At 45.7% G+C, this 72,089-nt stretch overlaps 4 protein-coding genes across 4 annotated transcripts in view; all 4 read right to left on the reverse strand.

Moving 5' to 3' along the window:
* Positions 1-5,843: 5,843 nt before the first annotated feature.
* On the reverse strand, positions 5,844-34,704 carry camta2 (calmodulin binding transcription activator 2). The gene is made up of 25 exons (XM_079258103.1): positions 34,651-34,704; positions 33,717-33,808; positions 33,403-33,506; positions 33,226-33,293; positions 33,023-33,158; positions 32,846-32,917; positions 31,700-31,847; positions 29,900-30,028; positions 29,642-29,825; positions 28,638-29,568; positions 27,965-28,555; positions 27,500-27,626; positions 25,557-25,691; positions 20,614-20,783; positions 13,779-13,963; positions 12,633-12,711; positions 12,304-12,559; positions 11,998-12,231; positions 11,719-11,918; positions 8,673-8,854; positions 8,394-8,598; positions 8,210-8,281; positions 7,743-7,936; positions 6,825-6,899; positions 5,844-6,754 (listed from the first exon to the last, which is right to left on the reverse strand). The coding sequence occupies exons 2-25, from the start codon at positions 33,748-33,750 to the stop codon at positions 6,700-6,702; spliced, it is 4,566 nt and encodes a 1,521-aa protein (XP_079114229.1). The 5' UTR covers positions 33,751-33,808; positions 34,651-34,704; the 3' UTR covers positions 5,844-6,699.
* A 7,748-nt stretch (positions 34,705-42,452) lies between these two features.
* On the reverse strand, positions 42,453-54,051 carry LOC306768916 (stress-associated endoplasmic reticulum protein 1). The gene is made up of 3 exons (XM_079257392.1): positions 53,153-54,051; positions 49,591-49,666; positions 42,453-43,554 (listed from the first exon to the last, which is right to left on the reverse strand). The coding sequence occupies exons 1-3, from the start codon at positions 53,234-53,236 to the stop codon at positions 43,514-43,516; spliced, it is 201 nt and encodes a 66-aa protein (XP_079113518.1). The 5' UTR covers positions 53,237-54,051; the 3' UTR covers positions 42,453-43,513.
* A 499-nt stretch (positions 54,052-54,550) lies between these two features.
* LOC306769331 (C-type natriuretic peptide 2-like) lies at positions 54,551-57,631 on the reverse strand (the record flags this gene model as incomplete). The annotated part of the gene is made up of 2 exons (XM_079257897.1): positions 54,551-54,829; positions 57,539-57,631. The coding sequence occupies 2 exons, from the start codon at positions 57,629-57,631 to the stop codon at positions 54,551-54,553; spliced, it is 372 nt and encodes a 123-aa protein (XP_079114023.1).
* Positions 57,632-67,348: 9,717 nt separating this feature from the next.
* eno3 (enolase 3, (beta, muscle)) overlaps positions 67,349-72,089 on the reverse strand; it is an 11,661-nt gene continuing 6,920 nt past the window's right edge. Inside the window, exons 7-14 of the mRNA XM_079258167.1 lie at positions 71,230-71,346; positions 71,048-71,153; positions 70,756-70,953; positions 70,564-70,640; positions 68,045-68,169; positions 67,815-67,923; positions 67,658-67,716; positions 67,349-67,578 (exon numbers count right to left, since the gene is read on the reverse strand). Coding sequence (XP_079114293.1) covers positions 67,509-67,578; positions 67,658-67,716; positions 67,815-67,923; positions 68,045-68,169; positions 70,564-70,640; positions 70,756-70,953; positions 71,048-71,153; positions 71,230-71,346 — 861 coding nt within the window. The 3' untranslated portion in view covers positions 67,349-67,508. The remainder of the gene's footprint in view (positions 67,579-67,657; positions 67,717-67,814; positions 67,924-68,044; positions 68,170-70,563; positions 70,641-70,755; positions 70,954-71,047; positions 71,154-71,229; positions 71,347-72,089) is intronic.

Here is a 72,089-nt window from a genome sequence, read left to right on the forward strand (position 1 = left end):
CAGATCGCTACTTCCAGAAACCGTCGTACTGCAGATCGCTACTTCCAGAAACCGTCATACTGCAGATCGCTACTTCCAGAAACCATCATACTGCAGATCGCTACTTCCAGAAACCGTCGTACTGCAGATCGCTACTTCCAGAAAACGTCGTACTGCAGATCGCTACTTCCAGAAACCGTCGTACTGGAGATCGCTACTTCCAGAAACCATCGTACTGCAGATCGCTACTTCCAGAAACCGTCGTACTGCAGATCGCTACTTCCAGAAACCATCGTACTGCAGATCGCTACTTCCAGAAACCGTCGTACTGCAGATCGCTACTTCCAGAAACCGTCGTACTGCAGATCGCTACTTCCAGAAACCGTCATACTGCAGATCGCTACTTCCAGAAACCGTCATACTGCAGATCGCTACTTCCAGAAACCGTCGTACTGCAGATCGCTACTTCCAGAAACCATCATACTGCAGATCGCTACTTCCAGAAACCGTCGTACTGCAGATCGCTACTTCCAGAAACCGTTGTACTGCAGATCGCTACTTCCAGAAACCGTCGTACTGCAGATCGCTACTTCCAGAAACCATCATACTGCAGATCGCTACTTCCAGAAACCGTCGTACTGCAGATGGCTACTTCCAGAAACCGTCGTACTGCAGATCGCTACTTCCAGAAACCATCATACTGCAGATCGCTACTTCCAGAAACCGTCGTACTGCAGATCGCTACTTCCAGAAACCGTCGTACTGCAGATCGCTACTTCCAGAAACCATCATACTGCAGATCGCTACTTCCAGAAACCGTCGTACTGCAGATCGCTACTTCCAGAAACCGTCGTACTGCAGATCGCTACTTCCAGAAAACGTCGTACTGCAGATCGCTACTTCCAGAAAACGTCGTACTGCAGATTGCTACTTCCAGAAACCATCGTACAGTAGATTCTCGCTTACTGGGTTTTTCTTCCAGCTCTGGGTCCAATCATAGAACCAGATCCTGGTTCTGGATGTTCCTCATTGCGCAGTCTGCAAGGAAATTCCGCTCGCGAACACCAACGCTGTCGCAACTCTGTGGATCAACTCCATCGTTGTCTTTGCTTCGGGAACATGAGCAAACGCAGCCCTGCGACCGGTCGCATGTCGACACTGGAAACGTTGCGGTATCCATCAGAGTTTAAGCTCTTCCGCCGTACACCGAGCAACAGAGGGGGCAGGCCTTACTCCTCGTCAGCGTGCACAACCTGGAGATGATGACCAATCAGTGAGCGGCGCCACAGCACCTGTCGCCTCTACCACATGGAAGCCGAATGGAGGAATTAAACATGCGATAAGTATTCAACATGGCACCCGCGGCGTGATGAAGAGGAGAAAGGCATCCACATGGAGCAGCAGAGCGAGCAGCTGGCGTCTGCATGGACCGGTTCAGCACATCTCCATGGAGACCTGTTCATTCCTCACGTCGCTCACAACAGTGACGGTCATGTACTTCATCATAGTAACGCCTGTAGTACTGGGATAAATACTGCAGTAACATTACTAACAGGGTCCATCTACATGTCCCGACATCGATCTGTAGAAACTGAGAAACATTAATGTGACCGCTGGCTGAAACAAACACATGATACTAGCTGCTGGATTCTTTTACTAGTAAAAGTACTTCCTGGTGAGTACAGTAAATCCGTGTTATTTTTACTAGTTTTACCTTTGAACAAATTTAATTTTAAGCCCTTCGTTGTTTGAATGCAATGTTAACATAGAAAAAGGTTTTTATCTGGTTTGAGTCCTGGACGGACCTGAAATGGCCACTTCAGTGCCTCTGGGGTATGATCCAGAAACTACTAACATGTGCAAATTACTCACCTCAAAGAAGAAATCTGTAAGCTCTCTGACGAACTCAGATCCAAGAATGAGCTACTTGACAGTCTACGGGACTTGGCCAACCAACAGCGCTCCACACACATCGCCTCGCTGAAGGCGACTCTCCAGGATACGGTGCTATGGAATCCAGACTCCTCACCGTGGCCTTCTTCCAGCTCGACTCCTAAGCACCAGCTTTGGGCGGAGGTGATCTGCCGCAAGATGAAGAGCAGTGGCGGACTTTCGCTCTCTAATCGCTTCGAGGCTCTCTTTGCACTCACACACAACGAAAGCCTGATTGCTCCACCACCCAGCGTTGACCCAGTGGCGGCCATTATGGAGGGTGCAGCACCGGGTGGTGTTGGACAGGCAGCTGCATCTGTCGGTATCTGCACCGACGGAGAGTCCCGGTACTCATTTTCCGCAAAGCGTCGGCAGCTCCTGAAGGACACAGTAAACAGTCACTCCGGGCTTCGACGCTGCACAGTCAGAGGAGGTGCTACTACGGATGCTGGAGCGGTTGCGTCTCCATCGGTGGCACCTGTGGCAGAGGTTTCTGCCTCCATCCCTGCGACAAGGGGCGCCATCTCCGTGGTGGCGGAGGTGTCATCTTTGATTCTGGCTGTTCCTTCCTCGACGAATGCCAACTCTGCTGCTGCCGTCGCTGCCACTGCTGCCACAGCAAACACCGCTGCCACAGCAAACGCTGCTGCCACAGCAAACGCCGCTGCCACCGCAAACGCCGCTGCCACCGCAAACGCCGCTGCCACCGCAAACGCCGCTGCCACCGCAAACGCCGCTGCCACCGCTCCACCTTCTGGTGCTGTGGGAAGGAAGGCTCGGGGGCGATCAGTGTCTGAAATCGGCCCTCGCGTGCTCATTGCGGGGGACTCCATCGTCCGACATGTCCACTTGAACAGGTGCCTGCTTTTAAAACGGCGGTGGTAAGGCCCCTTCTGAAGAAGAGTGGCTTAGATCCAAACATGGTTGATAATTACCGACCTGTATCCAACTTACCGTTTTTAAGTAAAATAAGAGAAAAAGTTGTTTTTACTCAATTACACGAGTTTTTTTAATTAATACATTTTAGAAAAATATCAATCTGGTTTTAGGACTAACCACAGTACGGAGACGGCCCTCTTAAAGATTGTTAGTGACCTTAGATCTAGCCTGGACTCACAGAAACTTTCTGTTCTTGTTCTACTGGATCTTAATGCCGCATTCGATACAGTAGATCATCAGATTTTATTGAACAGGCTCAGAAGTCTGGTGGGCCTCTCAGGGATTGCTCTTAAGTGGTTTCATTCCCACCTCTCGGATCGACAATTTTTTGTAAGTATGGATACATGCTCCTCACGAACCTATGAAATAAAATGTGGGGTTCCCCAAGGATAAATTTTAGGCCCGTTACTTTTTAACCTGTATATGTTGCCACTTGGGGACGTCATCAGGAGACACGACATTGATTTTCACAGCTATGCCGATGATACACGGCTTTACATCGCTGTGTTTCCTGATGACTTAGAGCCACTTAATGTTCTTTTAAATTGTATTTCAGATATAAAGTCATGGATGGCAGCAAACTTTTTACAGCTCAACTGGGACAAAACTGAAGTTTTAATTATCGGTCCTGAAGGCAAGAGAGAGATCCTTTTATCAAAATTACAACACTTTAATCCCTCCCAGTGTGTGAGAAATTTGGGTGTTCTTCTGGACTCTGAGCTGGATTTTATTCCATACATAAAAACTGTAACAAAAACAGGTTTTTATCATCTTAAAAATATTGCCAGAGTCCGCCCATTTCTCTCTCTTGCCAGCACCGAGGTGTTGATGCTTTTATTTCCAGTAGATTAGATTACTGTCACGCCTTGCTCTCTGGTCTTCCTAAAAAGTCTCTTTCCAGCCTACAATTACTACAGAATTCAGCGGCACGAGTTCTGACGAGGACCAGATGGCGGGAACACGTTACACCAGTTTTAAAATCGCTGCATCGGCTTCCTGTGCGCTTCAGGATTGATTTTAAGATTCTTTTACTTGTTTATAAATGTCTTAATGGACTTGGGCCTTCTTATTTATCTGACATTCTTTTTAATTATGTGCCCTTGCGGACCCTGAGGTCCTCTGGTTATCGGCCTTTTAGTGGTTCCTAAAGTCAGAATTAAAACATACGGAGACCTTTTTCCATTGTTATGGTCATCGACTGTGAAACAGCTGCCAGAGAGCCTTAGGGCCACAGAGACTGTTGATGTTTTTAAGTAGAGGCTCAAGACCTACCTTTTTAGCTTAGCATTTAACTGTATTTTTTAAAAAAAATTTATTTACTTATCTTATTTTACTTCATTTATTTTATTTATTTTTAAATCATTTCATTTGAGGTCCTATTTTTAGTACATTATTGTGAAGTCCTTTTATGTATTTTTATAATTGTTGCTCTTCTTTCTTCTTACTGTTTCTTAAGGTTATTCAACTTCTGGTTTTAACTCCAGGGTGTCCCTTGTGGGGATCCAGCACATTGGGGGCCCTGCCTGTTTTGTCTGAGGTCTGCTGTCATGGAGACCGCTGCTGTTTGGGTGGTGCGGGGTCCTGCACTGCAGCTTTATGGCAGCGAGGTGGGCCCTAGGCTGCCTGTAGTTGTGCGGTTGCTGTGGCGATGGCCCCTATGAGCATGCAGGGGACTTGCTCCTGGTGTGGATGGATCCCGAGGTATTGTTTGCTCACATCAGCACCAAGTCAGAATTTTGATCACTTAATTAATGTTTTTAGTTGTTTTATTAACCTGCGTTCAGTTAGAGACAGTATTTAGAGAATATGGGGTGGGGGTGGTTGCTCTCTGTCCTTGTGTGTATATGAGTGTGTGGAAAGAGTTGCATCTTTATCATTTTTAAATGTCTTGTCATCTACTGTTTGTTTTAATTCTTGTGACTTGATTTTACCTTGTAAAGCACTTTTTGTCCGCGTCATGAAAAGTGCTCAAGAAATAAAGTTTGATTTGATTTCGTAAATTCTTTTGATTTCGTAATTCCTGTTGAGTAGAGTAGGACAGCCTTAGTTTACTGTACTCACCAGGAAGTACTACTTGTAGTATAAGTACTTCCCGGTGAGTAAAGTACAACAGCATTAGTTTTACCGCCATGTTCATTCAGAGAACTTGCCAGGACCAAGATGGCGGCCCGCTGACGTAGGCAGTGGGACCAACATGGCGTCTGCGTGCAAGTCCCATATAGAACTGGACAACTGGACCATTTAGAGCTTTTAAGTCTTTCCGTCTGACTGTTGGTCTCGAGGAGAACCGAGTCGCGTGACGGTGACGTTTCTGAACTTCCGGGTTTGAAGACTGACCTGAAGACCGGAACCGGACCGAACCGGAAGTGAAGCGGCTTTGTTGGCGGAGTCGGTCTCGTGCAGCTTCAGGTCCCGGTCCGGGTCCATCATGGCGAACCGCTGCAGGTTCGGTGCTGGTCCACAAAAACCCAGGAGCTCTGCACGCGACCGTTCATTCCAACGTGGGGAAGCCCCGCCCCTAGTTACCGTTGCTACGGCGGGTTTTTCTGACTGCAGATTTATTCCTGATCGGATCAATAAATACTGAAACTGTTTATAATACTGCGATGAATAAGTTAAACACTGAAACAAATACTGAAATAATGAGTTATTCAGTAAAATAATTATTCTATAAAAACATTTTCTTTATTTATTGATCAACTAACCAATCACCACCTATTAATTCAGGTCATTCTGTTTCATAAGCTTTATTTGATGTTTATTAAGCACATTTTAGTGATTTATCTACTTTTATTCGGAATTCAAATGTTTTGACAACGAGAAATTTTATTTTAATGAAAGTTCCACTAAATCTCTTTGTTCCGCTCCTCCATCGAACTCGGACCAGGTTTCATCACCGCAGAATGAAGAGCTTGTTTTATTCCACGTGGCTGGAGAGGCTGACGAGTCACCTGTCGACCAGGTGAACTGGTTTCCATCAGAAACAGACCCAAAACGGTAAACAGCTGATTTATTAGAATAACGCTGCGGATCTCGTCCAGATGCAGAAATCACATACAAACTCGTGCAAAGCGTCACTGCAACAGATGAACCGAACGTTTCAGCCAAACCGAGGAAAGAAAAAACATCTCCATACCAACAGAAGCTCATGCTCGGGCAGAGCACCGCGGTTGCCATGGCAACACAGCATCACTGTAAGCTCGCGCTATAACACCTGCGGGCTCAGAGCAGAAATGTCGCCCGGAGGAGTTTATGGGGGGGGGGGGGGGGGTTATTAAGACTTGACTTCAGTCTGTGCAGCACACACACCCATACACACACCCATACACACACACACCTCATACATTCACAATAACAGTTCATGCTGTAATAAATAAAACATCCAGAACTTCTATAAACTTTAGAATATATATATGTTTCTGTAAGTGATTGTGTTGAAACGTCTTCCTTCCTGCCGCCCAGGACCACGCGCTCTGTCTCAGTCCGGGACGGGCCGGACGCCCTTCCTGCCGTCTGGGAGCATCATCACCAGAACCAAACATGGACCCTGGTCCTGTCAGGCGGCGCTCAGGGACAAGGAGGCTCTTGGGGCTGCAGACAGCTACATTCAGGAGACAGACAACTGGCTGACGGATGGATGGACTGAGTGATCGATCAGGACGCGGAGGAAAGAGGAGGAAGAGCTGGCGTAGAGTAAGGGATGTCTCCGTCACCGCCCTCCTCTCCGCCGGCGGCTCGGTTTCTCTCCGTCACCGCCCTCCTCTCCGCCGGCGGCTCGGTTTCTCTCCGTCACCGCCCTCCTCTCCGCCGGCGGCTCGGTTTCTCTCCGTCCGCCGCCCAGAAGAAGGTCTAGGTGGTCAGTCCTCTCCTCTCCAGCTCCCTCGTCTGCTTCAGCTCTTTAATCCTGCAGCAGGAACATCGGGGATCAAACCACCGTCCAGCTGAAGGAGAAGACTCCACGCTGTCACGCCTACCTGTGTCTGCAGCGCCTCAGGAACCTCATGATCTTCCTCGCCGCCTGGTCCTGCTTCTTCGTCAAGAACGAACCCCTGATGGACACAACCAACCAATCAATGAATCAATAGATAGATAACTGGTACCACAGGTTTTAATCCATTTCCTTTTCCTTAGTGTAGGTCCTACAGTCCGGTTCTAACACGTGTCCAGGTGCGGCGAGGACTTACTGTAGGTCCTACGGTCCAGTTCTAATGCCGCCACGTGTCCAGGTGCGGCGAGGACTTACTGTAGGTCCTACGGTCCAGTTCTAATGCCGCCACGTGTCCAGGTGCGGCGAGGACTTACTGTAGGTCCTACGGTCCAGTTCTAATGCCGCCACGTGTCCAGGTGCGGCGAGGACTTACTGTAGGTCCTACGGTCCAGTTCTAATGCCGCCACGTGTCCAGGTGCAGCGAGGACTTACTGTAGGTCCTACGGTCCAGTTCTAATGCCACCACGTGTCCAGGTGCGGCGAGGACTTACTGTAGGTCCTACGGTCCAGTTCTAATGCCGCCACGTGTCCAGGTGCGGCGAGGACTTACTGTAGGTCCTACGGTCCAGTTCTAATGCCGCCACGTGTCCAGGTGCGGCGAGGACTTACTGTAGGTCCTACGGTCCAGTTCTAATGCCGCCACGTGTCCAGGTGCGGCGAGGACTTACTGTAGGTCCTACGGTCCAGTTCTAATGCCGCCACGTGTCCAGGTGCGGCGAGGACTTACTGTAGGTCCTACGGTCCAGTTCTAATGCCGCCACGTGTCCAGGTGCGGCGAGGACTTACTGTAGGTCCTACGGTCCAGTTCTAATGCCGCCACGTGTCCAGGTGCGGCGAGGACTTACTGTAGGTCCTACGGTCCAGTTCTAATGCCGCCACGTGTCCAGGTGCGGCGAGGACTTACTTGATCTTGGGGTTGTGGCTGGCGGCGCCTCGCGGCGTCTGCTTCAGCTTCTCGTACTCCTTGTAGCTGCGGTAGTACTGCTGGATGAGGACCGCCGCCCGCCGACTTTGCTGGAAACGCTTCTGCTCGTAGTAAGAGCGGAACTTGGACTGGATCAAGATGGCCGCCTGGGTCATCTTCTTGTAGAGAGCGTACTGAGAGGGGGAGGAGTCAGAGAGTTAGCGTGCAGACAGGAAACGGGCCGGGTTCTGATGAAGACCGTCTAAACGGACATGTTTGATTCTATGTTCTGGCATGACTTGTTTCTGACACACTACAGACACACAGAGCTAGGCCACGACTACACCTAGGACCCGCCGTTTTACCTTCAGAGCTATCCATGTTAGCTACCAGGGAGAGAGAGACACTGCAGGTTAGTTCAGGTGAGTGAAGCTGACGACACACTGCAGACCAACACACAAACACACCTGTTTGTACTTCCTGTAGCATCTCTGGATGACGGCTGCAGCCATGTCCTGCTGCTCCTTCAACCTCCGACCCTGAAACGCACGTAACACCTCCGTTTGTCCACCAGGTGGCAGCGGTCTGAACAGCCTCGTGTTTACAGACAGTTTCCATGGTGATGGACAGAGGAGATCCTCTGGCGTTTACCTTGTACCTCCTGAAGGCGTTCTGGATGATCCTGGCGGCCTCGTACAGCTCCCTCTGCTCACCATCCGTCAGCGTCAGCAGGGCAAAGTCCCGCTCCATCTTCCCATTGGCCGACGCATTCAGGAACTCTGCCCACGCCGCAGAGGACGGAGGGCGGAGCCTCTGGAGAGCCAAAGCGCTGAGAGGCGACGGGGGACACATCCGCCTACAACACCCCACACATCTAACATTACACACCTGGAGTCCACTGGGAGCAGTCGTTTAAACCATGAAACATACCTGGGCGGAGAGTGCGTTTGCGTGTCGACCGTCTCTAGGTAAGTGGCCAGCCAGGTGTCCTGGATGGCAGGGTTGTCCCGCCTCTCTCTGAGCGGTGACTCTGCCCCCCTTGGGAAATCCTCCTGTTTGATTCGCTCTGGGGTCGCCTCGATGATTTGCTCCGCCAACGTTGCCATGTCAACCTTGCGCATCAACAGGTACAATCATCATAAGAAAGACTGGTGATTAAAGGTGTTCAATCCGTGTTTGTTCATTTTCTAGGATATAAAATTCACAAACTTCCGAGAAGGATTCAGGAACAGAAGAAGGCGTCCAGGTACTAACTTTCCAAACTAAACCTAACCTAACAAGCCTTCCAAACTAAACCTAACAAACCTTCCAAACTAAACCTAACAAGCCTTCCAAACTGAACCTAACAAACCTTCCAAACTAAACCTAACAAACCTTCCAAACTAAACCTAACAAGCCTTCCAAACTGAACCTAACAAACCTTCCAAACTAAACCTAACAAACCTTCCAAACTAAACCTAACAAGCCTTCCAAACTAAACCTAACAAACCTTCCAAACTAAACCTAACAAGCCTTCCAAACTAAACCTAACAAGCCTTCCAAACTGAACCTAACAAGCCTTCCAAACTAAACCTAACAAGCCTTCCAAACTGAACCTAACAAACCTTCCAAACTAAACCTAACAAGCCTTCCAAACTGAACCTAACAAACCTTCCAAACTAAACCTAACAAACCTTCCAAACTAAACCTAACAAATCTTCCAAACTGAACCTAACAAATCTTCCAAACTAAACCTAACAAGCCTTCCAAACTAAACCTAACAAGCCTTCCAAACTAAACCTAACAAACCTTCCAAACTAAACCTAACGAACCTTCCAAACTAAACCTAACAAGCCTTCCAAACTAAACCTAACAAGCCTTCCAAACTAAACCTAACAAACCTTCCAAACTAAACCTAACAAGCCTTCCAAACTGAACCTAACAAACCTTCCAAACTAAACCTAACAAGCCTTCCAAACTGAACCTAACAAACCTTCCAAACTAAACCTAACAAACCTTCCAAACTAAACCTAACAAGCCTTCCAAACTAAACCTAACAAACCTTCCAAACTAAACCTAACAAACCTTCCAAACTAAACCTAACAAGCCTTCCAAACTGAACCTAACAAGCCTTCCAAACTAAACCTAACAAGCCTTCCAAACTGAACCTAACAAACCTTCCAAACTAAACCTAACAAGCCTTCCAAACTGAACCTAACAAACCTTCCAAACTAAACCTAACAAACCTTCCAAACTAAACCTAACAAATCTTCCAAACTGAACCTAACAAATCTTCCAAACTAAACCTAACAAGCCTTCCAAACTAAACCTAACAAGCCTTCCAAACTAAACCTAACAAACCTTCCAAACTAAACCTAACGAACCTTCCAAACTAAACCTAACAAGCCTTCCAAACTAAACCTAACAAGCCTTCCAAACTAAACCTAACAAACCTTCCAAACTAAACCTAACAAGCCTTCCAAACTGAACCTAACAAACCTTCCAAACTAAACCTAACAAACCTTCCAAACTAAACCTAACAAGCCTTCCAAACTGAACCTAACAAACCTTCCAAACTAAACCTAACAAACCTTCCAAACTAAACCTAACAAGCCTTCCAAACTAAACCTAACAAACCTTCCAAACTAAACCTAACAAACCTTCCAAACTAAACCTAACAAGCCTTCCAAACTGAACCTAACAAGCCTTCCAAACTAAACCTAACAAGCCTTCCAAACTGAACCTAACAAACCTTCCAAACTAAACCTAACAAGCCTTCCAAACTGAACCTAACAAACCTTCCAAACTAAACCTAACAAACCTTCCAAACTGAACCTAACAAATCTTCCAAACTAAACCTAACAAGCCTTCCAAACTAAACCTAACAAGCCTTCCAAACTAAACCTAACAAACCTTCCAAACTAAACCTAACGAACCTTCCAAACTAAACCTAACAAGCCTTCCAAACTGAACCTAACAAATCTTCCAAACTAAACCTAACAAGCCTTCCAAACTGAACCTAACAAACCTTCCAAACTAAACCTATCAAACCTTCCAAACTAAACCTAACAAATCTTCCAAACTAAACCTAACAAGCCTTCCAAACTGAACCTAACAAACCTTCCAAACTAAACCTAACAAACCTTCCAAACTAAACCTAACAAGCTTTCCAAACTAAACCTAAAAAACCTTCCAAACTAAACCTAACAAACCTTCCAAACTAAACCTAACAAGCCTTCCAAACTGAACCTAACAAACCTTCCAAACTAAACCTAACAAGCCTTCCAAACTGAACCTAACAAACCTTCCAAACTAAACCTAACAAACCTTCCAAACTAAACCTAACAAATCTTCCAAACTAAACCTAACAAGCCTTCCAAACTGAACCTAACAAACCTTCCAAACTAAACCTAACAAGATTTCCAAACTAAACCTAACAAACCTTCCAAACTAAACCTAACAAACCTTCCAAACTAAACCTAACCAATCTTCAAAACTAAACCCCACAACCTTCCAAACTCAACCTAAGAATCCTCTTTGGAAACCTTTTAAACCAAACCTTCCGAACTAAACCCAACAAACCTTCCAAACTAAACGTGACAAATCTTCCAAACTAAACCTAACAAACTTTCCAAACTAAACCCAACATACCATCAAAACTAAACCTAACCTACCTTACTAAATAAACCTAAGAATCCTGTTTGGAAACCTTGTAAACCAAAGCTCATAAAGTAAATCTAGCAAACCTTGCCAGCTATACGTAGGAAACCAAAGTTGAACCGAGGACTAGACGAAGCAGTACTTCTCAGGAGGAAGTTACATGTCTTAACTTCACTGTAAAAACTGAAACTAGTATCGGATCAACACAGGAAGGCAGATTTAACACAAAAGATCAAAAGAACAGTTATTTATCCTGGGTCGAGCACCCAGTAAAACTCTTTGAGAAAAAAAGCTCCTGTTAAGATGCGGGTGTTGCCATGGCAACCTGTGGCTGTACCTGCAGCACCTCCTCCTCCAGGTACTCCTCCTCCCCGCCTTCATTCTCGGCGTTTTCGCTGTAGTGGAGCAGCTGCTCTTCCAGCGTTGGCGCCACGTGAAGCCGCCGTCCACCGGCAGAGTGTGTTATGGAGTGTGTGTGGGCGGCGTTCTCGTAGTCCATGAGGTAGAGGGAGTCTCTGGAGCTGCCGGGGTTCAAACCTGCAACACGGAGGAGCGGTCAGCAGTGGCCATTAAGACTCCTCCCACTCTTATCAGAGCCAATCAGCAGTGAGCTTACCTGGGTTGCCTGAGCGGAAGGTGGTGTTTGGCCCCTCCCCCCACATGGACACTGCTGGTCGGGTGTAGAGGGAGGAGGGGGAGGGCGGTGACACAGGCAGTGAGGAAGAGGAGGAGAGTGATGAAGGAGAGGAGGGGGAGGTGTCCATGGGGGCGGGGCCACTGGAGTAAGCAGAGCTCGGGGAGGGGGAGGAGGGGTCACTGGGGGAGGGGAGGCTGCTGGAGGAGCTGAGACCTGGAAGAGGAGGCAGACTGTCAGAGCCAATCAGAAAGCTGGAACCAGGTCACATGACGGGCAGAGCCTTACCTGTGTCCGGGCTCGTGGACAGAGGTGATGGGGGTAGCCGGGGCGTGTCTGCTGGAGGCGTGTGCACGTCCCTGGGTGTTGTATGTGCACGCTGCATGTGCAGCTCCTCCAGCGCCGTGGCCAGACGCGTGTGTCCACGTGAGCGTGCGACGGCGAGCGGGAGGCGGCCCAGAGAGTCCGGGATCCCCAGAGCCAGACTGTTCCAGCTGTACAGCAGCTCCGCCGCTCTCTGGTGGCCCAGAGCACACGCCCACATCTGCAACACACAGAACGCCGTCAGACCGTGGTCACCGTGGCAACAACCATGACGCCACATCCACGCAGTTTACCAGAGGAGTGCAGGAGAAGTGGTCCACATTGAGAGGATCAACCTCCTGCTCCAGGTCCAGACTGTCGCTGGTTACACTCCTAAAACAAATAAACAAACAAAACTGTTTCTTTCTTAAAACGTAAATCTGAACTAATTCTTACATCAGGACCGGAAAATGACACGAGTTTAGTTAACAACATGGAGAAACATGAAAATGTCTCTAAACAAAATGTTTTCAATAAAGTTGGACTCGTGTTTGGGGCGTGGCTGTAAAGATGGGCGGAGCCTCTGTCTCATCACCCAAAGGTTCCTTTAGAGCTACACTGAGGCTCATTGGGCGGTTTCTACCATCGCCATCTTGGCAGCATCTTGCAGAAAATACATAAATGGGCAAAGAGATGCAGCTGAGAGGGGGGCGGTGATTGTGGGGGTGCTACTGAACTCTGACCTGCCTGTAACTAAGAGCTAACAGAGCTAGCATGAGCTAACCAGCTAACAGAGGAAAGTGGGTTAAAGATGAGGCTAAAGCTGTTAGCGGCTATACTACATCGTCTGGCTGTCAGGTATCAGAGGCCTGTCAATCAAAATAACACCCCAAATTACACAGAATTTATAGATTAATAAATATCTATACAGATGTTATTAAAAAAAAAGGATTAAACGTCTTTATTTCCCCTGTAAACATGTTTATTTCCCCTGTAAACATGTTTATTTCTCCTGTAAACATGTTTATTACAACAATAAACATGTTTGTTTCTGCTTTAAATATGTTTATTACGACAGTAAACATGTTTATTCCTGTTGTAAACATGTTTATTTCTCCTGTAAACATGTTTATTTCTGCTGTAAACATGTTTATTACAACAATAAACATGTTTCTTTCTGCTTTAAATGTTTATTACGACAGTAAACATGTTTATTCCTGTTGTAAACATGTTTATTTCTGCTGTAAACATGTTTATTTCTGCTGTAAACATGTTTATTTCTGCTGTAAACATGTTTATTTCTGCTGTAAACATGTTTATTTCTGCTGTGAAATTGGTCTTTTTAACATGGGAGTCTCTGGGGATTTGCTCTGTTGTGGAGCCCCTAGTGGATGAAGGGGGAACTGCAGGTTCTGGGGTTGCTGTACTGCTGATTCAGAACAGATCCAGATTGTGTTTACCTCCAGTGTATCAGGGTGTGGATCAGGTGTGTGTATCCCTGAGCTGCAGCCAGGTGAAGCAGAGTCATCCCACGGTGACGAACTGAGTGATGAAGTCTCTCTCCTTCTCCTCCTCCTCCCCATCTTCCTCCTCTCATCATTCTTTCACACACTCCAACAATCCTCCTTTCAAACCACTGTGGGGACTGACACACACACACACACACACACACACACACACACACACACACACACAGAATAAAAACTTCTTGATGCTTGTTTGGATTAAACTGGAACATTTCAGTTCAAAGTGAACTTGAAGGAGGTCTGTGTATCGAGGACTAAAAGTAGAACGAGGGCAGAGGATTAGTGGTAAACTGTCTGCATACTGCATACTAAAACGTAGAGTAGAAGTATGACACCAGTACAGGGCTGTATACAGACGTGTGTACTTACTGCTTACTCTAACGTATCTGTATGTAAACTTTAATGACCCAATAAAACCAGTAAAAGCCGATTCTGAGGTCCGATTCTGAGGTGGACCGGAGGCGAACTGAAGGCCAGGAACGAGTGGAACCGAGCAGAGCTGAGGAGCGGCGAGCGTCCGTTCGCCACAGCTTCTACTGAGCGGCGTGGAAAGATCTGCACAGCGTGCTGATGACGTAAAATAGTCCCGCCACACACAGCCGAGCGGTTCTGCTGATTCCGATCTCGGACCAGATCTCGGACCAGAACCGATCCCAGAGCAGAATGTCTCGTTTGGTGAGCCCTGGACATCCAGGTAAAGGAACGATGTCTGCAGACCCCCGTCTGCACCGGACCACCCACCGAGCACCTGGACCATCATGGTGCCCCGCTTCGGGTCACCCCCCAGCTGGCAGGAAACAGCCCCCTCCCCTCCAGATTTCCCCTGGCATGTGCAGTCTTCCCCACCCCCGTCTTGGTGTGACGCACATGGGCGAGCAAGGCTGAGGGTGAGTGACAGCGTGGAGAGCGAGGCTCGCTGTGATCTGGAAACACCTCCTGTCATCACTCCTCACCTCCACCCAGCTGTCAGTCATCCGTCCTGCTCTCCGACAGCTGCACCGCCGCCGCCCAAACCCCGTGTCCACGCTGCTTCTCGATCAGCCAATCCCAGCGCCAGAGCCCGTCACCATGGTAACTGGTAAAAGGAGGAGCGGCTCTGCAGGGTCACCGCTGCTCTAATTGTTTTAGTTAAGGTCACGGCGAGTCTATTTTAACTCTGCCGCTCCATCTGCCAAATTCCCATGACATCAGCCTGGAAGGGGCGGGGCCAACAGTGCCTTCATGTAATCCACCTGGGACTGGATCTTTACTCACCTCCAGCAGCGGACACGCCTACCTCTCCAACGCAGTGGGGGGGAACAGGGGACTGAGTGTTAAAAAAGACGGGAATACCGGGAAGAGTGAACGCTGACTGTTCCTGGAACCTGGTCGGACCTAAAACCGGACTTACCCAACCCTTACCCTGTTCCTCTGTCTGACTTTAATCTCCAGCTCAAGCAGCTGATTGGCTGCTGCAGGTCTAATCTGAAGACAGACAACCTTCTGTCTGACGGCGTCTTTAGTTCTGGGATGAAACACTACCTGTCAGCCGAAGAATGCAACCTCTGTCCCTAGACGCTGACGGCTTTAAGCCGCCCTGCTGCACGGAAAACCTCACGTACATCAGGACCTGCAGCTCCCTCAGCACGCCACCGCCGGCAGAGACTGACTGCACGCCACCGCCGGCAGAGACTGGCTGCACGCCACCGCCGGCAGAGACTGGCTGCACGCCACCGCCGGCAGAGACTGGCTGCACGCCACCGCCGGCAGAGACTGGCTGCACGCCACCGCCGGCAGAGACTGGCTGCACGCCACCGCCGGCAGAGACTGGCTGCACGCCACCGCCGGCAGAGACTGGCTGCCACGCCACCGCCGGCAGAGACTGGCTGCCACGCCACCGCCGGCAGAGACTGGCTGCCACGCCACCGCCGGCAGAGACTGGCTGCACGCCACCGCCGGCAGAGACTGGCTGCCACGCCACCGCCGGCAGAGACTGGCTGCACGCCACCGCCGGCAGAGACTGGCTGCACGCCACCGCCGGCAGAGACTGGCTGCACGCCACCGCCGGCAGAGACTGGCTGCACGCCACCGCCGGCAGAGACTGGCTGCACGCCACCGCCGGCAGAGACTGGCTGCAGGCCACCGAAAAGAATTTCCCCACCGGAATAAACTGGTTTCTGCAGAACCAGAGAGATCACGAAACTTCCAGAGTCTGAGAGGACGTTTGGGGGTAGGGTAGGGGGGGAATCACGCATATAGTTACAACAGTTTGTACTCAGTAGAACCATGTAAACTAGATATAACTCAGTAGAACCATGTAAACTAGACAGAACTCAGTAGAACCATGCAAACTAGATGTAACTCAGTAGATCCATGTAAACTAGATATAAATCAGCGGAACCATGTAAACTAGATATAACTCAGTAGAACCATGTAAACTAGATATAACTCAGTAGAACCATGCAAACTAGATGTAACTCAGCAGATCCATGTAAACTAGATATAACTCAGTAGAACCATGTAAACTAGATGTAACTCAGTAGAACCATGTAAACTAGATATAACTCAGTAGAACCATGTAAACTAGATATAACTCAGTAGAACCATGTAAACTAGACAGAACTCAGTAGAACCATGCAAACTAGATGTAACTCAGTAGATCCATGTAAACTAGATATAACTCAGTAGAACCATGTAAACTAGATATAACTCAGTAGAACCATGCAAACTAGATGTAACTCAGTAGATCCATGTAAACTAGATATAACTCAGTAGAACCATGTAAACTAGATATAACTCAGTAGAACCATTTGGACTAGATAGAACTCAGTAGAACCATGTAAACTAGATAGAACTCAGTAGAACCATGTAAACTAGATATAACTCAGTAGAACCATGTAAACTAGACAGAACCCAGTAGAATGGTGTAAACTAGATATAAATCACAATCATGTAAACTAGATAGAACCCAGTAGAACCATGTAAACTAGATATAACTCAGTAGAACCATGTAAACCCAACAGAACTCAGTAGAACCATGTAAACGAGATAGAACTCAGTAGAACCATTTGAACTAGATAGAACTCAGTAGAACCATGTAAACTAGATAGAACTCAGTAGAACCATGTAAACTAGACAGAACTCAGTAGAACCATGTAAACTAGATAGAACTCAGTAGAACCATGTAAACTCAATAGAACTCGGTAGAACCATGTAAACTAGATAGAACTCAGTAGAACCATTTGAACTAGATAGAACTCAGTAGAACCATGTAAACTAGATAGAACTCAGTAGAACCATGTAAACTAGATAGAGCTCAGTAGAACCATTTGGACTAGATAGAACAAAGTAGAACCATGTAAACTAGATATAACTCCGTAGAACCATGTAAACTAGACAGAACTCAGTAGAACCATGCAAACTAGATGTAACTCAGTAGATCCATGTAAACTAGATATAAATCAGCGGAACCATGTAAACTAGATAGAACTCAGTAGAACCATGTAAGATCAATGGAACTCAGTAGAACCATGTAAACTAGATAGAACTCAGTAGAACCATGTAAACTAGATAGAACTAAGTAGAACCATGTAAACTAGATGTAACTCAGTAGAACCATGTAAACTAGATAGAACTCAGAATCATGTAAACTAGATGTAACTCAGTAGAACCATGTAAACTAGATAGAATTCAGTAGAACCATGTAAACTAGATATAACTCAGAATCATGTAAACTTGATCTAACTCAGTAGAAACATGTAAACTTAATATTACTCAGAATCATGTAAACTAAATATAACTCAGTCGAACCATGTAAACTAGAAAGAACTCAGTAGAACCATGTAAACTAGATGTAACTCAGAATCATGTAAACTATATATAAATCAGTGGGACCATGTAAACTAGATATAACTCAGTGGAACCATGTAAACTAGATGTAACTCAGTGTAACCATGTAAACTAGACAGAATCCAGTAGAATGGTGTAAACTAGATATAAATCAGAATCATGTAAACTAGATATAACTCAGTAGAATCATGTAAACTACATATAACTCAGTTGAACCATGTAAACTAGACAGAACCCAGTAGAATGGTGTAAACTAGATATAACTCAGAATGATGTAAACTAGATAGAACTCAGTAGAACCATGTAAACTCGACAGAACCCAGTAGAATAGTGTAAACTAGAAAGAACTCAGTAGAACCATTTGGACTAGATAGAACTCAGTAGAACCATGTAAGATCAATAGAACTCAGTAGAACCATGTAAACTAGATATAACTCAGAATCACGTAAACTAGATATAACTCCGTGGAACCATGTAAACTAGATAGAACTCAGGAGAACCATGTAAACTAGATAGAACCCAGTAGAATGGTGTAAACTAGATATAAATCACAATCATGTAAACTAGATAGAACCCAGTAGAACCATGTAAACTAGATATAACTCAGTAGAACCATGTAAACTCAATAGAACTCAGTAGAACCATGTAAACTAGATAGAACTCAGCAGAACCATGCAAACTAGATGTAACTCAGTAGAACCATGTAAACTAGATAGAACTCAGTAGAACCATGTAAACTAGATGTAACTCAGTAGAACCATGTAAACTAGATAGAACTCAGTAGAACCATGTAAACTCGACAGAACCCAGTAGAATAGTGTAAACTAGAATGAACTCAGTAGAACCATTTGGACTAGATAGAACTCAGTACAACCATGTAAACTAGATAGAACTCAGTGGAACCATGTAAACTAGATATAACTCAGTAGAACCATGTAAACTAGATAGAATTCAGTAGAACCATGTAAACTAGATAGAACTCAGAATCATGTAAACGTGATCTAACTCAGTAGAAACATGTAAACTTAATATTACTCAGAACCATGTAAACTAGATATAACTCAGTAGAATCATGTAAGCTAGATATAACTCAGAATCATGTAAACTATATATAAATCAGTGGGACCATGTAAACTAGATATAACTCAGTGGAACCATGTAAACTAGATGTAACTCAGTGTAACCATGTAAACTAGATAGAACTCAGGAGAACCATGTAAACTAGATATAACTCAGAATCACGTAAACTAGATATAACTCCGTGGAACCATGTAAACTAGATAGAACTCAGGAGAACCATGTAAACTAGATAGAACCCAGTAGAATGGTGTAAACTAGATATAAATCACAATCATGTAAACTAGATAGAACCCAGTAGAACCATGTAAACTAGATATAACTCAGTAGAACCATGTAAACCCAACAGAACTCAGTAGAGCCATGTAAACTAGATAAAACTCGGTAGAACCATTTGGACTAGATAGAACTCAGTAGAACCATGTAAACTCAACAGAACTCAGTAGAACCATGTAAACTAGATAGAACTCAGCAGAACCATGCAAACTAGATGTAACTCAGTAGAACCATGTAAACTAGATAGAACTCAGTAGAACCATGTAAACTAGATGTAACTCAGTAGAACCATGTAAACTAGATAGAACTCAGTAGAACCATGTAAACTCGACAGAACCCAGTAGAATAGTGTAAACTAGAATGAACTCAGTAGAACCATTTGGACTACATAGAACTCAGTACAACCATGTAAACTAGATAGAACTCAGTGGAACCATGTAAACTAGATATAACTCAGTAGAACCATGTAAACTAGACAGAACCCAGTAGAATGGTGTAAACTAGATATAAATCACAATCATGTAAACTAGATAGAACTCAGTAGAACCATGTAAACTAGATATAACTCATAATCATGTATACTAGATATAACTCCGTAGAACCATGTAAACTAGATATAACTCAGTAGAACCATGTAAACTAGATATAACTCAGTAGAACCATGTAAACCCAACAGAACTCAGTAGAACCATTTGGACTAGATAAAACTCGGTAGAACCATTTGGACTAGATAGAACTCGGTAGAACCATTTGGACTAGATAGAACTCAGTAGAACCATGTAAACTAGATAGAACTCAGTAGAACCATGTAAACTCAGTAGAACTCAGTAGAACCATGTAAACTAGATAGAACTCAGTAGAACCATTTGGACTAGATAGAACTAAGAACCATGTAAACTAGATAGAACTCAGTAGAACCATGTGAACTAGATAGAACTCAGCAGAACCATGAAAACTAGATGTAACTCAGTAGAACCATGTAAACTAGATAGAACTCAGTAGAACCATGTAAACTAGATGTAACTCAGAATCATGTAAACTAGAGTAGAACAATGTAAACTAGATATAACTCAGTAGAACCATGTAAACTAGATATAACTCAGTAGATCCATGTAAACTAAATAAAACTCAGTAGAACCATTTGAACTAGATAGAACCCAATAGAACTATGTAAACTAGATAGAACTCAGTAGAACACCGTAAACTGGATAAAACTCAGTAGAACCATGTAAATTACATAAAAATCAGAACCATATCAACTAGATAGAATTCGGTAGAACTACGTAAACTGGACAGATCCCAGTAGAAAAATGTAATCTAGATAGAATTCAGTAGAACCAGGTAAACTAAATTGAACTCAGTAGAACCATGTAAACTAGATCAAATCCGGTAGAACAATGTAAACTAAACAGAACTCAGCAGAACCATGTAAACTAGATAGAACTCGGTGTTGTCTCTTGTGAGTGCAGGCCCTCCCCTGCACTCATTAGAACCATCTCTGTCTCCATGGCAACCAGGAGTACAGCTACTCCTTCATTCTCCCCGATAGATTCCAACATAGCTGCCCCAGGCTGAGAACTGAACGTACCTGGTCATGGTCCTCAGGCAGGTGTGGAGGAGGGGGTGTGGCCAGCTGGCTGTTGTGCTGCTGCTGATGTTGCAGCTGCTGGTTGTTGTTGTTGTCGCGGGCGGCCATCTCCGCCATCCTACGCTCCATCTGCTCCAACCGCTCCAGGATGGACATCCTGAACTGGTTATCTGCAGGTGGAGAACAGGTATGTGACACAGAGCTCCTCCACAGGTGAGCGAGGCTCCTGTATCCCAGTTACACCATTCCAAGGTGGGACAGAAACCAAGCCGCACTACAATGCTCCTACATCTCCCATGATGCCTCTCCTGGACGCGGTGCAGCTGCTCCGACCACAGGAAGAAGTCAGATCATGACAGACCCGAGCCTCACCAAACCTCAAGACAAACATGAGACCTTCAACCAATCAGCTGCTCGTCAATCATCCAAAGACTGATGTGACTGGCTGGAAAGTGTGAAGACTATGTCGACAGCTCTAACCAGGAGGCCTCTCTTAAATAACTGCTTAAAGAGAGCCTCTTAAACACATACACACACACACTGTGTGTCAAATGGAAACTATCTGACCGACTTCAATCACCTGGCACGCTGGCTGTGTGTTGAGGAAATAAAAGCAGAGTTCCAGATTTAGCCTGATACACTGTGACCTGAAGCGCACACACACACACACACACACACACACCAGGGACTCCCTGATAACAGCTGAGGATTCCTCCCATTACAGCTGACCTCAGCCAGCCTGCAGACAAATCATCAGTGACAAAAACACCAGAAAACCACAGCAAACCAGCGAGACGTCTCCAGGCTGTTAGGGACCATCGCCCACTGGGGGGGTTGGGGTCTGCTGAAAGAAACCAGCAGCTTTACCACACAGCTGGACAAAAAACACACTTCATACACACCAATTCATCTGAACATCACCAGCTACGTTACCATGACAACAAACACAATGACAAGGAGAAGGGGGTCCTACCGACACCATGCTGCTTCTGAGTCCCGTCCATCTTCTGCCTTACAGCTCACTGAGCGCGCTCAGTGTCATTCAGTGAACTGTGATGTCACAAGATGAGTCAACACTCATGTGCGCACACACACACACATTCACACACACATCAACGGACACAGTGGCAGGAAGCAGACTGAGCGGCCGAGAGAGGATCAGATCAAGTTAAAGTCACACAGAGAGAGAGAGAGAGAGAGAGAGAGACTGCTGATGGCATGCTGGGAAATCCTCAGAGGACGATAACCCATACTGACCCCGAGACCGACCCAACACTGACCCCGAGACCGACCCAACACTGACCCCTAAAGTGATTTAAGACTGACCTAACACTGACCCCTATACCGACCCAAAACTGACCCCTAGACCAAGCCAACACTGACCCCTAGACCGACCCAACACTGACCCCTATACCGACTGAAAACCGACCCGCCCTAACAATTAACCAACACTGACCCCTAGACGGACCCAACACTGACCCCGAGACCGACCCAACACTGACCCCGAGACCGACCCAACACTGACCCCTAAAGTGATTTAAGACTGACCCAACACTGACCCCTATACCGACCCAAAACTGACCCCTAGACCGAGCCAACACTGACCCCTAGACCGACCCAACACTGACCCCTAGAGTGATTTAAGACTGACCCAACACTGACCCCTATACCGACTGAAAACCGACCCGCCCTAACAATTAACCAACACTGACCCCTAGACGGACCCAACACTGACCCCTAGAGTGATTTAAGACTGACCCAACACTGACCCCTAGAGTAATCTAAGACCAACCCAAGACTGACTCCAAGAGTAATCCAAGACCAACCCAAGACTGACCCCTATACCGACCCAAAACTGACCCCTAGACCGAGCCAACACTGACCCCTAGACCGACCCAACACTGACCCCTATAGTGATTTAAGACTGACCCAACACTGACCCCTATACCGACTGAAAACCGACCCACCCTAACAATTAACCAACACTGACCCCTAGACGGACCCAACACTGACCCCTAGAGTGATTTAAGACTGACCCAACACTGACCCCTAGAGAGATTTAAGACCGACCCAACACTGATCCCCAGAGTAATCTAAGACCAACCCAAGACTGACTCCAAGAGTAATCCAAGACCAACCCAAGACTGACCCCTATACCGAGCCAACACTGACCCCTAAAGTGATTTAAGACTGACCTAACACTGACCCCTATACCGACCCAAAACTGACCCTTAGACCGACCCAACACTGACCCCTAGACCGACCCAACACTGACCCCTATAGTGATTTAAGACTGACCCAACACTGACCCCTATACCGACTGAAAACCGACCCACCCTAACAATTAACCAACACTGACCCCTAGACGGACCCAACACTGACCCCTAGAGTGATTTAAGACTGACCCAACACTGACCCCTAGAGTGATTTAAGACTGACCCAACACTGACCCCCAGAGTAATCTAAGACCAACCCAAGACTGACTCCAAGAGTAATCCAAGACCAACCCAAAACTGACTCCAAGAGTAATCCAAGACCAACCCAAGACTGACCCCTAGACCGATCCAACACTGACCCAACACTGACCCCCATAACAAACCAAGACCAACCCAAGATTGACCCCTAGACCGACCCAACACTGACCCCCATAGCAAACCAAGACCAACCCAAGACTGACCCCTAGACCGATTCAACACTGACCCCCATAGTAAACCAAGACCAACCCAAGACTGACCCCTAGACCGACCCAACACTGACCCCCATAGTAAACCAAGACCAACCCAAGACTGACCCCTAGAGTACTCAACACTGACCCCTAGACCAGAGATCCTCACTGTTAATTCAACAAGAGCTGCACTCAATATATTAAGACAGGGGGAAAGCTGCCCCCCCCCCAAAAAAACGTTCCCATGCTACATATCCTGCCACGTGGCCAAATCAGTAACATTCAGCTTTTTAGCAAGGAATGGTTTTCCTAAATATTGCACGGAGTAATGTCATTCTTATGCAACAGTATATGGTAAAAAATACAATAATGCCTCCAGAATGTGGGTGTTTCTTTTTCAATATACACTATTCACAAAAAGTTAGGGATATTCAGCTTTTGGGTGAAATTTCACAACAAGCCTAAAATGCATTCAAACCTGTACAGGTGAACTTAATGTGATCTTCTCTAAGCTTTTAAATGCACATGTCCAACTGTTAAATGTTTCAATAAATTTTGCACAAGTTGCTGTTCTCTAACAAGGAGCTTAACGGCAAAAATCACGGCAGGTGTGTGATCCTTGAATTGACCGATAAATGTCCTGGTTCAATTAGAGCTGGTGTTTAAACAGTTGTCCTCATCATGCTGTTCACATTTTGACATCATGAGACCAAGACGACACCTAACAATGGAACAACAGTCCCTTGCCATTGCGATGCTTCAAACAGGACGTTCTCAGACAGAAGTGGCCACTGAGCTTGGAGTGTCACAGAGTGTCATCAGCAGGTTGCAACAGAGATATGGAGAGACTGGAAGAGTCACAGAAAGGCCTAGAAGTGGACGTCCTTTGGCCACATCCCGTGCTGATGACCGCTACATTGTGAACACTGCCCTGAGAAACCGGATGATGATTAAGAGAGGTGAGAGGCACCCAAGTGTCACGTCAGACCATTCCAAACCGTTTCCATCAGCGTGGTCTGCGTGCTAGACGACCTGCACGGGTACCTGACCACACCACCAGGCACAGGCATCATCGTCTTGCATGGGCCAGGGAGCATTTACGCTGGACGAGGAACCAGTGGGCCTCAGTGCTGTTCTCTGATGAAAGTCGATTCACACCGAGCAGAAATGATGGCCGGCAACGATGTTGGAGACGTCAGGGAGAGCGCTATGCATCAGCCACTGTTGTCACCAGGCGAGCTTTTGGTGGTGGCAGGGGTGTCCACTTGGTACAGAACTGCCCTACACTTTGTGAATGGTACAGTGACAAGCCCATACTACCTGAATAACATCATTAATCCAGTGGTTATGCCCCTACATGAACAGCACAGGCCTAATTTCATCATCATGGACAACAATGCTCCTGCTCATCGAGGCCGCATCATCAGGGAACGGCTGTTGGAGACTGGTGTACCTCAAATGGAATGGCCTGCACTCTCTCCAGACCTGAATCCCATTGAAAACCTGTGGGATCAGCTGAGCCGTCGTGTAGAGGCTCGAAACCCTGCACCCCAGAACCTCAATGACCTGAGGGCTGCCCTTCAAGAAGAGTGGGATGCCATGCCTCAGCAGGCAATAAGTTGCCTTGTGAACAGCATGAGACGTCGTTGTCAAGCTGTAATTGATGCTCAAGGGCACATGACCAGATATTGAGACGTTCAAATTTTTTGTTGTGGTGTAACTACCATTGTTGTTACCTTTTGTGTTGAATGCATTTTTTGAGATGAGGAAATCAGTAGTGCATCCTTCTACTTAAATGTCTTACTTTTATATTATATCACTGTAGCGTGAACATATTGCATTTTCCATAAATTTCATCTGAAAGCCAAATATCCCTAACTTTTTGTGAGTAGTGTATATACAGAGCTACCAATGGAGCAGCTCTTTGGTGGAGTTTGGTGCAGCTGAAATTAGCCAAAACTGGCAACTCTGACAGGGTCAGATAAGGCCGTTAGGACAGCAAAGTTTCTGCAAGCAGCCTGCAGCTCTTCTTTGTGGAGAGAACTGCACCGTTGAGGATCATTATGACTTGTTTAGATAGCACTTTCAGAAAGTCAGTGGCTGCTTCACGAGCCGCAAGGCAAAGGTCAGTGAGACGCATGGGGCTTGCGAGCCTCGCAATGAGGAATACAGCTCTAGACTGATCTAAGCCCAACCCAACATTGACCCCAGAGTGATTCAAGACTGACCCAAGACCGACCCCTAGAGTGATTCAAGACTGACCCAAATACAGACTGACCGTCCAGAGAGAGCCAATCCAGCTGAGAGCTTGGCAGAGAGCTGGCGTTCCTTGCTCGATACTCAAACAGGACTGATGAGGAAACTGAGCCTCCGGACTCCAGGACCTGGAGACAGACCAGACCGGCCTCGTGGGCTGAAAGACAGGAGACAGAGAATGCAGTTTAATGAAAGTTAGAAACAAAGCACTGGGTCTGATGTCAAACCTCTTCTTCATTCCTCTTCTTTACTCCTGACAGAGATCATTTGTCTCCACTAGCTCTGTGGGATGTTTAAGGTTCTGCAGGTTCTACACAACAAGAGTGAAAAAGGCGGCCTCCAAATCACTGAATCCACTAGACTGGAGAGCAGAGAAGATGTTGGTTGTGGAGTCAGTACTGGTTGGTAAAAGGTCATGTTGGTGCAGGACAGGTCGTAGGGGACTGAACGGTATGGGACTGGTCCTTACAAAATAGCTTGGCACTGGACAGGTCAGTACAGGACTGGTTGATATAGGTTAGCTCAACACAGGACAGCTCCATACCAGACAAGTTGGTAAAGGTACAGGTCGGTACGGGACAGGTTGGTAAGGTGGGGCTCGGTACGGGACAGGTTGGTAAGGTACGGCTCGGTATAGGACAGGTTGGTAAGGTACGGCTCGGTATAGGACAGGTTGGTAAGGTACGGCTCGGTATAGGACAGGTTGGTAAGGTACGGCTCGGTATAGGACAGGTTGGTAAGGTACGGCTCGGTATAGGACAGGTTGGTAAGGTACGGCTCGGTATAGGACAGGTTGGTAAGGTACGGCTCGGTATAGGACAGGTTGGTAAGGTACGGCTCGGTATAGGACAGGTTGGTAAGGTACGGCTCGATATAGGACAGGTTGGTAAGGTACGCCTCGGTATAGGACAGGTTGGTAAGGTACGCCTCGGTATAGGACAGGTTGGTAAGGTACGCCTCGGTATAGGACAGGTTGGTAAGGTACGGCTCGGTATAGGACAGGTTGGTAAGGTACGGCTCGGTATAGGACAGGTTGGTAAGGTACGGCTCGCTATAGGACAGGTTGGTAAGGTACGGCTCGGTATAGGACAGGTTGGTAAGGTACGGCTCGGTATAGGACAGGTTGGTAAGGTACGGCTCGCTATAGGACAGGTTGGTAAGGTACGGCTCGGTATAGGACAGGTTGGTAAGCTACGGCTCGGTATAGGACACGTTGGTAAGGTACGGCTCGGTATAGGACAGGTTGGTAAGGTACGGCTCGCTATAGGACAGGTTGGTAAGGTACGGCTCGGTATAGGACAGGTTGGTAAGGTACGGCTCGGTATAGGACAGGTTGGTAAGGTACAGCTCGGTACAGGACAGGTTGGTAGGGTATGTGTCGTATTCTTCTACATGTAATGTGTGTAACATGATTGACATGAAGTGTAGTTTCTAATGGATACACTGACTAAGTGTCTGGTGAGGCGAGAGACAAATGTCCTGTGACAGCAAGGTTTTTTTGTTCTGACCCTATCAGTCTACTGTCCTGCCTCTTGTCTCCTGTCTGAGGACAGACATGACGATAAGAAGGGGAGGAGTCTGCCCTCTGGTGGATGTTTGGACCTGTACACGTATGAGGAGACGTATGGATGACTCTACGCACGCAGAAAAGGGACCAGAAATGCAGTTATTTCTGATGATGACTGTACATCTGATCTGCTTACGTCTGACATAAGAATTTTCTCCAGATTTTATTTGGTAAATTTAGAGAAGCAGGTAAATAAAGGTTGGGCTTAGACCAAATCCAGTATCAGTTTCTGAGGACGAATAAACTTTTTTTTGGTCTGGAGCTCACTGCAGAAACCAGGTCCATGACAGCTTCATCGTCTTTTCACTTGTTTCTAAAAGAGACTCTGGTCCAGACCTGTGCCTCCTCTAACCCGTGTCCCTGCATGCTGGACTGGTTACCCTAACCTGTATCTGTACCTGGACAGTAGCAGCGCAGCACTCCGGGCTGGATCAGAGACGCTGGGACGGTGGTCTGATCAAAAACACATGAGTATTGGCCGGTGGGCTCGCACCACGGCCCAGTGATCAGCACCTTCACTCCACCCTGCAGAGGAGAAGGAAGGACCATGAGGTCACCAGACATGACACACCTGCAGGACAACATCTTGGACTCTGGTTCTGACACCAAAGTGGACTGCTTAGCCTAGTTTAGGTCTCTGGTTACAGCTGCTGTGGAATGAGCAGACAGCGCTCTGCTGCCCCCTGCTGGACGAGCAGCTATACCTGATTCACATCCCCCCCAGCTGCAGTCTGATCCATACTCCCTCTCCAGATTCTGATTGGCTGTGCGTGAAAATGACCCGTGAAACAGAAACACTGTGACGGATGTGTGTCATTCAGGGCTGATCAGGTGGCTGAAAACATGATCATGTGATTGATTACCTCTGGGTAGGACCACTCCGGAGAGAAGTCGGTGATGGAGGCGGGGCGAGTGGAGGAGGCGGGCAGAGGGTGTGGGAACGGGAGGAAGGAGGAGGAGGGGGAGGGCTGCGGCGGGACCACATAGCGGATCCCCGTAGGGAACACAGCCAGGTTCGGAGCTGCCGATGAAACGGAGGGGGCGGGGCCAGCGGTGGGATTGGTCTCCTCAGTGATGAGGTCAGAGATCAGGTCTGGAAACTGGCTGTCGAAGGAGACGTCCAGCTCCTCCCCGCCACGCTCGCAAGGCTCCGCCTCCTCTGCCGAGCGAGTGTCCATGCTGGCATCCTCCGAGTCGTAGTCCGGTCTCGTCTCCTCCTTCACCTGGACGGGGGGCGTTGCCAGGGGAGCGGTGTCCATGACACCCACGGCCATCTTGGCGCTGGTGATCAGAGACTGGTGGGTGATGTTAGCAGAGGGCGGGGCTTCAGGTGGAGACAGGGCCAATGGCTGCTGTCCGTCTGCCTGTCCCTGCATCTGATTGGCTGCCGGGTCGGAGCAAACTAAGAGAACGGAGGCGGAGTCTGGACACTGGGTGGAGGGGGCGGGGCTTGTCTGACAGAGGAGAAATAAACATGAGAACACCGGTGGAAGGATACAGGCACAGAAAGTAGTGCCAGGAATTCATCACGCTCACCTGGAGCAGAGCAAGCTTGGTGGGCGGAGCCCTGCCTTCATCATCATCCTCTTTCATCAACTCTTCAGCTCCCACCGACTCCTCCCTCCCTCCCTCTGACTCCCCCAGAGCCCCCAGCTCCAGACAGAGGGGGAGAATGGGAGGAGCCACAGAGGAGGTGGGGGATAAGGACAGTGAGAGGGAGGGGGGGAGGGAAGAAGAGGAGGAGGGGGAGGTGGACAGAGACAAGGCAGAGTCTCTCCTGTCCACCTCTGAGGAGGACAGGGAGGAGAGGGAGGACGGCGGGGAGACGGAGGAGGGGCGGGTTGAGGTGGGAGAGAGAGAGAGAGTGAGGGAGGGACGAGAGAGGGGGGAGCAGCTGCTGACGATGGTGGGAGAGTAGGTGGAGGTGGGAGGAGGACCCCCGTACGTCTGTCCTTGTTTGGGGGAGTTGAGGAAGGAGTCGGGGTCGAAGGCAGGGGTGAGGGATGGGGAAGGTGCAGGGGAGGAGGAGGGGGGGGAGGATGCAGCAGGAGGAGGCGGGGAAGACTGGAGGGAGGTGTTGGTGGAGGAGGAGGGGGTGAGGAGCAGACCTCTGATGACGGGGGAGGGCAGGAGGGTGAGGGAGAGGGTGGTCATCCCAGGAGTCTGGACAGGGGGAGTGGGGGAGGGGGAGGGAGGGGAGGGGGACACGGACTTCCCAGCGGGGGGAGGGAGGCCGGGGGAGAGGAGAAGCGGTCCGAAGCCCCGCCTCTGTGGCGCCTCCTCAGCTCTGGCCCCGCCTCCTCTCCCTCCCTGACTTCCTGCGATGGCAGCAGTTGCCATGACAATGACCGCATTTTGTGGCAACGCCACCGTGGCCAGGTTGCCGTGGTGATCGCCATAGAAACCGCTGCCAGGGTTGCTCACGGCGACGGTGGCTCCTTGGGGCTGAGGGGGGGACGACGCCGAGCTGTGGACAAGACAGAGGACACATGACATCACAGTGACATCACAGCCGGATCACGCTGCGGTCAGACACTCACGTGGAGGACGGGCTGGGGGAAGGGGCGGGGCTGCTCTGAGCCTGCAGCCGGGGCAGCGTGGCGTCTCCGCCCGGCTCGGACAGCGGCGAGGGGGCGGGCCTGCAGGAGGAGGGGGGCAGCTTGGGGGAGATGATGCGGTGCTTGGTGCTGTTGCAGCGGTGAGGAATGTTGGCTCCCGACGACACTGCAGACACACACAGTTTGGCTCACACGCCGCCGTGAGGTCGCCGTGATGTCACCGTGATGCCACAGTCTTACCCTGGCTGGTGTTACACAGGCAGGTGTGTGTGCGGGGCTGGGGTTTGGTTCTCTGTCGGTCCAGGATGTGCTGGACCAGATCCTCGATGCTGAAGTCACCGGACCCCACCGAGCACTTCATGCTGTGGACTGACACACACACACACACACACACACACACACACACGCACACACACACAAACACACACACACACACACACACACACACACACACACACACACACACACACGATGAGTGTTTCATTCTAGACTGCACCGTCTGTAGTAGCTGTAGAAGCCCTGACATCCTGTCTTGGTTTTTTGTAAAGTACAAAGTCTTCTTGCATAGATATTACCTCAAATTAGGTATTTTTTTCTGAGGATTTCATGCCGGTTCGGAGGGTGTGCTGCAAATTTTTGGCTCTTTCAAGGCTTGTTATGATGAGTCTCCATGGCAACGAAAGACTTGTTTACAATCTGGATCAACTGATTAACCTCTCCCAAATCAGGATGATCAGCGAAACAACACATCAAATCCCGATGGAGTTGAAAAGAAAGAGAAGAGGATGCAGAGCGGGAGTCAGAGAGCGAAGAAAGCGATGGAGATTTAAACCATTTCTCCCGACTGTCGTCATGGGTAACCTGAGGTCGCTAGCTAACAAAACGGACGAGCTCGAGATGCTAACAAGGTCCCAGAAAGAATACAGAGAGTGCAGTATTATGTGTTTTACCGAGACATGGCTGCATGAACACATCCCAGACTGTCACGGTGTGTTCAGACCAAACACGTTTTGAGCATCAAGAGCGGCAGGTTTCCATGTAAAGTCTATGTGGAGGCGCGGCAAGGGGGCGTCGAGCTTTCTCGTGTCGCGTTTTGAGCGTCGGCGTTCTGCGCAGAACGCCAGAGATGGAAAATATGAACTTTGGCTGATTGACGCGGGGCGTCAACCAATCAGAGCGATCAGCTGGCAGCTCCTGGAGGATTTCCATGGTGAACCCAGACACGGGGTTGAGATGCTCATGAAGCAGCCACTGGATTTGTGAAAATGCATCTAAACAAGTCATAATGATCCTCAACGCTGCAGTTCTCTCCACAAACAAGAGCTGCAGGCTGTTTGCAGAAACTCTGCTGTCCTAACAGCCCTAACTGACCCTGTCAGAGTTGCCAGTTCTGGCTGATTTCAGCTGCACCGAACTTAGGCATTATTGCATTTTCACCATATACTGTTGCATAAGAATGGCATTATTCCGTGTAGTATTTAGGATAACCATTCCTTGTTAAACAGCTGAATATTATTTGGGAATGTAGCAGGATACGTAGCCTGGCAACGCTTTGTTTGGGGGGTGGCTTCTCTCTGCTGAGTGCGGCTCTTGTTGCATTAACAGTTACAGGACATGGAACTGTTAGCTGTGAGCTTCCGTCCATATTATTTACCCAGAGAGTTTACCTGTGTTATTCTGGTAGCGGTTTATATAATACCTGGTACCGCACCAGACACAGCCTGTGACGTCATCAGCTCCGTCGTTGCTCGGCTACAAACACAGCATCCAAACTCATTCATGGCGATCTCCGGAGACTTCAACAACGTCTCCCTCTCTGCAACTCTACCAACATTCCAGCAGTTTGTCAGCTGCTCCACCAGAGAAAATAAGATCTTGGACTTATTTTATGCAAATATGAACAATGGATCCAGTTGTTCTGCCCTGCCTCCTTTAGGAAGATCTGACCATAATCTGGTTCTTCTCACCTCCACCTACAAGCCCATCGTTCAGCAGCAACCAGTCAGATAGCCTACACACACACACACACAGATAGCCTACACATGGGCTTCAGCTGGCTCAGCAGGTCGTCCCGGCTCCACCTCACGCTGTCATGGCGGTCGGACACGGCGCAGAGCAGAGGACTGCATTTCCCAGAATCCTCCAGCGACGGCACGTTCAGGTAGTGGACCAGAACGATGTCCGGGTTCTGCAGAGACACAGGAGCATTGATCAGACCTGGTACCGATGAGACCTGGACCCAATCACACCTGGACCCAATCACACCTGGTCCCTATCACACCTGGTACCAAATCACACCTGGTACCAAATCACACCTGATACCAAATCACACCTGGACCCAATCACACCTGGACCCTATCACACCTGGACCCTATCACACCTGGTACCAAATAAGACATGGACCCAATCACACCTGGTACCAAATCACACCTGGTACCAAATCACACCTGGACCCAATCACACCTGGACCCAATCACACCTGGTACCAAATAACAGCTGGACCCAATCACACCTGGACCCAATCACACCTGGACCCTATCACACCTGGTACCAAATAACAGCTGGACCCTATCACAGCTGGACCCTATCACACCTGGTACCAAATAACAGCTGGTACCAAATCAGACCTGGACCCAATCAGACCTGGTAGCAATCAGACCTGGACCCAATAACACCTAGTACCGACCAGACCTGGACCCGATCACACCCAATGAAACTCGGACCCAATCAGACCTGGACCCTATCAGACTTTGTAGCAATCAGACCTGGATCCAGTCCCGGGACTGATCCCAGGACCTGGACCTGGTCTTGAGACTGACTGATCCCAGGACCTGGACCTGTGGATGGTTACCTGAGCGGTTTCTTAGTCCTGAAACTTCAGCTTTTATCGCTTCGACACAACTTTTTAAAGTCAGACCTGCATTTTTAGCAACATTTACAACTCGATGGTGGAAAAACACGAGCGGTCTGACAGCCGGACGAGCCGGAACCCGCCGGAATCTTCCACAAGACTCCCAGTCCAGACCCCCAATCCAGACCCCAAGACCAGACCCCCTAACCAGATGTTGGACCCTTCAGTCCTGTCTCCTGGTTGGTGGAGGTAATAATTAATGAACCAATCAGGTGCAGCATTTCTGCAGGACAACGTGTGTGTGTGTGTGTGTGTGTGTGAGCGTATCAGCTGACCTGCAGCAGCCAATAGCATCGTCTGTGGAATGTTGGCACGATGGAGGAATGGACGTAGCAGCCATAGAGACACTGAAAGGAGAAAAGGATCATGCCTGAAACACGTATGTAAACACAGCTCTGAAGGTAATCAAACCGATCAATGTTCCTGCCGATCAGCAGCAGAGTGGGACACACCTCCATGCCCTGGACCTTCAGCTTCATGTGGTCCTCTCTGGTGGTCTTCCCATCCTTCCTTTTCTTCCAGCAGTAGCCATCCTTCCTGTACTTCACCTTCTTCCTGTTGTAGAGGACGATGCTGCCGTTCTTCGGCCTGCAGAGAGACGACAGCGTCAGAACTCACCCTGAGCGCCGTCTGCCAGGCGGCTGCAGACGTCTACCTGGTTTTCAGGGTGCAGGACAGCCACTCCTCGTGTCTGTCGAAGGACACCAGGTAGGAGGCGATCTCCTGGAAAGACAAGGACAGGCGTCAAACTACTAGGACCAGGTTCAGGGCTGGCAGGGCGAACAGCTGATTGGACACAGGGATGAGGTCCGCTGGGTCAGGTGTGTGTTACCTCGTTAGTGTTCCACCTGAGACGCTCGTTAGGCAGACTGGACGAGCGGGGCAGACAGTCTAGCAGCTTGTTGGGGACAAACACCTTTCTCTGGCCTTTGTTGTCTAAAAGCACACAGTTACTGGTCAGAACCGGTCCACAGGGTTGGTACCGTTCCACAGGGTTGGTACCGGTCCAAAGGGTCAGTACCGTTCCACAGGGTCGGTACTGGTCCAAAGGGTCAGTACATGAAGCAACCACCAGAAACCATGCCGTTACCATGGTAACAGCTGTGAGCGCACCATGGTGATGTCTGAACGGTGGATGAGACTAACCTGTCTCCGTGGAAACCATCTCCTTGTTGCTCATGGTGACGGGTCCATGCAGGATGAGTCTCACAGAGCGCACGGCCACCTGCACAGCCCCGCTGCACACACAGTTTGATCAATGTAGGAACACATGTCCTTCACCAACTACTAGTTGCCTAGCAACAGCTGAATTTGAAGCCACTTTAAATGGAGAGTCTGTAAATGACGCTGTACATCCTTCTGACAACTGATAAACACAGTTTCACACATTTAAACATAAAAACACAAACTGGATGTTAGAATCGGAATAAAAACACAAACTGGATGTTAGTTTAAACATTTAGCAGAATGGTGGGTCCTTGCTCCATGAATCTGAATAAAAACAAAATTTTTTGGAATAAATAACCTAAAACACGTCAGAAAGGTATATAAACCATGTTCTTTTCGATTTTTACACTCAGACACTGCTTTAATGTTGTCGTTCTGCTGCTACACACATACATAGAGAATATCCTCCAGGAAGCCGGTCTCAGACCGCGGACTCGCCTGGCTGCTTCGGCCGCCTCTAGGAGCCTCACTCCCGGCTGTGGGGCTGAAGCTGCTCCCGGTCTGCTTAGCTAACCGCTTCTGAGCTTCGTCACATTATAAAAAAGTCAGCAGCCGGTCTCCCAGCCGCAGCTTCTCGCTGTCAGACCACAGGACAACATGCAGGAGGAAGAGGCTAAAGTTTGGCCTAGAAGGAGTTGGTCCAGCCGGGACCTGAGCTCCGGAGAGCGGGGATTAAACCGCCCGGAGAGCCGGGCAGCGGGGCTGTCGCTCCGGGTTAAAGCCTGCTAACCCACACCAGCCAGCCGCTGCTGGTCCCACACAGACCCGCGCTAAACCAGGCGGTGAAAACAGCAGCGGAGCGGCCCGAGAGGGAGTCTCCTCCAGCTAAAGCAGGCTGTTAAAGCTCCATTACCTTCCGCCTTCTGCAAAGCCGCCATGTTATCCTGCTCTGACGTCACCGCGTAGCAACGCGGAGTGGCGCGTGCGAGGGGCGGAGCTCAGGTGGAGGGTCGTCACAGGTAAGCGTTCATGTTTAACCATTACATGGGAAAAATGCATGTTATAAATACAGCCAATTCAATTCAGTTCAATTCAAACATACAACTGATGCATTAAAAAGAAAACCAGGCTAGAATAACTATGTAATTAAAAATAAACAATAATCACAACTTTTCATAGAAATCATAAAAAAAAACAAAATTCCGGGCTTTATTCAGCTTTCTCATTGCAAAGAAGATTGATATAATCTGATCGAATTGATTAAACAGGCTCAGGTCTGTAGAAACCAAACATAAGACAGAGAAAAACACACATGCACATGAAATCACTAAAAGATCATCAAGGCAATGAAAAAGCCCAGAAACATTCCAGTCAGGACGAGCACCACCTCTGCAGGATGAGGCTGTTTGTGGATCCGTCCAGACGTTGCAGAAACGTCCACATCACTGCTGTGGGGACAGACACCCAACTGGCAGGAACATGAATTCACTGCAGTCTGTAACTTGTAGCCTTGCACGCTGCCTGACGCCATGGGTCCAGATATGGGTCAGATGCAACCTTATTGTCTTATTTAAAACCATCCAACATGTTGAGACGACCATAAGAAGGTGGGAAACGTCCTGGTTTCAGCACCAGGTCCTGGTTTCAGCACCAGCAGAGTGAAACGCACCACTTCCTTCTCTGTGTCTGGATGAAACCACTTTTAATAAAGCTGGGGATTTCATTCAGAGGAAAGATTTGAGATGCATCGTCCAAACTCTGAGTAAACAACTGTCCAGACTGACTGCAGTCACATTTTCATGCCACACACGCAACACTTCTTACCTGGACCAGCATCACACCTAAAACCTCAGAGGTCTGCAGGTCCAGTCTGGGTTTTAGGACTATTTGTGTTTGTTCAACTCAACTTATGGGGGATGTTAGTCCTGCAATTTGTAAAGTCCTACAGGCTGTAAAGTCAATTCAATTCAATTCAACTTTATTTATATAGCGTCAAATCACGGCAATGCCATCTCAAGACGCTTTACAGACAGAGGGGAAAACATAATGAAGGCCAATTCATAACAGCCTATATAAGGAAACCAACAGATTGAGTTGAGTCCAACTCAATCTCCCATCCTGAGCAAGCACACTGGCAACAGTGGGAAGGAAAAAACTCCCTTTTAACAGGAAGGAAACCTCCGGCAGAACCCGGCTCAGGACAGGCAGCCATCTGCCTCTGCTGTGTGGGGGGAAGAGGACAGAAAGACAACAGACAACAGGAACTGCTACTCCCGGCCAGGGAGACCTGCTGAGACAGGAGACATACATGCTAATGATGCAACACTGTTAGGGGGGAGGGGGGGATAAAAGAGAGAGATAAAGAGAAAGAAGCTCATTGTATCAGGAAATGTCCCTCAGCAGTCTAAACCTATAGCAGCATAACTAAGGGATGCTAACCATCCCTAGCTGTAGGACTTATCAAAAAGATAAGTCTTCAGCCTAGTCTTAAAGGTGGGGAGGGTGTCTGCTTCCCTAACACTAACTGGGAGCTTATTCCATAAGAGAGGGGCCTGATAACCAAAGGCTCTGCCTCCTGCTCGGCTCTTTGAGACTCTAGGAACCACAAGTAAGCCTGCAGTCTGCGAACGAAGTACTCTACTTGGTATATAAGGAACTATGAGGTCTTTGATATATAGTGGTGCCTGGTTGTGGAGGGCTTTATATGTAAGGAGAAGGATTTTAAATTCTATTCTAGATTCAACAGGCAGCCAATGAAGAGAGGCTAAAACTGGAGAAATATTATCTCTCCTGCTGGTTCTGGTCAGGACTAGCTGCAGAATTCTGGATCAGCTGAAGGCTTTTCAGGGCATATTTAGGACAGCCCAGTAATAGAGAGTTACAGTAATCTAGTCTCGAAGTAACAAAAGCGTGAACCAGTTTTTCTGCATCACTCTGAGACAGAATGTCCCTAATTTTGGCTATATTACGTAAATGAAAGAAGGCTGTTTTAGTAACCTGCTTAATATGTGGGCCAAAGGACAGGTCAGGGTCAAATATTACTCCAAGGTTTCTCACTGTAGCACTGGAAGCTAAAGTAATGCCATCCAGGTTCATTACAAAACCGGAAAATTTAGCTCTGAGTTTTTCAGATCCAACGAGAATTACTTCAGTCTTATCTGAGTTTAAGAGGAGAAAATTTCTAGACATCCAAGTCTTTATGTCTATGAGACAATTTTGTAGCCTATTGGGCTGATTTGTTTCATCTGGTTTAAAGGATAAGTATATCTGAGTATCATCTGCATAACAATGAAAGTTTATTCCATGCTGTCTAATAATTTTGCCTAAAGGGAGCATATATAGCGTGAAGAGTATTGGTCCAAGTACAGAACCTTGAGGAACTCCATGACTTACTGTAGTTTGTGAGGAGGACTTGTCATTTACATGAACAAACTGAAGTCTATCAGATAAATATGATTTAAACCAGCTTAACGCTGTACCTGTAATTCCAATCACCTGTTCTAGTCTCTGTAACAGAATGTTATGATCGACTGTATCAAATGCAGCACTAAGATCAAGCAAGATAAGTACGGACACAAGTCCTTTGTCTGAGGCCATAAGAAGGTCATTAGTAACTTTCACCAATTCCATCTCAGTGCTATGATGAGCTCTAAATCCTGACTGAAACTCTTCAAATAAGTTATTTCTGCTCAGGTGGGCATGTAGCTGAGCTGAAACTATTTTCTCCAGAATTTTGGACATAAACGGGAGGTTAGATATAGGTCTATAATTTGCTATCACCTCTGGATCCAGAGATTGCTTTTTAAGTAAAGGCTTGATTACAGCAGTTTTAAATGATTGTGGTACATATCCTGTCACTAAAGACATATTGATAAGATTTAGTAGTGCTGTATTAATTAAAGGGAAAATGTCCTTAAAGAGGCTCGTTGGGAGAGGGTCTAAGATACAGGTGGATGGTTTAGATGAAGCTATTATTTTAGTTAATTCAGAGGGTTGGACAGGACAGAAACTATTTAGACACAAGTCAGATCCTGGTTCTAAGGATGCTTCGGAGACCACAACAGGCTCAACATTATAGGTAGAAGGAAGAGTATTGTGGATTTGATCTCTAATAGTGTCAATTTTATTCCTGAAAAAATACATGAAATCATCACAGCTAAGTGAGAAAGGAATACATGGCTCCACAGCGCTCCGGCTCCTAGTAAGCCTAGCTACAGTGCTGAAAAGAAACCGAGGGTTGTTTTTGTTTTCCTCTATCAATGATGAATAATAAGCTGTTCTTGCCGTACGTAAGGCTTTTTTTTATATACAATTATAACTCTCTTTCCAGGTTAAGCGAGACTCCTCTAGTCCTGATGAACGCCATCTGTTTTCCAAACGCCTTGACGCCTGTTTTAGAGCTCGAAGCTGGGAATTAAACCAGGGAGCCTTCATAATCTTACCTAATTTCTTCTTCTTTAGGGGAGCAACATTATCCAAGGTTGTACGCATTGAAGCTGTTATAGTATCAGCATGTTGATCAATCTGAGCAGGAGTAAGGCTTAAAGGGGGACTCTCAGTCATGCTAACACATGCTAGAGGGGAAAAAATGGATTCAATTGATTGTTTAAATTTTGTAATAATATCGTCGGATAAATATCTACGATAGTAGAATTTATTTTTGGTCAGTGAGTAATCAAATAAAGTGAATTCAAAGGTTAATAAGAAGTGATCGGACAAGACAGGGTTTTGAGGAAATACTTTGAGCTTATCAGTCTCAATACCAGATGTTAGAACCAGATCAAGAGTATGACCATGAGAGTGAGTGGCTCCATGGACATTTAGTGAAAACCCAATTGAGTTTAGAATAGAGCTAAAGGAAATGTTTAAACTATCATTTTCATCGTCAACATGAATATTAAAATCACCTAGTACAATTACTTTATCAGTAGTCAGCACTAACTCAGACAAGAGATCAGAGAATTCGGTCAGAAACTCGGAGTAAGGTCCAGGTGGGCGATACACTAATGCTAAAAGGAGCGGTTTCTCTCAATTCCATTTTGGATGAGATAAATTTAATGTCAGGAATTCAAAGGATTTATAGTTAGTTTTGTGCTTAGGATTAATTAAAAATTCTGACTTAAAGATAGCTGCAACACCTCCTCCTCTGCCTGTAGTTCTAGGAATGTGAAAGTTTAAAGTTAGCTGGCGTAGCTTCATTAATACTAACATAATCCTCTTGCTGTAACCAGGTTTCCGTAAGACAGAATAAATCAATGTGGTGATCACCTATCAAGTCATTGACTAATAAAGACTTATTTGGGAGGGATCTAACATTCAGTAGGCCACACTTTATTGTCTTATTTTCAGATTTTATTAGATCCATTGTTTTTATTTTTATGAAGTTTTCACGATTAACCCCAGAAGTGTTTTTGTGTTGTTTAATTCTTACTGCTGGGAAGTTGTATAAGGTCGGAATGGGGTTTTGGGTGGGCGGCGGCAGGTGGGAAGCTGCAGAAAAGTGTGTAGGACTACAATTCTGCCTCCTGGTCCCAACCCTGAGTTGTCAATTTAGCTGACTAATAAAAGAGTCCATATTGCTAGATAAGAGAGCGGCTCCATCCAACGTGGGATGGATGCCATCTCTCCTAATAAGACCAGGCTTTCCCCAAAAAGCGCTCCAGTTATCTATAAAACCCACGTTGTTATCGGGACACCACCTAGACAACCAGCGGTTGAAGGATGACATGCGGCTAAACATGTCATCGCTGATTAAATTTGGCAAGGGACCAGGGAAAACTACGGAGTCCGACATGCTCTTGGCAAAGTTACACACCGAAGCAACATTAATTTTAGTGACCTCCGATTGGCGTAACCGGGTGTCGTTACCGCCGACGTGAATTACAATCTTACGGTATTTACGTTTAGCCTTAGCCAGCAGTTTCAAATACGATTCGACGTGGCCCGCTCTGGCCCCAGGAATGCATTTGACTATGGTCCCCGGTGTCTCTAGAGCCACGTTTCTGACTATGGAACTACCTATAATCAGGGTTTCTGCCTCAGCGGGTGTGTCGCCGAAGGGGGAAAATCTGTTAGAAACGTGAACAGGTCGGTGGTGGCCAGTGGGTTTTGGTTTGGGGCTACGCTTCCGCCTGACCGTCGTCCAGCCCGCCTCGGCTCCCGGCTGCGCGGGAACTGCTGAGGGACGGCTAGGTGGGCTAGCTGCCCTGGCTGGTAGCTCCGCACTGGCTAATGGGGGCTTGGTGACTAACTGCTTCCCTAACTGAGTGCGGAGCTGGGCTTCTAACTCACAGAGCCTCGCCTCCAAAGCTGCCAAGCTGCTACACTTAATACACCTACCGTTATCACTAAAGGAGGCGGAGGAGTAGCTAAACATCAGACACACCGAGCAAGAAAAGGCAGGGGACCGGGGTGTGGGAAGAGAGCTAGCAGCCATGCTAAAACCGAGTGCTTGAGCTGTTTAAGTCAGTAAACAGAAAGCCAAAGATCCCAAAAATAAATGCAATATATAGAACAGTGGTTTGGGAAGATATTGTGCGCTAAAGTGAGTGGTTGGTTAACAACAGATAGAAGTTAGAAAGAAGTTAAAGGAGCCAACGGCTCGTAGCAATCCGCAGTGACACACGCTAGGCAAACAGGAAATGACACAATACGTTACCGCAACGTCAGCGCATCAGCCTCAAAGTCCTGCATTCTGTAAAGTCCTACAGCCTCAAAGTCCTGCATTCTGTAAAGTCCTACAGCCTCAAAGTCCTGCATTCTGTAAAGTCCTACAGCCTCAAAGTCCTGCATTCTGTAAAGTCCTGCAGTCTGTAAAGTCCTGCGGCCTGTAAAGTCCTACAGTCTGTAAAGTCCAGCAGCCTGTAAAGTCCTGCAGTCTGTAAAGTCCTGCGGCCTGTAAAGTCCTACAGTCTGTAAAGTCCAGCAGCCTGTAAAGTCCAGCAGTCTGTAAAGTCCAGCGGCCTGTAAAGTCCTGCAGCCTGTAAAGTCCTACAGTCTGTAAAGTCCTACAGTCTGTAAAGTCCTACAGTCTGTAAAGTCCAGCAGCCTGTAAAGTCCTGCAGCCTGTAAAGTCCTACAGTCTGTAAAGTCCTGCAGCCTGTAAAGTCCTACAGTCTGTAAAGTCCTACAGTCTGTAAAGTCCAGCAGCCTGTAAAGTCCTACAGCCTGTAAAGTCCAGCAGCCTGTAAAGTCCTACAGCCTGTAAAGTCCAGCAGCCTGTAAAGTCCTGCAGCCTGTAAAGTCCAGCAGCCTGTAAAGTCCAGCAGCCTGTAAAGTCCTGCGGCCTGTAAAGTCCTACAGTCTGTAAAGTCCAGCAGCCTGTAAAGTCCTGCAGTCTGTAAAGTCCAGCAGCCTGTAAAGTCCAGCAGCCTGTAAAGTCCAGCAGTCTGTAAAGTCCAGCAGCCTGTAAAGTCCAGCAGTCTGTAAAGTCCTGCAGTCTGTAAAGTCCAGCGGCCTGTAAAGTCCTGCAGCCTGTAAAGTCTTACATTCTGTAAAGTCCAGCAGCCTGTAAAGTCCTACAGCCTGTAAAGTCCTGCGGTCTGTAAAGTCCTAGTCTGTAAAGTCCTGCGGTCTGTAAAGTCCTACAGCCTGTAAAGTCCTACAGTCTGTAAAGTCCTACAGCCTGTAAAGTCCTGCAGTCTGTAAAGTCCTACAGTCTGTAAAGTCCTACAGCCTGTAAAGTCCTACAGTCTGTAAAGTCCTACAGCCTGTAAAGTCCTGCAGCCTGTAAAGTCCTACAGCCTGTAAAGTCCTGCAGTCTGTAAAGTCCAGCAGCCTGTAAAGTCCTACAGTCTGTAAAGTCCAGCAGCCTGTAAAGTCCTGCGGTCTGTAAAGTCCTACAGTCTGTAAAGTCCAGCAGCCTGTAAAGTCCTACAGTCTGTAAAGTCCAGCGGCCTGTAAAGTCCAGCAGCATGTAACGTCGAGTGTGATGACTGAGTCAGATGTGCTGGAGCAGGGACAACCTGGGTTCAAGCCTTCATCCTGACGATGAGGACGGCTACTCTGTGAACAGAAAGACACTCGGAGTCCAGTAGAGAAAATATCGCAGGTTTATTTGTATAAAAGTGGAGCGGGTCGTCCAGCAGCAAACCATCTCTCTTCATTTTAAACAAATATAGGACCGGACCTGGGACCAAATCCAAGACCGGGTCTGGGACCAAATCCAGGACTGGGTCTGGGACCAAATCCAGGACCGTGTCTGGGACCAAATCCAGGTCCGGACCTGGGTCTGGGACCAAAACCAGGTCTGTGTCTGAAACCAAAACAAGGTCTAGGTCTGAAACCAAAACCAGGTCTGTGTCTGAAACCAAAACAAGGTCTAGGTCTGAAACCAAAACCAGGTCTGTGTCTGAAACCAAAACCAGGTCTGTGTCTGAAACCAAAACCAGGTCTGTGTCTGAAACCAAAACCAGGTCTGTGTCTGAAACCAAAACCAGGTCTAGGTCTGAAACCAAAACCAGGTCTGTGTCTGAAACCAAAACAAGGTCTAGGTCTGAAACCAAAACCAGGTCTGTGTCTGAAACCAAAACAAGGTCTAGGTCTGAAACCAAAACCAGGTCTGTGTCTGAAACCAAAACCAGGTCTGTGTCTGAAACCAAAACCAGGTCTGTGTCTGAAACCAAAACCAGGTCTGTGTCTGAAACCAAAACCAGGTCTGTGTCTGAAACCAAAACCAGGTCTAGGTCTGAAACCAAAACCAGGTCTAGGTCTGAAACCAAAACCAGGTCTGTGTCTGAAACCAAAACCAGGTCTGTGTCTGAAACCAAAACCAGGTCTGTGTCTGAAACCAAAACCAGGTCTGTGTCTGAAACCAAAACCAGGTCTAGGTCTGAAACCAAAACAAGGTCTAGGTCTGAAACCAAAACAAGGTCTAGGTCTGAAACCAAAACCAGGTCTGTGTCTGAAACCAAAACCAGGTCTGTGTCTGAAACCAAAACAAGGTCTAGGTCTGGGACAAAAACCAGGTCCGGGTCTAGACCAGGACCGGGTCTGGGACCGAAACCAGGTTTGGGTCGAGGAGGAAAACCAGGACCGGGTCTGGGCCCTGTCTGCCGTTCGGAGCTTGGGAACAGAAACCATCTGAGTTTACGGTGGGTTCAGATGAAACTGGTTCCGACCGGATTCTACCGCAGCAGCTTTAATCCCAGGTGTCCAGGAAATGAACATTTATTATGCCAGAAAGCTGCTGTTGGTGCAACGCCAGAGGCGCTCACAGGCATTCAGCTGAGCACTGTCATCCCTTCAGCAGATCCTCCTCATCAATAACTTTTATTAATCATCACAAAGTGTCTGAAGCTCAGAATTTTCTGGACTTCTGCTCCACTAGCCCAAGCCTGAAGAGCAGCTGGACGACCCGAGGAGGGGGGGTTAAGACTTCATCTGAACACAGCATATTCATCAATAATTAATAAACAATATCTGATCAGTGATCAGCTTCATAAAATAAGTAAAAAAACAAAAACAGAGTTACAGAAGGAAGTAAAACCAGTTCAGACTCCACAGGAATAGTGTGTGTACGTGTTCATGTCTTTCTGTGTTTGTGGGGACCAGATGGATTCGCACACACATTGTTTGGGGGGGGGGGGGGGGGGGGGTTGACGGGTTCAGGTTGGCATCTGGAGGTGGTTCAAGTGAGCAAACATTGTACGTTATGGTTCCCAAAAGCAAGAAAGACCTGCATATGTGTGTGTGTGTGTATAGAGTGGTGGGTGGGGTCATGAGGCAACGCCCCACCCCCCAACATGACACGGCTCAGCTCCGGGGGTCAGAGGTCATCACATGCCCTGTCTGATGCTCTGGATGATCTGGAAAATTGCTGCAAAAAAACAGAGAAGGTCATGTGGCAGCCGAAGGAGATGTCAACAACATGTAAATGACATGTCAACAACATGTAAACAATATGTAAATGACATGTCAACAACATGTAAACAATATGTAAATGACATGTCAACAACATGTAAACAATATGTAAATGACATGTCAACAACATGTAAACAATATGTAAATGACATGTCAACAACATGTAAACAATATGTAAATGACATGTCAACAACATTTAAATGGCATGTAAACGACATGTCAACAACATGTAAACGACATTTAAAAATGTAAATGACATGTCAGCAACATGTAAATGGCATGTAAACGACATGTCAACAACATGTAAACTATGTAAATGACATGTCAACAACATGTAAATGGCATGTAAACGACATGTCAACAACATGTAAACGACACATCAACAACATAAAAATGACATGCCAACAACATGTAAACGACATTTAAAAATGTAAATGACATGTCAACAACATGTAAACTATATGTAAAAAACATGTAAACAACGCATAAACATGTAAACAACATGTAAACAACATGCAAACAACATGTAAACGCATAAACGACATGTAAACAACATGTTAACGGCATGTAAACAACACGTAAACAATGTGTAAACAACGCGTAAACAACATGTAAACGACATGTTACCAACCTGTAAACGACAGGTTACCAACATGTAAACGACATGTAAACAACATGTTAACGACATGTAAACAACACGTAAACGACATGTTACTAGGGCTGCAACGATTACTCGGGTAACTCGAGAAACTCAAGTACAAAAATTGATCGAGGCAAATTATTTACCTCGAGGCTCCGTTTAATATCACGTGGTGAAATATTTTCATTTATGGATCATTGCGGCGTTCTCAGACCACTGCGCTGTTCGGAGGGACTACATCACTGTTTCAGTAAACATATAAAATATTTAGACATTTATAAAATATATAAAAACAGAATCTGTCGCCTACGGTGTGTCTGTACAGTATGACTGTTTTGCGTAGCCTCTGTTCCTGCAGCAAACTTTTATTCCGTATTAAACAGACACAGTTTTAACAGGCGTGCCGTCCACCAAGATATCGGCTAGTTCTTAGATACTTTGGACAAGTCAGACTTTTTACAAGTCAGTCCTCCTTTCTCCGGGAATTCTTTTAATCTTTTAAAAGGCAGGAATTTGCGACCGGTTGAGAATTTATTCTCCACACATTGAATGCGTGCACAAACATGTTGGCACACTTTAAAATATGATACTTTTAAAACATTTTAAAAGTATCACATTTTAAAACATTTTCCTCATGCATTATGTAGTACCAACACATGCAACAGCTTCAGAAATATACATTTATAGATTTACTTTGGTTGAGTTTCTAGTATTTCTTTTACAAATTATATATACATATATATATATATATATATATATATATATATATATATATATATATATATATATATATATATATATATACCAGCATCTTACCAACATGATACCAACATGAAAATGACGTTACCAACATGTAAACGACACGTTACCAACATGGAAACGATATGTTACCAACTTGTTACCAACATGTAAACGACATGTTGCCAACATGTAAACGACATGTAAACATGTTACAAACATGTAAACGACATGTTACCAACATGTAAACGACATGTAAACATGTTACCAACATGTAAACAACGTTACCAACATGTAAACGACATGTTACCAACATGGAAACGATATGTTACCAACTTGTTACCAACATGTAAACGACATGTTACCAACATGTAAACGACATGTTACCAACATGTAAACGACATGTAAACATGTTACCAACATGTAAACGACATGTTACCAACATGTAAACGACATGTAAACATGTTACCAACATGTAAACAACGTTACCAACATGTAAACGACATGTTACCAACATGGAAACGATATGTTACCAACTTGTTACCAACATGTAAACGACATGTTACCAACATGTAAACGACATGTAAACATGTTACCAACATGTAAACGACATGTTACCAACATGTAAACGACATGTAAACATGTTACCAACATGTAAACGACATGTTACCAACATGTAAACGACATGTAAACAACGTTACCAACATGTAAACGACATGTTACCAACATGGAAACAATATGTTACCAACTTGTTACAAACATGTAAACGACATGTAAACAACATGTTACCAACATGTAAACGACATGTAAACAACATGTTACCAACATGTAAACGTTACCAACATGTAAACGACATGTTACCAATATGATACCAACATGTAAACGACATGTTATCAACATGTAAATGACATGTTACCAAAATGATACCAACATGTAAACATGTTAACATGATACCAACATGTAAATAACATGTAAACAACATGTTACCAACATGTAAACAACGTTACCAACATGTAAATGACATGTTACCAATATGATACTTAACATGTAAACAGACTGCTTTACTCCGTCACTGAATCTCTGAAAACCTGGCTTCCTCGTCTCCAAGTTCCACTGTTTCTATTGGTTTATCCTGAGAAATTACCCGTTTCAGTCAGAACCAGGTCCATTTCAGTGTGAACGAGGTCCGTTTCAGTCAGAACTAACCCGTTTCAGTGTGAATCAGGTCCGTCTCAGTCAGAACCAACACGTTTCAATGGGAACCAGGTCACACCTGTTCTGTCTCCATTTCGTTTAAAAGGAAAAAGTCTTTACTTCTTTCTTAGCACGTCTAAAACTTCGTTAACACAAGTCCTGGAACACTGAACCGGTTTCTGGATTGGGTCCTGAAGGGACCAGTCGGGTTTCTGCAACATGGAAATGATGTTGGTGCGTCGCCCGTCAAAATAAAAGCCTGCAGAATTCTGTTTTCCAGATGTAACAAATGTGTGGTTTTTATGCAGGATGAACAAGCAGCCTGGTTCGTCCATGTGAAATGTCTCCATGTTCCATGTGTTCCATTTTCCGGCTTTCTCCCTGCTTCCATCAGCTGAAAACCAGTAGGAAACCAGCCGGAAACCAACTGGAAACCAGCCGAAAACCAGCCGGAAACCAACTGGAAACCAGCCGGAAACCAACTGGAAACCAGCTGGAAACCAACTTGAAACCAGTCGGAAACCAGCTGGAAACCAACTGGAAACCAACTGGAAACCAGCCGCAAACCAACTTGAAACCAGCCGGAAACCAACTGGAAACCAGCCGGAAACCAACTGGAAACCAACTGGAAACCAGCCGGAAACCAACTGGAAACCAGCTGGAAATCAACAGGAAACCAACTGGAAACCAGCTGGAAATCAACTAGAAACCAGCTGGAAACCAGCCGGAAACCAGCTGGAAACCAGCCAGAAACCAACTGGAAACCAGCCAGAAACCAACTGGAAACCAGCTGGAAATCAACTGGAAACCAACTGGAAACCAGCTGGAAACCAGCTGGAAACCAGCTGGAAACCAGCCGGAAACCAACTAGAAACCAGCTGGAAACCAGCCGGAAACCAGCTGGAAACCAGCCGGAAACCAACTGGAAACCAGCTGGAAATCAACTGGAAACCAACTGGAAACCAGCTGGAAACCAGCCGGAAACCAACTGGAAACCAGCTGGAAACCAGCTGAAAACCAGCCGGAAACCAACTGGAAACCAGCCGGAAACCAGCTGGAAACCAGCCGGAAACCAACTGGAAACCAGCTGGAAATCAACTGGAAACCAACTGGAAACCAGCTGGAAACCAGCCGGAAACCAGCCGGAAACCAACTGGAAACCAGCTGGAAACCAACTGGAAACCAGCCGGAAACCAGCTGGAAATCAGCCCGAAACCAACTAGAAACCAGCTGGAAACCAGCCGGAAACCAGCTGAAAACCAGGCGGAAACCAACTGGAAACCAGCCGGAAACCAGCTGGAAACCAACTGGAAACCAGTCGGAAACCAACCGGAAACCAGCTGGAAACCAACTGGAAACCAACTGGAAACCAGCCGGAAATCAACTAGAAACCAGCTGGAAACCAGCCGGAAACCAACTGGAAACCAGCTGGAAATCAACTGGAAACCAGCTGGAAACCAGCCGGAAATCAACTAGAAACCAGCTGGAAACCAGCCGGAAACCAACTGGAAACCAGCTGGAAATCAACTGGAAACCAGCTGGAAACCAGCTGGAAACCAGCTGGAAATCAACTGGAAACCAGCTGGAAATCAACTGGAAACCATCTGGAAACCAACCGGAAACCAGCTGGAAACCAGCTGGAAATCAACTGGAAACCATCTGGAAACCAACTGGAAACCAGTCGGAAACCGACCGGAAACCAACCGGAAACCAGCTGGAAACCAACTGGAAACCAACTGGAAACCAGCCGGAAATCAACTAGAAACCAGCTGGAAACCAGCCGGAAACCAACTGGAAACCAGCTGGAAATCAACTGGAAACCAGCTGGAAACCAGCCGGAAATCAACTAGAAACCAGCTGGAAACCAGCCGGAAACCAACTGGAAACCAGCTGGAAATCAACTGGAAACCAGCTGGAAACCAGCTGGAAACCAACTGGAAACCAGCTGGAAATCAACTGGAAACCAGCTGGAAATCAACTGGAAACCATCTGGAAACCAACCGGAAACCAGCTGGAAACCAACTGAAAACCAGCTGGAAACCAACCGGAAACCATCTGGAAACCAACCGGAAACCAGCCGGAAACCAACTGGAAACCAGCTGGAAATCAACTGGAAACCAACTGGAAACCAGCCGGAAACCAGCTGGAAATCAGCCGGAAACCAACTAGAAACCAGCTGGAAACCAGCCGGAAACCAGCTGGAAACCAGCCGGAAACCAACTGGAAACCATCTGGAAATCAACTGGAAACCAACTGGAAACCAGCTGGAAACCAGCCGGAAACCAGCCGGAAACCAACTGGAAACCAGCTGGAAATCAACCGGAAACCATCTGGAAACCAACCGGAAACCAGCCGGAAACCAACTGGAAACCAGCTGGAAATCAACTGGAAACCAACTGGAAACCAGCCAGAAACCAGCTGGAAATCAGCCGGAAACCAACTAGAAACCAGCTGGAAACCAGCCGGAAACCAGCTGGAAACCATCTGGAAATCAACTGGAAACCAGCTGGAAACCAGCCGGAAACCAGCCGGAAACCAACTGGAAACCAGCTGGAAATCAACTGGAAACCAGCCGGAAACCAGCTGAAAACCAGCCGGAAACCAACTGGAAACCAGCCGGAAACCAGCTGGAAACCAGCCGGAAACCAACTGGAAACCAGCTGGAAATCAACTGGAAACCAACTGGAAACCAGCTGGAAACCAGCCAGAAACCAGCTGGAAATCAACTGGAAACCAGCCGGAAACCAGCTGAAAACCAGCCGGAAACCAACTGGAAACCAGCCGGAAACCAGCTGGAAACCAACTTGAAACCAGTCGGAAACCAACTGGAAACCAGCCGGAAATCAACTAGAAACCAACTGGAAACCAGCCGGAAACCAGCTGGAAACCAACTTGAAACCAGTCGGAAACCAACTGGAAACCAGCCGGAAATCAACTGGAAACCAGCCGGAAACCAACTGGAAACCAGCTGGAAATCAACTGGAAACCAGCTGGAAATCAACTGGAAACCAACTGGAAACCATCTGGAAACCAACCGGAAACCAGCTGGAAACCAACTGGAAACCAGCTGGAAACCAACTGGAAACCATCTGGAAACCAACCGGAAACCAGCTGGAAACCAACTGGAAACCATCTGGAAACCAGCCGGAAACCAGCTGGAAATCAACTGGAAACCAGCTGGAAATCAACTGGAAATCAGCTGGAAATCAACTGGAAACCAGCTGGAAATCAACTGGAAACCAACTGGAAACCAGCTGGAAACCAACAGAGCGTGCACTCGTGCTTTTCTCAGCTGTTGCAACCGTTAAATCTGGTACCACTGGTCGGTGACGTGTTTTCCGATCCCCATCACAGGCTGTGGGATTCAGTGACGAGTTCAGCAGAACCTCCTCAGAGATCAGAACCTGGAGAGAAGCTCACCTGATCCACAAACCACGAAGACGAAGAGTGCCAGCAGCCACGGACCCACTGGAGACTTGTCCTCGTTCACTGGTCGCTGGAAGAAAAACAGCATTTCTGAGCCGCAGTTTGGCCTGAATGTGGCGGTTCTACGGGTCAGATGTGCTACTAGACCCATTTCTGCCAGAACCGAGTCAACAGTATTCTGCTTCAGACAATCATCACTTCATCGGATTCATGGAGCAAAACTACACAAAACTTCCGCATTCGACCGTCAGGAGAAAAGTGTCAGGGTAAAAATGAAATAGATCCGACCATTGGTTCCCGTTTGTTCCGACACATTTCACCAGTCGCACCACTGCTTTCATCTTCTGAACATTTCACGCAGACTAAAATGTAATCAGAAATCTGTTTACTGAAATGTTAAATGAAATCTGTCACTTAAAGGGTGAAAAACATCAAACTATCCGTAAATGGTTTCCCAGTTGGACCTGTGTAAAATATTCACAGTAGTTTCATGCAGGGACGTTTTTGTCTTCAGGACCAAATGTGAGACTTAAACATAGAAACGTCACGACTCGTCTGGTGTTTATATTTATTTACGTTGTTTTTAAGTCACCGCACTCAACCTCTGACCGGGGCTTGATAAGCGATGACACGGAAATGTGGTTTATGGAATTTAATGTTTTTATTTTTGATAAAATCTGTGTGAACAAACAGGTTAAAACTTTCAGACAGAAGCTGTTTATAAATCTGTTTATTGATCTTTTTACACCCAGATGGAAGCAGGTCTCTCATTAAACATTCACTGACGAGAATTTAGCTTGATTACATCACGCTGACGTCAATCAGACGCCGTTGAATCAAGTTGACGTCAATCAGACGCCGTTACATCACGCTGATGTCAATCAGACGCCGTTACATCACGCTGACGTCAATCAGACACTGTTACATCAATCTGATGTCAATCAGATGCCGTTACATCGCGCTGACGTCAATCAGACGGCGTTACATCAATCAGACGCCGTTAAATCACGCTGACGTCAATCAGACGCCATTTAATCACGTTGACGTCAATCAGACGACGTTGCATCAATCTGACGTCAATCAGAAGTCGTTGAATCATGTTGATGTCAATCAGACGCTGTTACATCAATCCGATGTCAATCAGACGCTGTTACATCAATCCGATGTCAATCAGACGCCGTTCCATCAATCTGACAACAATCAGACACCGTTGAATCACGTTGACAACAATCAGACGCCGTTCCATCAATCTGATGTCAGACGCCGTTACATCACGCTGACAACAATCAGGCGCCCTTCCATCAATCTGACAACAATCAGACGCCGTTACATCAATCTGACAACAATCAGACGCCGTTCCATCAATCTGACAACAATCAGACGCCGTTACATCAATCTGACAACAATCAAACGATGTTACATTGCACTGACGTCAAAGTCCATTACATCAATCTGATGTCAGATGCCGTTACATCAATCTGACAACAATCAGACACCGTTACATCGCGCTGACGTCATTCAAACGACGTTACATCAATCTGACGTCAAACGCCATTACATCGCGGTGACATCAATCAGACACCGTTGCATCAATCTGACGTCAGACGCCTTTACATCAATCTGACGTCAATCAGACGACGTTGAATCACGTTGACATCAATCAGACGCGGTTACATCAATCTGATGTCAATCAGTCGCCGTTACATCACGCTGACATCAAACAGACGCCGTTAAATCACACTGACGTCAATCAGACGCCGTTACATCGCGCTGCTGTCAATCAGACGCCATTACATCGTGCTGACGTCAATCAGACGCCGTTACATCGCGCTGATGTCAATCAGACGCCATTACATCGTGCTGACGTCAATCAGACGCCGTTACATCGAGCTGACGTCAATCAGAAGCCATTACATCGTGCTGACGTCAATCAGACGCCGTTATATCGCGCTGATGTCAATCAGACGCCATTACATCGTGCTGACGTCAATCAGACGCCGTTACATCGAGCTGACGTCAATCAGAAGCCATTACATCGTGCTGACGTCAATCAGACGCCGTTATATCGCGCTGATGTCAATCAGACGCCATTACATCGTGCTGACGTCAATCAGACGCCGTTACATCGAGCTGACGTCAATCAGACGCCGTTACATCGAGCTGACGTCAATCAGACGCCTAACCGCGAATGCAACAGACGAACTAACTGTGAACACAACATCCGAACTAACCGTGAACACAATGCCCAGACTGACCGTGAACACCTCACTGCGACGTCCGGACGGACCGTGAACGCTTCATCGCGACGTCCGGACGGACCGTGAACGCCTCACTGCGACGTCCGGACGGACCGTGAACGCTTCATCGCGACGTCCGGACGGACCGTGAACACCTCACTGCGATATCCGGACGGACCGTGAACGCTTCATCGCGACGTCCGGACGGACCGTGAACACCTCACTGCGACGTCTGGACGGACCGTGAACGCTTCATCGCGACGTCCGGATGGACCGTGAACGCTTCATCGCGACGTCCGGACGGACCGTGAACACCTCACTGCGATATCCGGACGGACCGTGAACGCTTCATCGCGACGTCCGGACGGACCGTGAACACCTCACTGCGACGTCTGGACGGACCGTGAACGCTTCATCGCGACATCCGGACGGACCGTGAACGCCTCACTGCGACATCCGGACGGACCGTGAACACCTCACTGCGACGTCTGGACGGACCGTGAACGCTTCATCGCGACGTCCGGACGGACCGTGAACGCCTCACTGCGACATCCGGACGGACCGTGAACACCTCACTGCGACGTCTGGACGGACCGTGAACGCTTCATCGCGACGTCCGGACGGACCGTGAACGCCTCACTGCGACATCCGGACGGACCGTGAACACCTCACTGCGACGTCTGGACGGACCGTGAACGCCTCACTGCGATATCCGGACGGACCGTGAACGCCTCACTGCGATATCCGGACGGACCGTGAACGCCTCACTGCGACGTCTGGACGGACCGTGAACGCCTCACTGCGATATCCGGACGGACCGTGAACACCTCACTGCAACGTCTGGACGGACCGTGAACGCCTCACTGCGACGTCTGACCGGACCGTGAACGCCTCACTGCGATATCCGGACGGACCGTGAACACCTCACTGCGACATCCGGACGGACCGTGAACACCTCACTGCGACGTCTGGACGGACCGTGAACGCCTCACTGCGACATCCGGACGGACCGTGAACACCTCACTGCGACATCCGGACTGACCGTGAACGCCTCTGACGCATTTACTGACATTTTGTGTTAAAGTTTGTGTCTTTCTGTGTTTGGACCGTCAGGTTTTCCTGCCTGGTTCCGGCCGGATGAGACATGTAGGCATTCTGCTGGAAATGAGGGGAAAACGGAGACTTTGCTGCGGTTTGGGACAACAAAGAGGCGGAAGTTAACAGCTGCTAGCTGCAGGGTTCCGGGTCCAACCCGCAGCGCGAGCCGTCCAGCAGAACCAGAGCAGAACGCGCGGACACATGCATGCGGGGGACAGTACCGACGTCTTCTGGACGTGTCCCCGCTGTGTGATGGTCTTGCTGTGCCGCTCGTTCGCCACCTTCATCCGCTGCACCGCCGACATGTTGTGGGTTAATAACTGGACCGGACCGGTACCACCACGTCACGCGGACAAGGAGAGGGCCTTGGGTCGCGCCGGAGGAAACGTCCCGCGACAGGAGGGTCTCAGGCGGGTTTGTCTCCGCGATGCTGGGCACGTAGCGTCCGCAGGAGTGCGAGCCGTTAGCCGTTAGCTGAGGCTAACCCCCGTCACGTGACACGGGACGGTCCGATTCAAAATGGCTCCCTGCTGCCCTCCAGCGGCGCGGGAAAATTAGCTTTTATTTTATGCTGGGAAGTCAACAAGTAAAGAAATAAATGTAATTAATTCATAAATACAATAAAAAAATACAGACATAAAAGAACAAGAACCAATCCAGACACCATAAAAATATTTTTATATACTGTTGAAGTATTAAACTATTAAATTCCTCATAAAGACAGTGTATGGAACATACCAGAAAAATCACCTTGTCGTAGGAGGAATAAGTCAGCCAACAACAACCCTCTGGAGATTTTAACACATTACTATTGTCATAATTGTCCAAATTAAACAATTGTCTTGTAACTGTGTATTAAATGTAAATGTCCACACATGATGGGGCACAATCTGTTCCATCTCACACTATGTAAAATATTTTAACGTTAACATCAACATTATATAATCGTCTGCCTGACAGGCCTGGTGTTTTAACTGATATATTATACAAAGAACCTTTTCTTTTTTCTTTTTTTTTTTTTTTAGTTAATTCCACAGAATGTCTAGTTTGTTTTCAAACCGGAACCAACTGATTAATTGTAGAAATCTTCATTGAATCAATACATTTCATTTGTTGAGAAATAAATGAAATAGTCACTGATAATATTCTTCATGTCATCACTGGTTCCTTGGAGTCCCAGCTCTGGTGATTCGTTTTACTCTCTAAGTTGTCTTGCTTATGTAGAACCTTGCTAATGATTCATGTGTGCCATTGTTCAGGTAAACTCCGCCTGCGGTTAGAGACTTGATAACACCATCATCAGAGCCGAGGGAAATTCCTCTTGATTTTTAATGCAGCCTTTTCTCCATTAACACGTCTGCGTGGTAAACCCACGGTCGTCTCACACTCAGTGTCCTGATGGCTGGTTTGGAGCCCGGTCAGAGGTCAACAGTAGGATGGTCTTCTGGATCTTTTTCAGTCCACCATGGAGTCTCCACCTGATGGACCAGGAGGTCTTTTAGATCAGAGGTTAAATAAGGTCAGTACCATACATTCAATCACTTCATTGTGAACACGGTAACATGGTCAAAGGAGTCTCTGGAATACCATGTGGTCACCATGGCAACGTGCTGTTTCTCCTAACATCCCAACCCGCTGATGGAGCCGATGCGGTCCATCTTCATCCCGAAGCATCCTCTACTTCCCACCATGGACTTGCGGCTCCGCCTCCTTATTTTGGCCTGCCGCTGCAGGAAGTCGTGGAAAAACCGAGGCACCGATTCCTGCCCACCGACCGACCTGCTGGAGTCACTGTGGCTCGGGACTGGTTGTCCAGCCGAGCCCTCTGTGATGTCATCAGGTGTGGGTGGAGCCAAGATGAGAGAAGCGAGGCGGGAGCCGAACAGATGGCGCAAGACCTGAAGAGATGGAGCTGGTTGGTTAGTTAGAGTAAACACTGACTACCCTCATTAATTCAATTCAATTCAACTTTATTTATATAGCGTCAAATCACGGCAATGCCATCTCAAGACGCTTTACAGACAGAGGGGAAAACATAATGAAGGCCAATTCATAACAGCCTATATAAGGAAACCAACAGATTGAGTTGAGTCCAACTCAATCTCCCATCCTGAGCAAGCACACTGGCGACAGTGGGAAGGAAAAAACTCCCTTTTAACAGGAAGGAAACCTCCGGCAGAACCCGGCTCAGGACAGGCAGCCATCTGCCTCTGCTGTGTGGGGGGAAGAGGACAGAAAGACAACAGACAACAGGAACTGCTACTCCCGACCAGGGAGACCTGCTGAGACAGGAGACATACATGCTAATGATGCAACACTGTTAGGGGGGAGGGGGGGATAAAAGAGAGAGATAAAGAGAAAGAAGCTCAGTGTATCAGTAAATGTCCCTCAGCAGTCTAAACCTATAGCAGCATAACTAAGGGATGCTAACCATCCCTAGCTGTAGGACTTATCAAAAAGATAAGTCTTCAGCCTAGTCTTAAAGGTGGGGAGGGTGTCTGCTTCCCTAACACTAACTGGGAGCTTATTCCATAAGAGAGGGGCCTGATAACCAAAGGCTCTGCCTCCTGCTCGGCTCTTTGAGACTCTAGGAACCACAAGTAAGCCTGCAGTCTGCGAACGAAGTACTCTACTTGGTATATAAGGAACAATGAGGTCTTTGATATATAGTGGTGCCTGGTTGTGGAGGGCTTTATATGTAAGGAGAAGGATTTTAAATTCTATTCTAGATTCAACAAGCAGCCAATGAAGAGAGGCTAAAACTGGAGAAATATTATCTCTCCTGCTGGTTCTGGTCAGGACTCTGGCTGCAGAATTCTGGATCAGCTGAAGGCTTTTCAGGGCATATTTAGGACAGCCCAGTAATAGAGAGTTACAGTAATCTAGTCTCGAAGTAACAAAAGCGTGAACCAGTTTTTCTGCATCACTCCGAGACAGAATGTCCCTAATTTTGGCTATATTACGTAAATGAAAGAAGGCTGTTTTAGTAACCTGCTTAATATGTGGGCCAAAGGACAGGTCAGGGTCAAATATTACTCCAAGGTTTCTCACTGTAGCACTAGAAGCTAAAGTAATGCCATCCAGGTTCATTACAAAACCGGAAAATTTAGCTCTGAGTTTTTCAGATCCAATGAGAATTACTTCAGTCTTATCTGAGTTTAAGAGGAGAAAATTTCTAGACATCCAAGTCTTTATGTCTATGAGACAATTTTGTAGCCTATTGGGCTGATTTTGTTTCATCTGGTTTAAAGGATAAGTATAGTTGAGTATCATCTGCATAACAATGAAAGTTTATTCCATGCTGTCTAATAATTTTGCCTAAAGGGAGCATATATAGCGTGAAGAGTATTGGTCCAAGTACAGAACCTTGAGGAACTCCATGACTTACTGTAGTTTGGGAGGAGGACTTGTCATTTACATGAACAAACTGAAGTCTATCAGATAAATATGATTTAAACCAGCTTAACGCTGTACCTGTAATTCCAATCACCTGTTCTAGTCTTTGTAACAGAATGTTATGATCGACTGTATCAAATGCAGCACTAAGATCAAGCAAGATAAGTACAGACACAAGTCCATTACTCTGACTCATTAATCTGATTACTGTTATTAATTTCATAAGTCTCATGACTGTGACTGTCATTAATCTGATTAGTTTCAGTATTCTGATTAGACTAGTTAATCTGAATAATTTAATTTAGATATGGAATTTAATATATCTGATAAATTTTAATTAATCTGATTATTATGTTTAATCTTAATATGATGGAAGATCATTCCTGCCAGCAGCCATCAGACTCAGGAACAAGACCTCCTCAAATTAATTATTATATACTACAATATTGAATTTCCGTTTGGGGATTAATAAAGTATTTTTCTTTCTTTTTTTTCCTTTCATTTCATTTCATTATGATTGATTTAATCCTTTTGACTTATTACGATTGATCAGATTATTTTTAACTAGGCCTTCTGATTGTTTGAGCCAAGGCAAAAAGGAGAAGATGCATTTTCTTTTTCTTTGTACAGTAACAGTAAGCATCCATTGTGTTTGACAAATCCAAATGACTCAGTTAACAGTAATTAATATATTAATCACATTGAAATGGTCCTCTGAGACAGACTGGCAACCTGTCCAGGTGAACCATTCCTTTTTACCTGCTCATTGCTGGGATCACCAACCCTGAATTGGAAACTGTGAAGAAGATGAATGGAGGGAGCTCATTCTTGGTACTATGGGTCCAAACACAATGGCTTATGAAGGTTTATCTCTACGAATATTCAAGACAATCTGTTATAGTCACTGAAAAAAGATGTCCTAATAATTGTCTGTTCAAAGGGTAATCTGATTACTCTAATGAATCTGATTGTTTTTTATTGATCTGATGATTTGTCATTAATCTAATTTATTTAAAGATTATGATTAGACAGATTAATCTGACAAAGTTGTATTTTTATGTTATCTTATTTATTTATTTTGCATAATAATGACTGGTACTGTGATGGACCAGGTGTACCTGCCTCTCACCAAATAATTTCTGGGATAGACTCCAGCTTCCCGTAACCCTTCACTGGACTCAGCAGGAAAGAAAATGAATGAATCCACTGACCTGCATGTCATCTCGTTGACGAGGTGAGGGTTTGGTCTCCATGGCAACGGGGAAGAAGAAAAGGATGAAACAGTAGGACCAAAAGGTAGCCATCTTCAAGAATCAGAAAGTTTGTTTGGCAGGTTTTGGCTTCAGGGACACAAGGAGACACATGAAAGCAGCTTAAAATACAATCTTTGATTAAGAGACAGAAGAACGTAAAAAATGACATCACTATTGTAACAGCTCTCATTGCCTGCAGCTCCTCCTGCTGGTTGAAGGACAGAACTATTGCTTGTCAATTAAACTTTCAGAGACAGAGTGAAACCACGTGATCTCCATCATGGAAACATGGAACACAACATGAACACATGGAACATGGTGAACATGAAAAACAACATGAAACATGAAGAACATGAAAAAAAACATGGAAAACGGTGAACACGAAAACATGGAAAACGGTGAACATGAAAACATGGAAAACGGTGAACATGAAAACATGGAAAACAACATGAAAACATGGAAAACAACATGAAAACATGGAAAACAACATGAAAACATGGAACATGGTGAAAAACAAAACATGGAAAACAACAAGAACACATGGAACATGGTGAAAAACAAAACATGGAAAACAACAAGAACACATGGAACATGGTGAAAAACAAAACATGGAAAACAACAAGAACACATGGAACATGGTGAAAAACAAAACATGGAAAACAACAAGAACACATGGAACATGGTGAAAAACAAAACATGAAAAACAACAAGAACACATGGAACATGGTGAAAAACAAAACATGGAAAACAACAAGAACACATGGAACATGGTGTACCACATGGAACATGGTGTACAACATGGAACATGGTGAACAACACGGAACATGGTGAACAACATGGAACACAACATGAAAACATGGAACATGGAAAACAAGGAACATGGTGAACAACATGAAACATGGTGAACAACATGAAACATGGTGAACATCATGGAACATGGTGAACAACATGAAAACATGGAACATGGTGAACATGAAACATAAAAACATGGAACATGGTGAACAACATGAAAACATGGAACATGGAAAACAACATGAAAAACATGGAATATTGTGAACAACATGGAACATGGTGAACAACATGATAACATGGAAAACTACATGAAAACAAGGAACATGGTGAACAACATGAAACATGGTGAACAACATGAAAACATGGAACATGTTGAACAACATGAAAACATGGAAAACAACATGAAAACATGGAACATGTTGAACAACATGAAAACATGGAAAACAACATGAAAACATGGAACATGGAAAACAACATGAAAACATGGAGCATGGTGAACAACATGAAAACATAGAAAACAACATGAAAACATGGAACATGGTGAACAACATGGAACATGGAAAACAACATGAAAACATGGAACATGGTGAACAACATGAAAACATGGAACATGGTGAACAACATGGAACATGGAAAACAACATGAAAACATGGAACATGGTGAACAACATAAAAACATGGAACATTGTGAACAACATGGAACATGGAAAACAACATGAAAACATGGAACATGGTGAACAACATAAAAACATGGAAAAAAACATGAAAACATGGAGCATGGTGAACAACATGAAAACATGGAACATGGTGAACAGCATGTAAACATGGAACATGGTGAACAACAGGGAACATGGAACATGGTGAAAAACATGAAAACATGGAAAACAACATGAAAACATGGAACATGGTGAACAGCATGTAAACATGGAACATGGTGAACAACAGGGAACATGGAACATGGTGAAAAACATGAAAACATGGTGAACAACATGAAAACATGGAACATTGAACATGGTGAACAACATAAAAAATGGAAAACAACATGAAAACATGTAACATGGTGAACAACATAAAAACATGGAAAACAACATGAAAACATGGAACATGGAAAACAACATGAAAACATGGAACATTGTGAACAACATGAAAACATGGAACATGGTGAACAACTTGAAAACATGGAACATTGAACATGGTGAACAACATAAAAAAATGGAAAACAACATGAAAACATGGAACATGGTGAACAACATGAAAACATGGAACACGGTGAACAACATTAAAACATGGAAAACAACATGAAAACATGGAACATGGAAAACAACATGAAAACATGGAACATGGTGAACAACATAAAAAAATGGAAAACAACATGAAAACATGGAACATGGTGAACAACATGAAAACATGGAAAACAACATGAAAACATGGAACATGGTGAACAGCATGTAAACATGGAACATGGTGAACAACTTGAAAACATGGAACATTGAACATGGTGAACAACTTGAAAACATGGAACATTGAACATGGTGAACAACTTGAAAACATGGAACATTGAACATGGTGAACAACATAAAAAAATGGAAAACAACATGAAAACATGGAACATGGTGAACAGCATGTAAACATGAAACATGGTGAACAACTTGAAAACATGGTGAACAACATGAAAACATGGAACATGGTGAACAACATGAAAACATGGAACATGGTGAACAACATGAAAACATGGAACATGGTGAAAAACATGAAAACATGGAAAACAACATGAAAACATGGAACATGGTGAACAGCATGTAAACATGGAACATGGTGAACAACTTGAAAACATGGAACATTGAACATGGTGAACAACTTGAAAACATGGAACATTGAACATGGTGAACAACTTGAAAACATGGAACATGGTGAACATGGTGAACAACATAAAAAAATGGAAAACAACATGAAAACATGGAACATGGTGAACAACATGAAAACATGGAACATGGTGAACAACATGATAACATGGAACATGGTGAACAACATGAAAACGTGTAACATGGTGAACAACATGAAAACATGGAAAACAACATGAAAACATGGAACATGGTGAACAACATGATAACATGGAACATGGTGAACAACATGATAACATGGAACATGGTGAACAACATGAAAACGTGTAACATGGTGAACAACATGAAAACATGGAACATGGTGAACAACATGTAACATGGTGAACAACATGAAAACATGGAACATGGTGAACAACATGGAACATGGTGAACAACAGGGAACACGGAAAACAACATGAAAACATTGAACATGGTGAACAACATGAAAACAGAACATGAAAACAAACAGATCAAATGGATGACACAGATCAAAGAGCTCAAATGGATCAAAAATATCGAACATATCAAATGGATCACATTAATCAAACAGATTACAAAGATCAAATGGATCAAACAGAGAAAAAAGATCAAACAGATCACATGGATCAAACCGATTAAACAGATCAAAGGCATCAAACGGATCAGACAAATGAAATAGATCACATGGATCAAAGAGATCAAATGGATCAAACAGATCAAGGACAGAACTATTGCTTGTCAATTAAACTTTCAGAGACAGAGTGAAACCACGTGATCTCCATCATGGAAACATGGAACACAACATGAACACATGGAACATGGTGAACATGAAAAACAACATGAAACATGAAGAACATGAAAAAAAACATGGAAAACGGTGAACATGAAAACATGGAAAACGGTGAACATGAAAACATGGAAAACAACATGAAAACATGGAAAACAACATGAAAACATGGAAAACAACATGAAAACATGGAACATGGTGAAAAACAAAACATGGAAAACAACAAGAACACATGGAACATGGTGAAAAACAAAACATGGAAAACAACAAGAACACATGGAACATGGTGAAAAACAAAACATGGAAAACAACAAGAACACATGGAACATGGTGAAAAACAAAACATGGAAAACAACAAGAACACATGGAACATGGTGAAAAACAAAACATGGAAAACAACAAGAACACATGGAACATGGTGAAAAACAAAACATGGAAAACAACAAGAACACATGGAACATGGTGTACCACATGGAACATGGTGTACCACATGGAACATGGTGAACAACACGGAACATGGTGAACAACATGGAACACAACATGAAAACATGGAACATGGAAAACAAGGAACATGGTGAACAACATGAAACATGGTGAACAACATGAAACATGGTGAACAACATGAAACATGGTGAACATCATGGAACATGGTGAACAACATGAAAACATGGAACATGGTGAACATGAAACATAAAAACATGGAACATGGTGAACAACATGAAAACATGGAACATGGAAAACAACATGAAAAACATGGAATATTGTGAACAACATGGAACATGGTGAACAACATGATAACATGGAAAACAACATGAAAACAAGGAACATGGTGAACAACATGAAACATGGTGAACAACATGAAAACATGGAACATGTTGAACAACATGAAAACAAGGAACATGGAAAACAACATGAAAACATGGAACATGGTGAACAACATGAAAACATGGAACATGTTGAACAACATGAAAACATGGAAAACAACATGAAAACATGGAACATGTTGAACAACATGAAAACATGGAAAACAACATGAAAACATGGAACATGGAAAACAACATGAAAACATGGAGCATGGTGAACAACATGAAAACATGGAACATGGTGAACAACATGAAAACGTGTAACATGGTGAACAACATGAAAACATGGAACATGGTGAACAACATGTAACATGGTGAACAACATGAAAACATGGAACATGGTGAACAACATGGAACATGGAAAACAACATGAAAACATGGAACATGGTGAACAACATGAAAACATGGAACATGGTGAACAACATGGAACATGGAAAACAACATGAAAACATGGAACATGGTGAACAACATAAAAACATGGAACATTGTGAACAACATGGAACATGGAAAACAACATGAAAACATGGAACATGGTGAACAACATAAAAACATGGAAAAAAACATGAAAACATGGAGCATGGTGAACAACATGAAAACATGGAACATGGTGAACAGCATGTAAACATGGAACATGGTGAACAACAGGGAACATGGAACATGGTGAAAAACATGAAAACATGGAAAACAACATGAAAACATGGAACATGGTGAACAGCATGAAAACATGGAACATGGTGAAAAACATGAAAACATGGAAAACAACATGAAAACATGGAACATGGTGAACAGCATGAAAACATGGAACATGGTGAACAACAGGGAACATGGAACATGGTGAAAAACATGAAAACATGGAACATGGTGAACAGCATGAAAACATGGAACATGGTGAACAACATGAAAACATGGAACATTGAACATGGTGAACAACATAAAAAATGGAAAACAACATGAAAACATGTAACATGGTGAACAACATAAAAACATGGAAAACAACATGAAAACATGGAACATGGAAAACAACATGAAAACATGGAACATTGTGAACAACATGAAAACATGGAACATGGTGAACAACTTGAAAACATGGAACATTGAACATGGTGAACAACTTGAAAACATGGAACATTGAACATGGTGAACAACATAAAAAAATGGAAAACAACATGAAAACATGGAACATGGTGAACAACATGAAAACATGGAACACGGTGAACAACATTAAAACATGGAAAACAACATGAAAACATGGAACATGGAAAACAACATGAAAACATGGAACATGGTGAAGAACATAAAAAAATGGAAAACAACATGAAAACATGGAACATGGTGAACAACATGAAAACATGGAAAACAACATGAAAACATGGAACATGGTGAACAGCATGTAAACATGGAACATGGTGAACAACTTGAAAACATGGAACATTGAACATGGTGAACAACTTGAAAACATGGAACATTGAACATGGTGAACAACATAAAAAAATGGAAAACAACATGAAAACATGGAACATGGTGAACAACATGAAAACATGGAACATGGTGAACAGCATGTAAACATGAAACATGGTGAACAACTTGAAAACATGGTGAACAACATGAAAACACGGAACATGGTGAACAACATGAAAACATGGAACATGGTGAAAAACATGAAAACATGGAAAACAACATGAAAACATGGAACATGGTGAACAGCATGTAAACATGGAACATGGTGAACAACTTGAAAACATGGAACATTGAACATGGTGAACAACTTGAAAACATGGAACATTGAACATGGTGAACAACTTGAAAACATGGAACATGGTGAACATGGTGAACAACATAAAAAAATGGAAAACAACATGAAAACATGGAACATGGTGAACAACATGAAAACATGAAACATGGTGAACAACATGATAACATGGAACATGGTGAACAACATGAAAACGTGTAACATGGTGAACAACATGAAAACATGGAACATGGTGAACAACATGTAACATGGTGAACAACATGAAAACATGGAACATGGTGAACAGCATAATAACATGTAACATGGTGAACAACATGAAAACATGGAACATGGTGAACAACATGGAACATGGTGAACAACAGGGAACACGGAAAACAACATGAAAACATTGAACATGGTGAACAACATGAAAACAGAACATGAAAACAAACAGATCAAATGGATGACACAGATCAAAGAGCTCAAATGGATCAAAAATATCGAACATATCAAATGGATCACATTAATCAAACAGATTACAAAGATCAAATGGATCAAACAGAGAAAAAAGATCAAACAGATCACATGGATCAAACCGATTAAACAGATCAAAGGCATCAAACGGATCAGACAAATGAAATAGATCACATGGATCAAAGAGATCAAATGGATCAAACAGATCAAACGGATCAACAGATCAAACGGATCAAATAGATCAAACAGTGGGACTTACTGACTGGAAACTTCCAGCAATCAGACTTCAAGAGAAAATATACAAACTGCAGAAGATTCAGCTGCTGGTCGACGAGTCCGTCTTGTCTCCTGTGCGGATGCGTCGTGTCTACGTTACAACGGCAGAGCCACGCTTTTATACCACGCCGAGCTTTGATGTCAAACGTGCTTTCTGGAGTTGCTCCCGGCAACGCTGCCTCACAGACACACACACACACACACACACACACACACGGAGAGATAATAATGGTGACAACACTGAATGGAAAAGTTAAAAGTTCTCCGCCACGTCCTGGAGAACGTTCCAGGGACTTTGAAGCGGTTTTATGAAGTTCTGCTATGATTGAACAGAACCCTTCAGCTCCAGATCCCAACTCAATCATTGATCACTGAAAATGTTCCAGGTCCTTGAGGAAGTTTCCAGACTCCATGACCCTTCAGAGTTTCCACATCTCTGACACAGAAGGTCTTGATATTCCAGAAAGACTTTCCAGGAGTCCTGGAGGAAGATCCAGGATGAAGTCTTGTTGAGACACATGAAGTAAAATGAAAAATACTTTATTAATCCCCAAAGGGAAATATTGTAGTATATAATAATAATAACTAGAGGAGGTCTTGTTCTGGAGGCTGATGGCTGCTGGCAGGAATGATCTTCTGTATCTTTCAGTCTTGCATCGGACCTGAAGAAGCCTCTCACTGAACACACTTTGTTGTTTCATCACTGTGTTGTGGAGAGGGTGTGAAGAATCTTCCATCATCTTCATCAGCTTGTGCAGCATTCTTCTTTGGACAATCAGCTCCAGATCTAATCTACTTGAGAGCACAAGTCAGAGCTACTACAGTTTGCTGCCAACAGACTGCGTAATCTAGATGGTTCAGACATCATCTGCCTCTTCCTCTTTAGGAAGTCAGAGCCCAGAATTCTGCCTGGAACTTGCATACATCTTCATCTTCTCCTGACCTTTGACCTGTCTGTAAATCGTCACCGCGGAGATAGGTTGTTGTTGGCAACCATTTCTTCGGGAAGTGGGTGGGGCTACAGAGGTTCACATGCTCTACATGATAGGTGTGTGTGTGTGTGTTGGTTTAATCACCCCCCATCAGCTTTGTCCTGGTCAGACAAACTCCGCCCCTCATTCAGTTGACCAACGTCATCAAATGCACGTAAAATATTCATACACACACACACACACACACACACACACACACACACACACACACATGCGCTGGACAATAGGTCATTAATCTGATTACAGACAAAGACCTTGTTGATCATGGCAACTCGTGTGTGTCTGATTGCACCATTAAAACATCCAAGGATGTCTTGAACGTCCTGGAACAGGAACCAAAAGTCAACACAGGAAGGAAAGTCTTAGAGTGCTCGAGTCCTTCAGCGGAGGGACATGAGCCATGTCCTCACGAAGCTGGTCAAACAGCTGCAGGGTGTGTCTTCAGGATTACAGGTGGTCCTTGAAAGTTTTCCAGGATCTATGAGGGAGGAGGGGGTGGGGGTGGGGGGTGGGGGGGGGGGGGGGTGTAACAAAGGTCACAGACTCCGCTGAAGAGATATATAAACAAGAGAAACATTCGTATCCAAGGAAACCATGAACAAGGTTTGAAGATGAAAGCAGGAAAAACTCACGCATACCACCTTCCTCCACCTCCTCATCCTCATGTCTTGTGACCTCGATCTTTCGACAGGTGTGATTAATTCCAGATAAATTCTGGACATCACAGCTTTAGTCAGATTTCCTCACGACTGTTGCTCGTCGCCAGGCAACAGGCAGCCAACAGCTCAAACTCTCCAACCAATCAGCATTGACGTCACACCAGCACGCACGTGTGTTCGGCTCAAGTGTTACCCTCCGTTAAAGACATTCTGTCTGCGTGATGTGTTCAGGTACTGTCAGGAAACTGAACTCTGACTCCAGTCGGGACGTTCTGTCTGCGTGATGTGTTCAGGTACCTTCAGGAAACTGAACTCTGACTCCAGTCGGGACGTTCTGTCTGCGTGATGTGTTCAGGTACCTTCAGGAAACTGAACTCTGACTCCAGTCGGGACGTTCTGTCTGGGTGATGTGTTCAGGTACTGTCAGGAAACTGAAATCTGACTCCAGTCGGGACGTTCTGTCTGCGTGATGTGTTCAGGTACTGTCAGGAAACTGAAATCTGACTCCAGTCGGGACGTTCTGTCTGCGTGATGTGTTCAGGTACTGTCAGGAAACTGAAATCTGACTCCAGTCGGGACGTTCTGTCTGCGTGATGTGTTCAGGTACTGTCAGGAAACTGAAATCTGACTCCAGTCGGGACGTTCTGTCTGCGGGATGTGTTCAGGTACCTTCAGGAAACTGAACTCTGACTCCAGTCGGGACGTTCTGTCTGCGTGATGTGTTCAGGTACTGTCAGGAAACTGAACTCTGACTCCAGTCGGGACGTTCTGTCTGCGTGATGTGTTCAGGTACTGTCAGGAAAGTGAAATCTGACTCCAGTCGGGACGTTCTGTCTGCGTGATGTGTTCAGGTACTGTCAGGAAACTGAAATCTGAACTCTGACTCCAGTCGGGACATTCTGTCTGCGTGATGTGTTCAGGTACTGTCAGGAAACTGAAATCTGACTCCAGTCGGGATGTTCTGTCTGTGTGATGTGTTCAGGTACCTTCAGGAAAGTGAAATCTGACTCCAGTTGGGACGTTCTGTCTGCGTGATGTGTTCAGGTACTGTCAGGAAGCTGAAATCTGACTCCAGTCGGGACGTTCTGTCTGCGTGATGTGTTCAGGTACTGTCAGGAAACTGAAATCTGACTCCAGTCGGGACGTTCTGTCTGCGTGATGTGTTCAGGTACTGTCAGGAAACTGAAATCTGACTCCAGTCGGGACGTTCTGTCGGCATGATGTGTTCAGGTACTGTCAGGAAACTGAAATCTGACTCCAGTCGGGATGTTCTGTCGGCATGATGTGTTCAGGTTCTGTCAGGAAACTCAGTACATTATGAATAATTAGTCAGACTGCTTTTCTTTGTTACTGTTTATTCACTTTAATAGAAAACAGTCATGGAAATAAATCTGGGAGGGAGAGGTCAAAGCAGCCCATGCCCTCTCACCCCGACTTCGAGGGGGAGGAGCTACAGAAGCGTCAGTCAGTTGCCATTGCAACAGAGTGGAGCAGAGCTTTAGTTGACCTTGGGGTGGCGGTAGTCCTTCCCAGCGAACTTGGCCTTGTCTCCGAGCTCCTCCTCGATCCTGAAAGAAAATGACTTCAGCTGGGATCTTACTCTGAAAATCACAGACTTTTACTCTGAAACAAGCAGGAAGTTCTCACCTCATCAGCTGGTTGTATTTGGCAAGACGCTCTGACCTGCAGGGGGCGCCGGTCTTGATCTGACAGAGACAAAGATGAGGTGAAGACTCCAGTCTCCACAACGTCTGGTCTACGCCTCCAGCCACTAACCCCGCCTCCCCCCTCTGTCTCCACCTACCTGTCCGGTGCAGAGTCCAACCACCAGGTCAGAGATGAAGGTGTCCTCCGTCTCTCCAGAACGATGGCTGACCATCACACCCCATCCACTGTTCTGAGCCAGCTTACACCTGAGACATACCAAGAGACAAATATCAGACAGGTGTAGCCAGGTGTAGACAGATGTAGCCAGGTGTAGACAAATGTAGCCAGGTGTGGGCGGATGTAGCCAGGTGTAGACAGGTGCCTTACGCCTGGATAGACTCGGTGACGGAGCCAATCTGATTGACTTTGAGCAGCAGACAGTTGCAGGCCTTCTTTTCCACCGCCTGCTGGATTCTCTTGGGATTGGTCACTGTCAGGTCATCTCCTACGATCTGATTGGTTGAAACAGACACATGGTTACTGAAAGGAGAAGTATGGCTCCTGACACCTGAATACAGGTGACACTCAAGCTTTGTCCCATTTCAGAACCTGAATTGAAGGCTGACGACCGAAGCCAGACACCGTTTGGGAAAGGAGATGATGGAGGCTGAGTACGAACGTCCACCATGTTCTCTACACAGCATCATATAGTGCTCACGCCATTTTCTAGAAGTGTCTTAATGTCCAGAGAGAAGAAAGTAGTGCACTCAAAATGACCCCCAATGCATCAATGGTCAGGAGCGGGATCAGAATACACCACAATACACTGCAGCAGGAGCTCAAAGTGACACGAACGTCAAAACAGGTTAAAAAAAAAAACAAACAAAAAAAAAAAACACTTATATTTTGTCCTTTTTTATTGAATAGATGTGCAACATAAAATGAATAAAATACGATAAGGATTTTATTTTTCACACAAGTTTGGATTGGATTTGGAACGACGTGTGGTGGTTGCCGTGGTGACAGCCGGTAGTCACGTGATCTGTGACTAGGTAAAAATGGCCAGCTTCGTGTCCAAATTGCCAACAGACTGAGTTTACTATGCGCTGCAGCCCTGTGTAGTAAAATTAGGTGTTTGGGACTAGTGTGGAGATTCAGACACAACTCTAGGGTACGAAAATTAGCCATAGCATACCTTGTTGCCTAGCAACAGCAGATGTTATCTTTAGTGTTCCCAATCTTCTATGAACCACATGAAAATAATATTAAAATGGAGCCAGAATTTTTTATTTTATTTGGTTTTATTTACCTGTAAATTGTAAACATGGAGCAAACGGTCCAGACAAACTCTCCTTGAACTGAGAACACATTGTGTTAAGCTAATGTTGACGTCTGACAATAATGCGGTGAGACCCATGTAATTAACTTTATTGGTTGTTACTTCATACAGCACGAGACTATGCTCGTCTATCTGCTAGCAAATACAACTGAACTTTATTTAATATTTTTACAGCTTTGTTTACCTCAAAGAAATGTCCCAAAATCTGGTGATGAAATGAATGTTAACAAATGCTAACTGGAGCTTGCTGGAGCCAGATATATGCTGCCATCTTACTGCATTCTGGATGCTTGAAGAGTTATAAAATTAGCTAAAGATTCCTCTGTTTAAAGTTGAATTTCCATCACACACACATACACACACATACACACACACACACACACACACACACACACACACACACACACACACACACACACACACACACACACACACACACACACACACACACCTCGGCACTCAACTGCCGTTAAAAAGCAAATGAAATGCGGCTTTGTTGGGTGGATTTGGACGGTAAATGGCGCGCCACTGCAACGCAAGTAGCCAACAGATCTGCACTTTGATGAGCGTAGAAGATTAAACATCGGACACAACGCTTTGCACGATTTACACACACACACACATAAGTTATGAGGAAAGCACACATGGAGACATTTAATGTGCAGATCCAGGTACTGTACACAGCTAGCAGATGCGCAAGCAGCAGGTTACACACAGACACACGCTGTAGTAATATGCAAATAGCCTTAATCTCTGTAGGTTTATGGATACACTGAGGTTTGTCACTTGGAATGTGCGTGGAGCTGGTACAAGAGAAAAGACACTAAAAATTTTAATCGGCTGCATGAAATGAATTCAGACATTGTTCTCTTACAGGAGACTCATTCATCTAATTCAACAATAAATTTTTCAACGGACCAGTTTCCACATGTTTACTCAGCTTGCTATAATTCCAGACAAAGAGGAGTAGCCACTCTTATTAATAAAAAGTTAAATTTTGATATTGATCAAACAATCACAGATCCAGAAGGTAGATTTTTAATAGTTACATTATCTATTCAAAATAGTAAGGCAACTACTGCAAATGTTTATGGCCCAAATGTAGATGACTAATTTTTTCACTCTATGATCACTTAGATTACACAATCATTGTAGCAGGGGACTTAAATGTTATTCTTGACAAATACAGTTCATCAGGGAAGTATCGAGGTTGGAAATCAGCTGAAACGATTAAACAGTACATGAAGGATTTTGGTCTTTGCGATGCATGGCGTTCTCATCACCCGACACTGAGAGAATACACTTTCTTCTCTTCAGCTCACCATACCTATTCTAGACTAGACTACTTCCTAATCAGCAGTTCACTCGCGAGTGACATATCAGAGATAAAGATCCATCCCATAATCATCAGTGATCATGCACCTGTATCATTAACCCTTAGAAGTAAGAATTTGTACGATACTGCGATGCCACTGCGACGTAAGTAGCCAACGAATCCGCACTTCGATGAGCGTATACCCTGAACCGGCACACAGCTTCAGACCTTTCCTGTCCCTACTTGTCTCACCTGAATATCTACAGAAGCTGTGAACTTGGACCAATGCTCCCAATCGTCCTGGTCAAATGGATCCTCAATGGACTGGACTAGAGACAGGGACAGAGACAGGGATATTAAGACATGGTGCTGCCCCCCCTACAGGTCGAGGAATGCTCCAACATGTGCAGTTGCTGAGCGGAGGAGTGTGAGGGATGCTGTTACCAGGGTAACCCTTGATGAAGCTGCGGTACAGATCTCCCAGCTTCTCTCCACTGATATGTCTGGATGGGTCGTCAGGGGACTTAAAGTCCAGGTCGTACTTTCCACTGCGGAAGAACTCAGAGGCAGCCACATCCATTCCAATGATGATCTTGTCGGGATAACCAGCCTTCTCAATGGCGGTCTTCAGGAGCTCCAGAGCTGCAGAAGAACGAACAATGAGGACGTTGAGGACGTTGAGGACAATGAGGACGAAGACAGACTGTAAAAACACAAACCGCCAGGCAGAGCTCACCCTCATTATTCTCAAGGATGTTGGGGGCAAAGCCGCCCTCATCGCCCACGTTGGTGGCATCCTTGCCATACTTGGCCTTGATGACGTTCTTCAGGTTATGGTACACCTGAAAACACACAAAGTTAGTGTGGAAAATCGATGTGGATGACCTGGGAGACTCTGCAGTAGAAAGCGGCTCCCACCTCAGCTCCGATCCTCATGGCCTCGTGGAAGCTGGAGGCTCCAACGGGCAGAATCATGAACTCCTGCATGGCGAGCTTGTTTCCAGCATGACTTCCACCATTGATCACGTTAAAGGCCTGAAAACCCAGAATGTTAATGCAACCAGCTCCTTTTCATATATGGAGCAGCTGCTGAGCAGAGACACTGACTGCTAGCCATGCTGCGGTTAGCAGTTACAAGTACTCCCATGTGTTCCTGGATCAGACACTCAGAGCCATAGGTGTCACCAGAACTGCTGCCAGTATGACCAGTTCACACAGGAGTAAACCGTCCAGTACAGAAAGATGTGGAGACAAAACGGTAACATGGACAGAAGACCAGATCACTAAAACTCATCTGTAAAGTCAAATACAGCACCAGCTAGTATTGGTGCAGTTAGCTAACCCTAGCTAACTAAGTTAGCAAAAGTTAGTTCCGAAAAGCTTCAGCAAGCTTCAGAAAGCTTCAGTAAGTTTCAATGTGCTTCAGTTAGCTAAAGTTAATTCCTCTTTAATCTTCACCTGGCTTCAACTAGCTTTAGTTCGCTCCAGCTAGCTCTGAACTGTCTCTGAAAACACTTATTATTATTGTTTAGACTCTTTAAAAAGGCAGAAATGGTTTGTCCACATGTTACAGACTGATTTGAGTTATGGAGCTTATAAGGAAAACTGTTAAACATTAAAATCGGTATTTTAGTCCACTGCTTGTGATCAATCATTTATTTAATGGAATATTTGTCGTTTCCTGATTGTGAGGATGTCCTGCTCCTTCACCTGAAGAAACTGAAGGACCTACCACCAAACTATTAGTCTTCGTTTGGTAGTTGCTTTCTTGATGCCGA

This window comes from Telmatherina bonti, assembly GCF_933228915.1.
Source record: "Telmatherina bonti genome assembly, chromosome: 18".
Taxonomy (NCBI): domain Eukaryota; kingdom Metazoa; phylum Chordata; class Actinopteri; order Atheriniformes; family Telmatherinidae; genus Telmatherina; species Telmatherina bonti.

Excerpts from the sequence above, each read along its gene's own strand:
- camta2 (XM_079258103.1), bottom strand. The coding sequence starts at position 33,750 with ATGAGCAACAAGGAGATGGTTTCCACGGAGACAG. Across the intron at positions 28,556-28,637 it reads CCAAGCTTGCTCTGCTCCAG|ACAAGCCCCGCCCCCTCCAC; the intron begins GTGAGCGTGATG and ends CTCCTCTGTCAG. Across the intron at positions 20,784-25,556 it reads GGATTGGCTCTCTCTGGACG|ATAACCAGTTCAGGATGTCC; the intron begins GTCAGTCTGTAT and ends CTCCACCTGCAG.
- LOC306768916 (XM_079257392.1), bottom strand. The coding sequence starts at position 53,236 with ATGTCGGCGGTGCAGCGGATGAAGGTGGCGAACGAGCGGCACAGCAAG. Across the intron at positions 49,667-53,152 it reads GACACGTCCAGAAGACGTCG|CGACCAGTGAACGAGGACAA; the intron begins GTACTGTCCCCC and ends TTTTTCTTCCAG. Across the intron at positions 43,555-49,590 it reads CTTCGTGGTTTGTGGATCAG|CAATTTTCCAGATCATCCAG; the intron begins GTGAGCTTCTCT and ends GTTTTTTTGCAG.